At 35.1% G+C, this 72089-nt stretch overlaps 1 protein-coding gene across 1 annotated transcript; it reads right to left on the reverse strand.

Moving 5' to 3' along the window:
* Window positions 1–589: 589 nt before the first annotated feature.
* Calb1 (calbindin 1) lies at window positions 590–24284 on the reverse strand. The gene is made up of 11 exons (XM_046458613.2): window positions 24023–24284; window positions 23417–23493; window positions 19724–19798; window positions 11754–11837; window positions 11603–11659; window positions 8445–8522; window positions 5856–5911; window positions 5726–5765; window positions 5550–5603; window positions 2593–2664; window positions 590–2251 (listed from the first exon to the last, which is right to left on the reverse strand). Exons 1-11 carry the CDS (start codon window positions 24099–24101, stop codon window positions 2138–2140), a joined length of 786 nt encoding a protein of 261 aa, XP_046314569.1. The 5' UTR covers window positions 24102–24284; the 3' UTR covers window positions 590–2137.
* Between the last annotated feature and the right edge of the window lie 47805 nt (window positions 24285–72089).

The following is a 72089-nucleotide window of genomic DNA, read 5'->3' on the forward strand; positions in this document are numbered from 1 at the left end:
TTCTAGAAAGCAGACATGTCACATATAAGTAAATGTGACTGATTAGATGGGGTATGTGAATTTCTTTGTCTGGTAGTATTTAGAAGCTGAAGGCTAACATGACAATCATGATGGTAGATTCGTGACCATTATTACCATCACCTCTCTAAGGAGTCTCTTCAGAAATACCACCATTGTACTATTTTGTCATTAGTGTTTTCTTTTTCTTTTTCTGTGCCATTATGGGTAGAGTGCCAAACCTGATATAGTTTTTGTGTGTATGTTATAGTGAATAGCTATTTTTTTATAGGTGAAATGTAGGAAAATTTTCTATGTTCCACCTGTTCCTTGGGAGACATTGCATGAGAAGACCTATCTGGTTATGTCAGTTGGCAAAAATACTTCAAATATTTGGATTTTTTGAAATTTGTCAGGTATAGTGTCAGAGACACTCCTTTATTCACCAAGTCATCTCATCATTCATTAAGTCAATTTTGCATTTATTTGGATTCCATATGCTGTAATAATTTGAGAATCCTATATTTCCCACCTGGATTGTTTACGGATTATATGTCAACAGATATTTTGGAGAAGAAGCAAATACAAGAGATTAAGGTCATTTTTATCTTTATTTATTCTTAGTAGTTAAATTCAGTCTAATGTCAGTGTTTCCATTTACTCACTACACGCAAAGCCAATCTATCACTCACTTACATCATTGGATAAATTTTATTTTTTTGGCGGATCTCTTCTGTTCAGTCTTGAGGGAAAGAGATTACTCATACTTTTTTGTTGTTGTTATTTTTATGAATTGAAAAAGTAAATGTTGAAAGGGAACATTGAAGCTGACCCAGTACCATCATTAATTCTTTGGCAGTAACTTTATAAACTCCCCTCAGACACTTCTCTTATCACTCCTGGCTTCACAATCATAGAATCTGAAATCACCAACCATTGCATGTCAACTATAACCAGTATAGAATATTCTAGCTACAAATAATGTGAAACTGTGACTTATATGTGGGTCAAAGAGGTTTCAGAATCCCCCCCTTACTAGATAAGATAAATGATTACATTAGCATTTCTCTTTAATACTATTTTCAACTCATTTGAAACTATTTGCAGATAGAAATAGAACTATTTTGAATGCTGATCTCAATATGAAATATAGAATCCACAGAATACACAAAAGTATTGATGATATAACATTCAATAATCAGGATGCTATGAATTTTACATTAAAATTCAATTATGTAGTAAAAAATAGAGTTGTTATAGCTAGAAAAAAATATTTTCAGAGGCAGCAGATACCCTTGGTGGAAATGAACAGTTCTACATAGAAAGAAATCCAGGAAGTATGCAAACTGACACCAGATACTCAGTATATTAAATTTAATCAGTTTACACACAATATGACATAAAGAGCAGTTTACTAGAATAATTATATCTGAAACACATGAAAATAGTTTAGAAAATGGATTAAGGTCATATTCTTAAACAGTAGACTTGTTGGAAACAGAATCAGATTTATGTGTTATCTGGCACTACCTTGCCTTGCCACCAAATCAACTTAAGCCAAGCAGTAAACATTTTGTTGATTAATAAACTAAATCCCTAGTGATACTCTTAACTTCATAAAGACATACTAATTGTTTATTGTAATTTGGTGAGTATTTTAGTAGTCAAAGAACATTCCTCTTAACAGTTGGAAATACAGCTTAGAAATATTTTGTGGAACAGTCCTGTGATTGTCTAAAATAAAAATGCTTGACTTGCCATGTATAATTTCATATTTAGAGACAAATGTGCATTTACACATCAGAGACTAAAATTTTAGAGATTAATCTTGGTGGAATATTTAGGGAAATCTTAACATCCAGCTGTATTTAGGAAAGCAAGGATATGTTAGACTATTTTTTTAATTGGGTTACTGATTGACCTAAGCATAGGCTCTCTTCTTATCAATCATAGAATTACAAAAACTGTATATTACAAACAGTATAGAAACAAGCAGAAAAGAATGTGCCACACATCCTGGATAGTTATCTATATGCAGTGAAATTTACAGATATAAAAGAAAATACAGCCTACTCCTTTATAGTGCACAGTTATTTTTTAGATACAATGTATCGCTAGCAAGTGGTTGTAGCCACCAACTCTAGTTGTCCCCAGCAGAGAGAATAAGAGCAAGATCTGTTCGGTACAGCTTCCCTCCATCTGACAAAGCCATTATGCTTTTCTTGTATGTTGGAATATTATTAATGTCCAGATCCTGTATAGAACATAGATGGCATCGTAATCCAGTTAAATATGAAAGTTAATTAACTACAGTCAAGTGAGAAAATGTGATTTGAAAACTGCTTGTTACATCAATCCTATAAGAGCTACATTAAATTCCCATATAAATGTGAATAATCACAAGGTTGTTTTTAAAATGTATTATTCACAATTACACTGATTTAGGCCAGAATCAAATTGAGTTAAGAAGTGAAGTCTACTTCTGCTCCTCTATAAATTTTTAAGGTACATTTACAAAATGGAAGTGTAGTTGCTTTTGGATGGATTCAATAGAATCAATTAAAGAAATAAGTGGCATAGTAATAACTAAATTACCTGTTTATTTTTCTCACACAGATCTTTCAGTAAAGCATCCAGTTCATTTTCATCTATGTATCCATTGCCATCCTGGGGGGAAGGATAAATAAAAAACAGTGCACAATTAATTCCATCCCCAGTAGAAGGCAATGAAGTAAAATGGAAATAATTGGAATCCTCAGATAATCTGCCAGTTGCCTACTTATATTCTAACCTGTTACATCAGGCCTTGAACATTTTTAACCACTCTGACATTGCAAAATAGGTGAGTTGCCTTGCAAGATACCTTGAACTATTCAAAGTGCCTTCACATTTACTCTTTCACTTGATGTCAACAATATCATCATAAATATAAGTAGTCATTAATATATCCATATGACAAGTGAAGACACTGAGGCCTGGAGAAGCTATGTCGGTGGTCTGATGTCATACCAGGAGATGGTAGTTGTTCTAGAACCCAGGCACAGGAGCAGAGAAACTAGAGGAATAAGCTGAAGACATGAATTGATGACATCACAAACTGCCTTTCTGCACATATGGGTATTACCATCGACTGCATGGGAGGCTTCTGAGGGATGTTGTTCCCTAGCTTCATCCTTATTCAACCCTGCAAGTCAGCATAACTATTATCACTTGTCTAAAAATGAGAAAATGGAGGCTCAGAGGATTTGGGTCTTTTATTTAAAATCTCATGGCAGACAATCCTAAGGTGGGGTTGGAATCAAGGTTTGTGCAATGTGGGATATGCCATCATACGCTTCTATGAGAAGAATGCATTGGTTGTACAATTTTCACCGTCTCTCTCTATTAATATGAACCTTGAGTTTGAGGTTTTTGCTCTCCCTTAGTGAACATTTTCCAAATTCTCAAGAATCAAATTATAGATAAAAGCAAACTCTTAAGGCATCCAAATCAAAAAGGAAGAAGTAAAATTGTCCCTGTTTTCAGATAATATGAATTTTACATTTAGAAAACTCTAAAGACTCCAGTAAAAGCTTAGGCATTTAATAAATTTAGTAAAGTTATAGGATATAAAAGTCACATCCAAAAATCAGTTTTATTTTCACATACTAACAAAAAATTGTCTGAAAAGGATTAGAAAATCCCACTTAGCAATAGTACCAAAAATGACGAATATACTTAGGAGTAAACTAAGAAATGAAAGACTTGTACACTGAAAACTACAAAATATTAATGAAAGAATGAAAAACACAGGCATATAGATACCCTGTACTATGGGCTGGAAGGCTTACTGTTAAAATGTTCATGCTACTCAAAGAAATCCATAGATTGAATGCAATCCCCTTCCAAATTCCAATACCTTTTTTTTTCTTTGCCAAATTATAAAACTAAAATTCACATGGAATCACAAAAACCCCAAAGCCAAAACATTTTTTTAAAAGAATGAAGCAAGAGGCATTATGCTTCCTATTATCAAAGTATGTGACCAGGACTGGGGTTGTAGCTCAGTGGTAGAGTGCTTGCCTAGCATGTGTGAGGCACCACTGGGTTTGATCCTCAGCACCACATATAAATAAATGAATGAATAAAGGTATTGTGTCCATCTACAACTAAAAAAAAATTTTAAAAAAGTAGGTGACCAAACTACATTAATTAAAATGATATAAAAGACCACCACAATCTGTAAAAATAGTAATAAAGACAGAAACAGACCAATGGAACAGAAATCTTTCCATATGTAGTCAATTGATCTTTGATAAGGATGCTGAGAATACACAATGGGGCAAAGATAGTTTCTTCAACAAATGGTGGGAAAATTATATTATTCATATGAAAAGAATAAAATGGGATCCTTATACTATATAAAAAAATCAACCCACAATTAATAAAAACTTATGACTGGAAGCTGTAAAACTCCAAGAAGAAAACAGGTAAAATCTTTATGATATTGTTCTTAGCTGTGATTTCATGGATCTGAGCCCATCTGCACAGGCAGCAAAGGCAAAAATAGTGGAACTATATCAAATCAAAGACTTCTGCATTGCAAACAAAACATCAGCAGAATGAAAAAGAAACCTACAGGATAGAAGAAAATATTTGCAAACTGTCAGAAAAGGTGTTAATTTCCTTTAATGTAAAGAATAAAATATTTAAATATATAAGGAGATCCTGCAACTCCTAAACCAAAACCTAATAATAATTAGATTAAAACATGGGCTAAAGATTTTAATAGATGTTTCTCTGAAGAAGACATAAATGGCCAGCAAGTTTATGGAAAGACATTCAATGTCACTAATCATTAATAAATGCAAATTGAAACCACAATGAGATATCACCTTACACCAGTTAGAATGGCTATGATCAAACAAGCAAAAGGAAAAAAAAAGTATTGGTAAGGATGTGAAGAAATCAGTACCCTTGTACACTGTTGGCAGGAATGTAAAATTGTGTAGCTACTGTGGAAAACAGTACAAAGGTGCCTCAAAAAATTAAAAACAGAATGACTATATAATCAGCAATGCCAGTTCTGAGTATTTATCCAAAGATCAGGATCATGAAGAGATCTGGTTGTGGAGACAACCAGAAAGTCCTTTGATGCATGAAATGACAAATTTTTTTTGTGTATGTGTTTAGATAGGTCTAGATATATAATAGAATATTATTCAGCCTTTAAAGAAAACATCCTACAATATATTGCAACATAGATGAATCTTGAGAACATGATGCTAAGTGTTAAACAAACCAGTTCCAGGAGAGTAAACACTGCTTGATATATCTAAAAGAGTCAGACTCACAGAAACAAAGTAGAACAGTTGTTTTCAGGGCTGGAAAAAGGGGAGATGGAGAGTCACTAACCATTGGGATTAAATTCTCAATTATGAAACAAATAAATTTTAAAGATTTGCTATATAATATTGTTTCTATAGTTAGTGATACTGTATTTCCTACTTTATATTTTAAAAGGGTAGATCTTATGCTAAATATTACGACAATAAAAAAGAACAAACATTTACCTGATCATATAACTCAAAAGCCTTATTGAACTCTTTCCCACACATTTTGACTCCCTAGGAGACAGAGCAAAGGTTAAAACACAGTCACTGTATTTTAGTATATTTCTCTTGACAAATCTCCCATATTCTAACTAGTCAAGGAAAGTATTTTGCACCATAGAGGAAAAGTTAAATACCTGAAATTTAAGAAGAAAATTCTCCTGCACTGGTAATAACCTTTTGAAAGAAAAACATTATATTAATAGATTAGACTTTTGGATAAGGACCAGTTTATTCTAATAACATTTCCATAGTTCCTAAACTCACCTGGCCATCTCAGTCAATTCCAGCTTCCCATCATTATTCGAGTCAAATAGTTTCAGCTGAAAGACAAAATTTGTTTTTTTGTTTCCAAAGACAAATATCATGGAGGAATGATTTATTGAATAAAGATGAACATTCAAAATCAAGCAGCTTGAATTATCCATAAGACAAAATATCAGAAATGATCATTTTTTAAACTTTTTTTTTTTGAGGGAGGGTGTTACTGAGGATTGAACTCAGGGGCACTCAACCATCAAGCCACATCACCAACCCTTTTTTGTATTTTGTTTAGAGACAGGTCTCACTTAGTTGCTTAGTGCCCCTCTATTACCGAGGCTGACTTTGAATTCTCGGTCCTCCTAAGACTTTGAATTCTATAACTTGTGTCAATTGCCAAAGTTCATTAGAGCAATATAGAATAGTCAGAGTAACCATGATCTTAGCTAGGTTTCTAGAATATTATAATTCATTTTTCTTGCATATGTTTTTATGTATATAAAGAGGTGAGAGGGGTGGTGCCTGGCAATAAGTGGAACTTCCTGAATCTTCCAAATGATTGTAGGAAAATAAATGTTTAATTCATTTTACCCTTTTAGAGCACAAAATGGTACAAACAAAAGCAATAGGCAGATAACATGAGAGAACAGAAGTCTTGAATAATTTTGAATCCTTTTACTTTCCACAGGGTACTAGACAGTCAATAAGCGCCATAGCTCTCCATTATATATAATTATGCCCTTGTCACACCCTGAGACATGTCCTGGCATAAACACACTCATTCATATATTTAGGGGAAGCATTTTCATTTTTAGAAAATAACAACTATTGTTACTATATCGAACTGATATATGTGAAATAAAATACATGAAATATGTTTACTAAATGAATGCTAAGTATGTAAACAAGTAGCCTTATTTTTGTTTTCAAAGGAAGGGTTGTGATCAGGTTATAATGGACCTAGGTTTAATGAGATCTTTTAAAGGAGAAAGGAAGGGCATTCTGTGGTTTGAGATGTTCTCGGAATTCTTTGTAGGAACAGAATTTTCATTGTCCTGTGTTGACCTATAACATTAACCATAAATTCTAGTATTGTCACACTGTCTACCAAGATACTGGACAACTAGATCACACAGTTTAGAACCCATAGGGAAATATTTCCCCACCTATATATTTAAATTTTAATTAGTTCTTGATTAATTTGCTTCCTGGATTTGAACTGGTTTATGACATTTAATCAGATATACCAGGCCAATCCAACAGGGGGAAACTCCCATCAGAGTAGTTTTTGAAAGGCTGCTTCAAATTTCTACCTGGAAAGAAGACTACTTTAAATAGACATCCTTTAATATTGGAGCAGCATAGAAAATTAATAAATGTAGGTTATTGTCCATTTCACAAGACATGAGTGAGGCCTTAGATCTTCCCATTGTGGCACATGGCAAGAAATCCCAATTGTTTGCTAATATGCTATTGTAAATGGAAATGTAATTAGGAATTAAAGAGAACCACACACACAAAACTTTTTGATTATTTTAAAACTAAAGATTAGTCCCACTTTATAATAAATGTAAGTTTAGTGAATAAGCCAACAACAACATTCTATAACTTTGTCTTTGTTTTTCTAGATAAAGTAGGCTGAAAGCAAACCTCAGCTGCTACATCAAATATATCAAACCTATTTTACAAGATTGTTTTTCAGGGTAACCAGAGGTTTGAAGTTGCTCATCAATTTAATGTAGTATGACAACTTTAATAGTATACAGTATATTTTTATAGGTTATTTATTTAAATCATGGCATAAGAACTCAAAAGTACCTTCACAATACTTAGAACACTTGTAAATGTATGTGTATCCTGGAAGTCCCAATCCTATCACAAATTAAAAGGAGCAAGCTTCACCTATCTGAGACAAAGTAACTTCATGAACACTGTTTTATTTAGTCTAGAATCTCATTAATTACTTTTTTCCTCAAACTTTAGGGGCCTATGTATAAGAGGTTTTCTTGGTTCAATTATTCATATTCTATAATAGATCTTGCTTATACTACTTACCAAAGCAATGAACTCAGGGTGTATTTGGATTTCTTTATCTATAGCATTGATGCAATACCCAAAAATAACAATCAAAAGAAAAGTGATCAATTTTAAGTGGCTTAATGAATTAAGTAAACTAGAAGTTCTCTTAAAACTCTAAAAAGTTCAATTTTATAAGCTGTAATAAAAATGGATTCAGAACCTCTATAATAGAATTTGGGGTGATGTGATTTATAATTTATATATACATATATAACATATACATGTTATATAATTGGGTGATATAGTCATGTGAACTTTGTAAGAAAAACAAATCATCTTTTGAGAGAGAAAAATGATATAGCCTTACAAGAAAAAAAGTGTTCATACATTGATCCTTAAAGCCAATCCCTGTAGCATTCAACCTAAGATGGAAGCATCCTAAGTATTTCAGTTTTCAAAGGAAATGATGTGCATGTGGTGGTTTGTTTATTTCATTCTGTGTAGCCTGGAGAATTAGCAAGAACACAGTTGTACTTCATGAGCTCTTGGTTACCATCTTTTCCAGATCAGTCTTACCATTAGGTCCGTATACTCAGCTAGTTTTGTATCGTCAACTGTCTTGTTTGCTTTTTCTAGCAGGTCCTTTAGAAAGTTCTGTTAAGACAAAGAACACCCAGATAAATTTCATTGATAATATACTGTCTGCTTTTGTTTCAGCATTCCTTGAAATAGAACATACCAGGATTGCAAAGAAAGCTTCTTTTTGAGGGTAGAGGCAGGTGAAGAGAGAACCTTAGAAGCCAGACTGAACCACATGGTCCTTGTATCATTCCGTTGATGAAACTGCCTTTGATAGATTCAACATCTGCTTTTTATTGAGACCAGATCTGTTGCAGTCCTTAGCTATATCATGTATTGAGGATTTCAATTACAGTAGAATCTGGATTGTGAACTGTTAGGAATGTGAATTAAAACTAAAAGCCAGCCAACCTAAAGGATGCCTTTCTGCTTAGTGATATCTTCACAAGTACTCATGACTTTTTTTGTAAGAATTCTGAGGGCTTTTCTCTATACTTTTGTAAGATGTGAAAAATTACCAGCAAACCAGATGGAGTTCTACCTCTAATTTCAAATTCATGTTCTGCCCTCACAGGCTGTATCTACAGAGCAGTTTATAGCCATTATGAGGCTTGTTTCTCCAGAGGGCTTATTGGTTAGATTTCAGTCTTGATATAATTCAAAAAATCTTAGTCAACATGCTTCAGCTGAATGTACAAACTAAAACAGTTGGTCATAGATGATGGCATCTAATCCTTGAAGGTTATATGAATCATATTAAGAGATTAATGTGGGAAGGATGAATAAAGATGATTAACCATCAAGTTGAATCTTAGGGTGAGTTCATTATTTTTTTTAACAAATATAAGTCAAATAAAAGCTTTATAAAAGGCTTGCCATATAAATAACAATGTAAGTCCTTAAGCATATAAAGTCTTTCATTTTATCTTGTGTTAATCATTAGCAACTTTTTATTTGCTCAGGAAATGAATTAATGCAATATGGAAACTGAGTAGATCCTGTGCTGAGATATTATTGGAGAACTGGGTTTCTTTGACTCGGCAGTGGTTTATCTCCCTCCAAAATGAACAGTTCTGCTGGGCTGATTTGACTTCAGTCTCTTCTGGAAGGAAACCTTTTTCTTGGCTTGATAAATTTATTTTCATTTCAAACATTCTGTTTCACATTCAAAGAGAGGCATGGAAAATTTGCAGATATCTGGTGGGGGTGAATTTTATTTTTGAGACTTCTGAGGCTTTTGTCAGAGATTAATTGGGTTAAAAAGCCTCATCATAGACTAAAATGGTGGTCACAAAAATAGCCTGGGAGAAACCTTGGAACGCTAAGATTCAAAGTCATGTCTGAGAGCAAGCGATGTTTTACTCTATTATGGATCTTAAAATTAGCTTTCTTGAAAGATCCATTAAAAAAGAATGCCAACTTATCTTCAAAATTCCCCAGGGAGCAGGACTTCTATTTAGAATCTCTTTCTGAGAATAAAATTTAGAACAAAGAAGGAGACTTTCAGAATATTTTGAGGTCAGTATTGGAAATGCGCTAAGCTTTTCATTATGAACTGAGGTGATTTTTAAAAGAATTTTTTCAATCTAATGGAAAAAAGACACAATAGCTGCACTTATCACCTCGTGGGCTCCAGATTCAGAGCCCCAAGAGTGTAAAATACATCATTTTTCAGCAACTTCACATTTCTAGAGGTTACTGTTGAATATGGTTTGGCAATTTTGCAGTGGTACAAAGGTTCCAGTTCCATCTCTAAAATTATTTGTTCTTTAAACCCATGTTGAACTATGACTAGGAAACTATTTGATACTTGTATTTTCCCACATAGCATCAGCAGAAGTAGCTCAATGAATGAAGCTTGAAGGCATGTGGTTTTATAGGAAAAAGGCATTATTAATATTAGCAGATATGCTAGGTCCAAACCTGGGTTTCATTCCTAGGCAGCTGTGCAATCTTGAAAAATTGTCCAATTGCTCTGAACTTCAGTCTCTCTATATATCAGGAATAACGAATAAGAAAACTGCCTTGCAAGTTTTCTCTGAGGATTAAATGTTAAAATACATTTCAAGCACATAGTACTGTGCCTACCACATAGAAGGTGTATATTCAAGTGATCAGTAAATATTAACTTTGCTCCCCTTTCAGTCTCTCAGAATTAAGACTATAGAATCTTTCAGATCATAACATTCTAAGGTTGATTTGAGAAAATGTGATGAAAGATTTGTCCACATTTCTGAAAGGCTAGTAAATTGAGTTCTTGTATAATACGATTTATTATGTCTTACATTTCACAGAATCTTTCACATATGACATCTTATTTGAGCTTTGCAATACATCTGAGGGGAAGGTATTATTACCCCAATTTTAAAGATGAAAAACATTAGATAGAACCAGGGACCAATTTGCCCCAAGGTAAGACTTGATTTCAGATTTCTTTTCCATTATATCCAACTCCCACACCACCTCCTCAGTCCCTCTGTGGGATATGAATTGATAAATTCACTTTCAAAGTTGCAGTTTTCACAAGTTCAATTCTATTAGGATTTTGCTGATGTTGTTGTTGAGAGGCAGTAGGTTGTATGGAATGTCTATGGGCTTTGAAGGTAGACAAGTCTGGGTATAAACACTGCAGTCCTGTGTCTTTTTTCCATGTGGTCTGCAGTAGATCACTTCTTGGAAGCCTTTTGTAACTGTGGTAATATTAATCTTGAAACTCATGCAAAACTTAAATAAGACAATGTGTATAAACTAGTTGGCATTGAAATAGGTGTCCCGTAATTTGTCTTTGTCTTTCTTTTGAAATGGAAGTCTATTTATATAAGTGTTTATTTTATTAAATAAAATTTCCAAGTTCAATGGAAATGGGGTATCTTTTTCACCTTGTATATAGTTCTATCTGTCTGCCTTATATAATAATTTATGTACACCCCAGAAAATGCTAATTTCTCGCTTTGCTGAACAGAATTTCAAGAAGCACTTGAAGTCTCTTTTTTGATATGGTATTTCATTAATGATATGGAAGAGTGGGTGAAAATGTGCCATTGCTCAACATTGGTTTCTTTTGTGGGAGGTTTTTAAAAAAACCTATGAAGCCCTTAGCAATACATAATTGCATTTGAAAGGAAAAAGCTTAGCCTAAGGTTTGATTTGCTTACCTTAAGCTCCTCGGTTTCTATGAAGCCACTGTGATCAGTATCATATTTTCTCCATGTCTGTAATTTTGGATAAGAAAAACAAAATTAAAAGAAGAAAGTTGACAATTTTTGCACATTTAGCAGCTTTCTTAAAGTAACATCTTTCTTCTACCTTCATGAATTCCTCGCAGGACTTCAGCTGCTGGCATCGGAAGAGTAGCAGGAAATTTTCTTCTGTGGGTAATACATGAGCCAACTGGAAAACGATTTAAAAGAATAGAAACACTGTGGTAAAGAGCTTGAAACAAATCTCTGCTATCACCTGCTGCTTAGTTTTGCTTCAACATGTTCCTAAGAAGCAGTTTTTTTGCTTAGAGAAGCAGGAGAGGAAAAACATGAGCTGATGTGCTCTTTCTGGTATTCTGCTCCTTCAAACTTTATCGGGTTTTCTTGCTCATGTGTTCTTAAGTGCTTGGTTCTCCCGTCAGTGAAACAGCTGATGCAGGACCCTATCTTGTCTGTGCACCTACAAGCAGATTTACCCTGGCAGCTTGAACCCTTAGTATTCTGTGCCACAAACCAAGTCTCTTTCCTCTCCGGTTGCACAGATGGCACATTTGGCCATGAATTTCATGTGAAATGGAGGAAACAAGAATGTAGGGGAAAGGAGGGAATAAAAAAAAAGTGCATTTTCAAGTCAGAGGGAAACGTCTACTATGAGATGCAAGAGACAGTAAACTGAAGACAACTGTAAAGCTGCAGGAAGATAGGCTGAGAGACAATTCACAACAACTAGTGAGAAACCGAACAGTCATCAGATAAGTCAAGTTGTTGGGTTCTGTGAAAAGGACATCTGCTGCTTGAACCCAGGACTTAGGTTAATTTTTGATCTTTACTGTCTAAGTCTATGACATTTCCCCTAGATTTCTATTCATAGCTTCAATACTTCTCCTCCCCCCCTTTTTTTGGTGGGGGGAGAGGACTCTGGATCCCATTTTAAGACTAATATAATCCATCTATTGCATACAGAGAAGGAGGGAATTGGATTGATGGCCCCACTGCAGATGTGAATTCTATTTCTGGATTAACTGCTAATGAGCTGTGGTCCCAGCAACTCCCTCAGCCATTTCTGGACCTCTGTACCCTCCCTCATCACTAAAATAAGTTGAAGGAGAAATTAATGTCTCTTAAATGTACTGGGTTCAAAACACCTTCTGTTGGACTCATTGTGTCTTCAACATTAAAGAATGAACCTACATACACTATACTTCACCTAATTTTTAGAAGTTGATTAATTCCCTGGGGCACAGACATGAACCCCCATTCCTCCAGTGTAAAGCAAGAATCTGTAGTCTAGAGTAACTTTAAGGTTAGTATAAGTCCTAAAAATGCTACCATATTAGACTATCACACCTATTTTTTTAAAAGTGTCATCATCTTATGTTCGTTTAAAATTTAATTCAAAACAACATTTTAACTTAAATGCAAGCAATCTCATCTTCCTTATGCCTGCATAATATGTCCTGTAAATTATCTTGTTTTAGATCTTTGAAATAAGACCTCAAGTAAAAACTTTAGTTTTTGGTCATACATGTGGGAATAAGACTAAGAGAAAGGACCAAATATCTTATTAGGATGTTTAGCAAGACTCAGTCAGAAAACATCTTATTTTAAAGCAAAGGTCATGAGTGTGGGTAGATACTAATAAATCTAAAAGGTGGAAAAAGGAGATTAGGATTTGCAGTAATTTTTTTTAAACCTAGTGAGCTTTTTGTCCTAAAACACACATATCACTGGTGGATGTGTATATGTGTGTGTGTGTGTGTGCCTGTGTGTGTGTGAGAGAGATATCAAGAGAGATCCAGATCTCTTAATACATTCAGGACTCTTCTATGGCTTTTTATTTCTTTGAATTCTTAAATCATAGAATTATACAACTCAGAAATAATGCAATTCAATTTAATTTAAAGCCCCAATTTTTGAGTTGAGGATGCTAAAACCCAAGAGATTGAATAATTTGGTGATTGGCAGACTTTGAAAAATCATTTTAATTTGCTGCTTATTAGAAAGTTAAGTCAGCAGCATGCTTCTTAAAGACAGAAATAATATAGGTTGCTTCTTCAATCTTAGAATGCAAATAATATACTTGATGGCTAATTTTTACATGTGACAAGATAGTCTGGATATGATATGAATATGTTTTCATTCACTGAAAACTGGAACACTATTTTCCTTATAACGTCCCCTTTCCTCTTCTTCTGTGAGTGGGTTGCTAGTGGAAATTGAACCATCTCAGGTTCATAAATTAAAGTTCATGTAACTCATAGAAAGTTTAGAGGTCCTTAGAATGTCAAACATAAAGAGGGTCAAATTGTTTGTCATGTCTAAGGTCAATGTGTATTTCTTGGCTCATGCTGTTTTGTTCTTTAATGATTAAAAATTACAGATTGTATCTATATGTGACATATTCATTCTTTTTCATTTTGCTGAACTACTAATGATATACTCAACACAGTACTGTCCTATTTTACAAACATTGGAAATGAATCTTAAACATGTAAATTATTATTATAAGACAAACCAGTCGTTAAAAATCAATGAATATATATGGATAGGAAGAATGTGACTGTAGTGAACATAATTCCTTTTTATGGTGTGGTTTAACATTGTGGTGGTCCTGTGTTGTAATTGATCCTTCAGAGTAGGTAGAGTAATTTTCCAGCTGCAACATCTAAGACCACATCAATAGTGTGTCAATGGGTCTTCATAGACTGTATTAAGTAGGGCTGCATTATTCTTAGATTTGCCATGTCACTGTTGTCCATAGGAGTACCCAGTACTGCCTATTCCAAAATGCTGGTGATTTCTTAGTCCTTAGCCATCCCCAAACTTGTTTTATTGGTTGCAGAAGATAGTGGAAAATATCAAGAGGATGAATGGGAAGAGGATCCCTATAGACACAAACAGAATCCCTCAGATCTTCACTTGTTAGAATTCATTGTCTGCTACTGAGATGGGGGAAGTAAAACTTTCTATTTGCCTATGTTTTACTTACTGAGTTTTTTTGCTCAGCAACTGCACAAATTTTAGTAAATATTTATTGATGCAATGAATGAAGGCAATTGACTTTTTCTAGTGTCAGGATAGGCTATAAGTAAATGGAAGTAAAATTCCACTGGAGATAATTCAAATAACTTATTATTGAGCTGTGGGTAAGGGTTGGAGTAGACTTTATGATATGCTACCCAGAGCTCCTTCAGGTTCTGGAGTATGCTGTGACCTCAGCTGTCAGGCCCCTTTGAGGAATTGCCTGGGCTGACGACAGTTGTGACCCCAAGAGGTGGCTTCCCATTACAAACCCACACGGGAATATAAAGGCCTGAATTTCTCATTCAACTTGGGAAATCTCTGAAAGGTCACCCCTGCTTCAGGGCTCACTGTAAGGTTAGCCAAAGCCTCCGTTAGGATGTCATTTCCCAGCATCTGCTTTTGTCCAGTCCTGTTCTCTTCGTGGCTTTATGCAGGAAATGATCTCAAAGCACTTCCTAAACACCCTCTTCAATATTACTCTCCCACTCAAAACTGCTTCCCAGGAAACTCAATAACTTTACATCTTGTTCTTTTTCTGGAATAGTATGGAGCCCTTGTCTTAAGTTTTGGAGTTGATGTAAATCTCTGTGGTTCATTTGGCTACTAAACACTAGGTCACTCTGTTACTAGCTGGTGATTCATAGTCACCACTAGTAAGAATCTTACAGGGAGACAGATGATTTCAACCAAATATTTTTTTCTTGACAATTTCAAGCAGGAGATAGATATAGTGATAAAGTTAAGTGCTAGGTGTGAGAAGAGTTCACATGATGGGAATTTCATTAGAGATATAAATGACTGAGATACATAAAGTATATGAAGCACAATTCCTAACTTCCAAAGACAATCCTGGTGTATGTTCACCTTCTTGAGCCCATTAGCCACGCATTCCCTTTTTCATTTGAGAAGGAGGGTAACATTATCCTAGCCAATAAGAAGTGAGTTCAGAAAACTTGCAAGGCAAATGATCTCATACATTTCAGGCTACTTGAGTCTAATGATTTGAATTTGACAAGTTATGTAACAAGTGGTGGGAAAGACTTGATATTCAGAATATGTAAATTTTATAATAAGGTTTTTTTACATTTAATAATAATAACAAACATTTATTAAGTTTTTACAGTGGGCCAGGATTGATCTATTTGTTTGATGTATATTATCAGATTTAATGTTAATACTCAAAACAACTTTATGAAATTAATACATAGTTCTCTCTATTTAGAGCTCAGAAAATAGAGGCTCAGAGAGGGTAAACAGCCTGTTTACTTAGCTTGTAGTTTGATCCACATTTGAAGTCAGTCAGTTTGATTTTCTTGATATTGAGATCCTTGTCCCTTACAAGCTTCCTTATCCTCCATTTCAATGTTGAACCAAAAATGTTTTCCTAATAAATTATTTTAAAAAATCTATTCAGAGCAAAATTTTGAGTCAAATTTTATTGTCAGTCATTTACAAAAATTATAAGGTGGATAGATAAGTAGTCTGCCATGAAATACTATATTCATCCTGCCTAAACTTATATGCACAAATCCCACTGTGGAAAGAAAGAAAAAATTGGCAAGAGAAGTGCCTGTTTTCCTGGGAGGGTTGTTACACTTTTAGGATTAAAATAGCTTTTAGATCTATTTTTTTCAGTGGATGCACTGACCTGAACAGATAAAAATACTAAGACTGGAGAAGATGGTAGGGTCCCATACATTGCCCAAGGGATCAGAAAAAAGCTTACAGATATGACATCCAGCTAAAGAAAATAAGTATACTTGTGTGAATCCCAGAAAAGAAAATTCCATCCCCTGCAAATCATTCAGTCTCCTTATTTAATTATTTTAATTAGACTTCTTTGCAATAGACTTACTAGTTTACATACACTTAGAACATTTTTTAATTGTGGTATTTGTTAAATTATTTCAGAATTTTAATGCTTCTGTTTTGAATTCACATTAAAAATCTTGTTATTACTGAACTGAATTTGTATGAATTTTAAAATCCATTTAAATACATGAAATTATTCATGTATTCATGTTCAGAAAAAAGTCATATGTGCACATTACTTTTCACACATTACATTTGGAAAGATGGGGGATTCATGTTCTTTTAAAATTGGTTAGGATTTGTGTCTTTGTGTTCCATATTACATGTAGGATTTCTAAGCAAGTAATATATTTGGAGTTGGATAAAGAAAGGATGAGCATCATTTAACACAACTTTCTGGTGACACCAGCGGTCACACAGTAAGTTCAGGCATTCTCTGCTTTCTTTTCCTCACTTTATTCACGTTATCTGTAACTTTCAATTTCTTTTTTTCCAGCTTTTTTCCAAACTGCTCTTTACTGCTTGTTAATCTCTTTAAGCAATGTGCCTATGAACTACCATGGCAATCTCCTCCCTGTTCTCCCATTCCTTCATTTTCTCATCTCCAATGAATCCTACCCCTCCTGCTCCCACATCCACATTCCTCCTCTGTGTTTCACTGGTAACTCAAGTACATGAAAAGAATTGTGGGGTTAAAGTCAGATCTAGGTCTGGATACAGGTTTTGTCATTCCCTGTTAGTGGGCTGTTGGGCATATCATTTAACTTTCTGAGCTTCAATTGCTTCATTCTGAAAATGAGGAATTTGGCTATTTCTTCTCAAGGGTCCTATCTAGCAAAAAGTGCCATGTCCCAGACCACTAAAATCTTGTAACAAATTCTTACATGTCTCACTTCTCTTCTTTCAATTCTTTCTGTTTTAACTGATCTGCCCAAATCAAGTTTCAGATTCTTGGGCCAAATAACGTCTCTATATAGTCCCTGATTCAGGATGGTTCAACTTAACAATTTTTCAACTTTACAATGGTGCAAAAGCAGTATACATTCAGTAAAAATTGTACATCAAAATCTCAGCTTTGAGTTGTGCTTATTATTATTTTTTGACAATATGTCAAATATGACAATATGTCAAAACACATTCTACTGTCGTGTACAACTAATTAGAACAAATGAAAAAATTCCATCACTCTGGAAAAAAATTAACTTTTATATTTTCCTGGAATAAAAATATACAGTAGAATATTCTCTTTAAAACTGGGCAGTAGCAGCAAGCTGCATCTCTCTGTCAGCCACAGTCATGAGAGTCTGCAACTCTATTCCACAATGTTCTCTGTTGCTAAGCTATGATGTTCTGTAGGCAAAGTGTATTAATAATGCATTTTTTACTTATGCTGCTTTCAGCTTCCAATGGGTTTAATCAAGATGTAACCCCAATGTGAAAAAAAAGGAATTTTAATTTGTGTCACATTATACAATTTATAAAGTTTTCAAATTCGTTCTTTTATTTGACCTCATAACAATAAAATAAAGTCTAAATGTAATAGGAGGATCTATTTTTTAGCCTGGGAACCCAAACTTGAATAGTTTGTTATCTTAATCTTTTGGAGAAATATATCACCAAATGTCCAAGACAATTTGCTTCTGCTAAGTGACCTCTTGCTTCTCATTCACAATAGAATTAAAATAATAAGGCATAAATGGTTAAACTACATCACAAATACTAACAGCTGGATTCAAAACAAATCATTCATTTTTTCATTTTAAAAGTATAAAATTCATGTGAATAAGATTCATGTTTTTTTACTATACAACCTAGCACAACCAAAGAAGTGAGAGAGAATAAATAGATAGATCCACTGAAGTCCTTCAAGGTGTAACACATAGCATATAAGATGACAGTCTTCCCTCTACTACAATTATACAGTATGCCAAATTCTGAAATAACCAATCTAGACTTTCACTGATGTCAGATTCTGAAAGCTAGTTTTGAATAATATGATTTACCTCATCTCATTTGTGTTCATTTTAAAGTTATTTTATTATTCTTGATGATTTTATATCTTGATTAATTGGCCTCTATCTCAATCTGTAAGTCTCATTACTAATATCTATTTATATAGTAATGAGTTATACATAGGCAAAGGGAAAAGGGTATACTCCAGGGAAATTTTTTAATTGCAAAGATAATAATAGTATGCCCTCCCTTATCTCTATTTGTAGTAGCTGTTTAAAATTAAGTGTATTTCACACCAGCACCACAGTGTCCTAATAAGATCAATTATTTGAAAACCAGGTTAGTTCTCTGAATCAAAGGTAAGTTATAACTAAAAGTTGTTGAAAGTCAGAACACCTGTCAATCTAATGCACTGAGAACACTCTATGAAAGCATTATTATACTTGGGATTTGTCATAGTTTAAAATATGACCTTATTACTTTTTTTCTGGAAAAAACTTTCCATTCAACTAGTTTAAGCTTACAGAAATAGACAGAAGCTGCTGCACCACCAGTTTGGAAAAGTAGAAATAAGGTAAGCAACAATGTTCCCTCCCCCAACCCCATAAATCTGAGAATATAAAATGGATGCATGGTCAGTTTTGCTTCCTTGATTCACAAAGTAAGTTGTCCTCAACTGGAAAAGAAAGGATTTGACACAGTTTCAACTTTTAGAGACACAAAAGGAATATTTACCTATAACATAGAATAAAATGTTCACTTACTTTTTTTTCAGTTCTTGAGTTTTACTGAGGCCATCATCCAATCAAAAATAGAATTTCAGAAACCAGGATGCAGCTTTTTGCCACATTTTTATGGCAACTGCAAACATTTAATTTTAAATTTCAACAGAAACGTCTACACGGTTAAATGATCATATGTACCAATGAAGCAGTTGAAGTAAGGGCGGGTGGTGTTATATGATGAGCACTCACCCAGAAGTTGGGCACTCCTCTTCTAACTGCACTGGTGCCAGCAAACAGCTGCGTGACCAGATGCTAACCATTTCACTTCTTGAGGGTCTCAGCTTTACAATATATTATACTGAGGCTCTGGATTAGGTAACTCTTAGGTTTCTTTCCTTTCTAAATATTTTAAAATTTCATACGTTCTGAACAGAAGATTATATATTACTTAGGTAAAATAGTCTTCTCTGAATGAGTCTTGTCATATCATGTCTGACTTGAATATAACTTAAAAAAATGAAGCTCACTTATTAAATCAGAAAAAAATGCATATGTTCCTTACCTCTACAATTCCTATTTTTCCATCATCTCTTTGCGCATACTGATCCACAAAAGTTTTCATCTCAGGCGATAACTCCTAAAATGATATGAAAGCAGGTATGAAGTTTGTAAAATAAAACAAAACAATTATGCTTGTGATGGTGTTAATCTATTTTTATAAAAAGCCAAAATGGGAACCATTTAGAATTATGCATGTTGATAAATGATTGTCATGAAAATTAGATGTAATTAACATAGTATTTATTAGTTTCAAATTAAATATTTATGAAAATTTTTGTATCAGTCACTAGAATTTATCTTAAATTATTAGTTTTGAGAATATGCTATCCTTTGAAAATAATCAGAATTACTCATTATTATTAACTTTAGTTAATTTAAATAGAATGATAATTACTAATATACTTTAAATATTACTTGTTTCATTAAAGATTATTTTATATTCTGCACTATTTGTCCTATAACATTTTCCTTATGCTAGCATAATGTATTATGTATGGTAGAACTACGTGTTTTGGTTTGCATAAGCAAAAAAAAAAAAAAAAAAGTGAATGTTGAAGAGTAATTTACTTGGTGAGCAAGAAATGTTCCCAGAATGAAATAGCTATTTATTGATTAAATAAATTTAAAAATTAATATTGGGGGAAAAATTTGAGATGAAAAAAATGATTTGATCAATTTGAACTTTCATTAACAGACAGGCAATATTGATGACCTTATTTTGGTGAATTTATTTTAGACTGTGGATTGTATGCTTATGATATTTGCCTCCAACAGTAATTGAGGGAGAAGTTTTTAGTGTTTCCACTTCATCCAAGATGATATCCTCTTCCCCATGTATTGTAGTACAACAAAACAAGCTTAAGAGTGACAGAAGTTAATGCTGTCTTGTCGCTTTTTTCAATATAGTCTATTGCTTTTATAATCTCTTTTGATATTGAGAGATTAGAGAGTTCTGAACTAAAAGCTGTGATCTGAACATAGAGCTTTTATTCAGGAAGTTTCATTTTTTACCCTTGGGTTTCGACAAGCCCATTTAAAATAACCCTGTTGCATTAACTGAAGCCTATTTAAAATAGGTCAGCCCTTACTAATATTCTACATTCTTCTGAAAGCAAATTAAGGTCTCAATTTTCATCATAACTGACAACACAATGGTCACCTACCACACAGGTTTGTTCTAGGGATAGATAAGTTAATGTAATTTAAAGGCTATATTGAGACTAAATATTACTGCTTGTATTTACAAAATCCTTTTGATATCAATGCAAATATCTTTAGTTGAACTAAGGTAATAAATAGTAACAAAACAATTTAATTATATTGTAGTCTGATAAGAACTCTTCTACTGTGGGTAAATTACCGTTTGCATTTATTAAATTTTGTTAGAAGAACAACTACCAGAAAATAAAATGATATCCCCATGGCAACAGAGGAATACCAGTCCCTATATTTTTCACACAAATCTTAAAGTAAAACCAATGCATTCATTCTTAAATCTTACAAGTACATAAAACTACTAGTTTAACTGGAATACTTGATATTTAGTTGTGAAGTTTCTGGTGACAATTGTGTCAAAATCTATTTTTTAAACTGTAAAATATATAATGATCATTAAAGATTTATAAAGAGGAGTACAAATTTAAAGACAAAACAATATGTTTAGTGTAAAAGGTACAGTTCAGGAATATATTTGACTGCCATCTTTCATTTATGTTATATTCAGTTGGTAAAATTTTTGAAGTTTCTAGAAAAATACTCAAGAACCAAGGTATTAAATAAATTGATATAATCATTTACCTGTGCTCAAGTTGAATATTATTGAAATAAAATCTAATAATTGGATCGTCATACATTCCAGACTTAAGAGTATAGGCAGTAGAAAAAAATAATGAAGATATAAACTCTTTAAAACTCCAATATGAACATATTGTTTACAAAAAGGTTCAAATTTTAAAATGGGAGGAGGAAAGGAAACATTGGAAAAACCGTACAAAGCTCTTGAATATTTGAATATCTAAGATGAAAATAAATTTCAGTATTGAAACTACTTCTGGAAAAATTATAGTCATTTAGTTGTTGGAAGCATCTTTCAAAATTTTAATTCAAAATTTTATGAAAAGTAAGACTTTTTCAACCAGGAATTTCCCCCCCCCCCTCTCCCCACTACCCTCTTTTTCTCTATATATATATTTTAAATATATATTATTAAATAAGGACGATAAGGGCTTTTACTGGCCAAAGATTCATAGAGCTATAATGATAGGATTGTATGAATTTATTTACATAGTAATGAATAAGGTGGGAGGAGGGTAAAAGTATATGAAATTTTTAATTTGATCTCATTCTATTATACTTTTAAAAGATTTGCATTATATTAAATCTGTATAAAACAATGTCTAGAACAAGATCTGGTTTAAAATCAATTTGGCCAATGATTTTAGTAACCCACAGTTTCGTAATACCCCACAATACACTTTAGAGCCTTCTGGAATTCTTTTAAATATGTTGTACAGAGAGGTGTAATATACACTTTAGATAGAACAAAAAGATAATTCCCTTAGTAAATTTTATATATATATATATATATATATATATATGTGTGTGTGTGTGTGTGTGTGTGTGTGTGTATGTACATATTACTCAATCCTAAAGCTGTTGATCTTCTATATAATATACAGAGATGACATGTACAACATTTATAATGTAAAAATTTATTTCTAATCATAGTAAAAAGGCCAAAGATCATTGATATCCAATTAGATACCCAACACTACCTTCTGAATGACAGTCTTACATAAACCCCAATATATTGGTTGAAATTCTCAGCCCATTTTTCTCTATACAACCATCTCATATGGTTAAAAGTTGGGTATATTTTATTTTTATGTTGGCAATCTTAACAGATTGATTTATATCCAAATGATATTTATAATTAGTAAGAAATGTCATTTGTTTAATTACCTAATGGCTTAAACTACAAACAGCTTCTTTCAAAACATCATTAATTGCTTCCAATTAGAATCTCTCTCTCTCTCTCTCTTTTTTTGTAAGAATATATTGAATTCTTAAAATTGTTTTACATTTTATTTCTCTAGCTTTTGGAATTCTTCTCTTTAACAAAAATGAAGACATTTCTTTGCTAAATTCTTGTGCATTATTATTTTAGCAACTGACCAACTTTCCCCAGTAAAGGGGTCAAGACAGGATGCTTTCTCGGCTCCCCAACTACATTAACATCACAACAATAACTGGCATTAGAAGAGATCCATAATCTGCAGATCTGTTTCCTGACCACCAAGGGGCAGAAATGTATTTCTACCCCCTTCTCTCAGCAAGGAAGAGAGAAGTTAAAAATTACCCAACAGAATTCAATGACAGAAGTGGTGGTCTGCTAAAGGTTCTCACATATCCACCTTTCTTTTTCAGACCTGTTGAAGCAGGCACAAGTATAGAATATCTATATTGAAAGCTCTGATTTAAGACTGTAAGGTTTTTCCTCCCTCTTTCCCTCTCCTTCTCCCCACTACCCTCTTTTTCTCTCTAAGCAATTTGAAAGCTGTTCTCGCCTTTCTCATTCAAAAGATGTTTACATTTCCCGGGAAAGTCCTTGACCCCCTGATGACTTATGAAAACACAAGAATATTCATGTTTTAGGGTTGAAGGTCTTTTTCCTCCTTCACAAACTCTAACCTACCAATCCAGCCTTCTTCCGCGCCTGCTGGAGCTCCTGGATCAAGTTCTGCAGCTCAGTTCCTTCCAGGTAACCACTTCCTGCAAAGACAAAGAGGGGCCCAGGTGTCAGATGCCTCACTCCAAGTTTTCTTCTGCGTCCTCTTTCCATGACAGCTATCTTTGTGGCAACCTAAGAGGCTCCCTGGCCTCCACATTAACTAACCAGCCAAGGGTACAGCCACGGCAGCTCCCCGCTTCTGAGGTGTCAAACTTAAGTTGCACTAAGGACAAAGGTGGCTAGTAGGATGCTGAACACAGCCACAGAAAACTTTGGGGGGGGGGGGCAGGGTTCCCCAATCCCTGCTCTTTTTTTCTCTCTCTCCTACCGTTATCGTTCCTAGAAAGAGGAAAGTTTAAGGTTTGAGCATTACACACAAGCAATATAAACTTTCACATTGAAGGATTGGCAGCAGGTACGGGAGATAAAATTAAACAGAGTGGGGGGAGAAGTAAAGAATAGGAAAAAAAAATGACGACGGGATCAGGAGGCTCTGGGAAGTGCAAAGAAAGGCTCGGTGGCTAGGGTTAGGGGAAGGGGTCTTGAAACAGTTAAAAAGATAATAATTACCGTCAGTGTCGAAATGAAGCCAGATCTCGAAAAACTGTGAGGCTGTGATCAGGGATGATTGCAGGTGGGATTCTGCCATTGTACAGAGGGGTAGGTGTCGGTGCGTGTGAGTGTCCGTGCGAGAGTGGGGCGAGCAAGAACCTCGAGGTGCCCGTCAGGGCTGGGGAGCAGGACTTGGGAGCGGGCGCTGCCGGGCGCTGTCCTCGGTGCTGCTCAGCTCAGGCGTTCCTCCGGAGTTCTCTCTCCGCACCCAGCACCCAGTTCGCAGTATTTATCCCAACCGCCCCAAGCTGGGCCACGCCTCCTCCTGCCTCCCAGGCCTCGCACTCCCCGCCTCTTGCTCTCATCAACCTTCTTCCCCTCCCTTCCAGTTTTCTCCTCTCTTCCCCGGAAGGCTAGCTGGAGCAGGAGTTTTGGAGTCTAGAGAGCAGCAGGTGGTGGGAGATCTTTGCTTAAAGATTGGATGTTGAAAACAGAGATTCATTTTCCCTCACATTTTCTTAGTCTAGGGAGAAACTTATCCCGGAATATCATAGCAAAAGAACACATTTGGAAAGGGTTTGATTTTCAGATGGAAGGGGAAAGCCAATGAAGGGCAAAACCATATAAATGATTTTATTTGCATGCGGTTTCTTCAAGACTTTTTGGTGTTTGTTTGAACAAAATCAGGTGGAAGCTTGGCAAGTCCTAAATTAATTGGATTCATGTATACAATGAATTGGCTGATACTGATAATCATTCTGTTTTGTGCTTGTGAAGATTATCATATCATATGGTTTATATGAACTAGCCTTACCAAAATGAGAAAGCAGGACTATGGCTTGTTTGTTTTTTCAGCTTGAAGTAGAATTATAATTGGAAAGCAATTGAATTGAATTATAGAATTTTAAGATGTTAGAAAAAAGAAGTAATCTTAGAGATACTATAATTTATTGCTGTGAAGTTTATAAAGAATAAACCAAAATTAAGGAAAGGAAGTATCTGGTCATTAGGTAAATTGTGACCTAGACACAGCCACATTCATTGACCTTAATATATGTACTCCTCCTTATTTCTATCTCAGGTGGAGAATTCTTCAGAAACTGAAGATCACTAGAATTGGGAAAAAACCCACCTAACTAAACCTCATGTTATATTATGCATATTTGTATATTTGTTACATTTCAATATAACAAATGCTAATTTAAATTATTTATTTATACAAATACTTCTAATGAATATGGTTTTCAATCTTGTGAGATCTTTGGGTCTGCTAAAAATGTGTTCCAAGTGTCTTATTACAATGATACAAAACAAAATAAAGAATCAAAAGAAAATTCAAACATAGCCAACTTAAAACTAAAGTGGACTGGATAAGCCTTATATTTTTAAATTTATGTAATTTATGTTTCTGACACTACAGCTCTATCCTGTGGTGGATTTGTAAGACTTTTTATGAGTCTCATTTGCAGAGACCCATCCATTCAAAGCTGGCCTATTTCGATTATATTCTCAATGGAGTCCTCATTGTGACAATACTTTGCAGTTCATAAATTATTTTCACTTCAGTTACCTTATCTGATTCTCATATATAGTCTCTGAGTTGATGTTACACAAGAGATAAACTAGAATTTGAGATGTTAATAACCTAATATTCTTTGGCTTAAAAAATAATTTAATGTCATTTTTTTGCACTTTCAATCATTCAATGAACAATTATTATGTCAAGTGTTCTACCAAGACACTGGAAATAATAAGAGACATGGCTCCTGACATTTTGAAGCTTAGACTTATGAGGATGTAGCCACATAGGCACAAAAGACAGTATGTATTGATATAAAGGAAACATGCGCAGGCAACTATATGTGCATTAACCTCAGTTTTCGGCATCTGTGAGAGTTGAAGCTTAAGTAACCTCTGAAGTTTTCTCATAGAGAAAACTTTATTTTATGGTAGGCACTTTGGGTAAAAAGAGAAGTGGTCATAGGAATGAAAGACCAACAGCTTGCGCATATTTATCCTAACTCCTAGAAAACTAATACTGAGAAAGGTCCTGTTTGTCCTTCTGTGGCCAGGGTCTTTGTATGAAACATGCTGTATGGGAACATGGAAGCCAATGCTACCACATAAACTTTGAAGAAAGGGCAAAAAAGCAGGGACTATAGAATGATTCCAGGGCACACTCTGATGCTTCCTAGTCCTGACCGATTTAATAGTATCTGGATTCTCAGACAAAAATGCCAGGAAAAAAAATAATAAAGGGACAGGGACTGAACAAACTGATGCAAAGAAAACTAGTATTTCTACTCCTTTTTATAATTATAATGAATTTTCTTCCAGAAAAAGAAAACAAAAGCACTTTCCCAAACTTTCTTATATGAAAAGCACTTTGATTTCACTTTCCTGAAACTACGACATTTCAGACTTTCTATGTAGGAAAGTTCAGGTGTTGTGACTTGAAGGGGAGGGTGGTTGGAAAGGAAAGGAAGACTTTCTTGGAGCTGTGTACAAATACCAAGCACATTCTTTCTGCTTCTTTTTATTGTTTATGTGGAGTGAGTTTTTGAGGAAACTAATGTGAATTGTGGAAATCAAAAGTCACCTTTAAATTGCTACTTACTGCTATTGCTACCCTGAGGAAATCAGTATTGAAAGCACCAGGCTAATACCAACATATAAATTCTCATATACAATTTTTTTTGTGTGTGTATGTTATTGTTATTGGCTTTAGGAAAAGGGAGTATGTTATGGATATTACCATGAGTTATTTTTAATTAGAGGACATCCCTCCAGTATTAAAATTAACATCAAATTTATACTTTTTAGAGTTGAGTGCTATTTTATTGATTAACCATAATTATATATATTCACCTTTTTCTAGTGTTTTGCTGTGACAAAAAATGCTGTAGCAAACATCTTTATACATTTATCATAGACACGTTTCTGATTATAAGAGAAACTCCTCAAAAATGGTATTGTTAGTTTAAAAGTATACATTCTAAATTTTCATGTACATTTCTAAATTATTTTTTGCAACTTGTAGCAACTCAACTCAAATAAACGAAGTGTAAGGATGGCTTAAATAAATGAAGTGTGAGGATGGCATACTCTCATGGCTATGGCTGTTGTTGCCTTGAAAACTTCCGTACTAATGTAATGGGCAAAAAAAATAGATGGTTATTCTTCCTTTAATTTGCATTCATTAGTAATTCTTAAAATTTGTCCTTTTTTAAAGGTAGAATTTTTATTGCTTAGATTTTTTTTAACAGCAGAAATGTAATTTATGAAAGAATGTTTTTTTTTTTTTTTCCCTTGGAATTGCTACTGGTCCCATACTGTCACCTCTTATCAATATCCCTTTTCATACTTGTATTTTGGGCCATTTCTAGATTAAATTCTACTTTAGGTTGCCAGTAAAGAAGCATATGTTCCATATCTATTGATCTGAAGTAACTTGAGAAATACTTCTCTCACCTGATCCTTTAATCCTTTAGTTCATTAACCAAGGTAGGAGAGACCTTACTTCTCACTGCTTAGGAATCCTTTTACGTCTAGAATTCTGGGAGAACTACAAATGCTTCTAATAATGACAAGATTTTTCCATTAGATTGGAGTTTCTAAAAACAACATTGCAAACACAGCATTTTTATGATTTCCTTTATAGGCTTCATTACCCCACATTAAGGTGAATGGGTTCGTGATCCCATATAATAAAAGCAGAAGCAATCTATGTGAAAAAAAAAATATCCAGGGTAATTAAACTGCATTTCCCATTTTATGTTACTGTATTACTACATCTCCATTCATATTCAGGCTGCCACAGGCCATTCCAATTCACTATGCAAATTGAAGACTCAGAACTTCCCAGGTTTGGAGAATGCTTACTTAGCTTCCATTCAGAAAGGAAAACTCTCAAAAATATTTCACTCTGGGTTCAGTTGCTTGGGGAATATAGGGATTCACTCTCCTGTAGCATTCTAGTCACTCACAGATGAATCCTTAATAGATGAATTAAACCTTCTGGGGTCGGTTCATGGTTTTACCTACTAGTATTCTCTGAAGGATCCCTGATCAGCATCATCTTGTCTTTTGGTGTAATTTTTCCTGAGGATTGAAGAATTTACATATATTTAGTAGGAGAACTTTGTCATCTGGCTGGCCAGATAACATGGAATACATTTATTTATTTCATTCTTGGAGCCACAAATGTTAAAAGAACTGACCAAATATGGCTTCTATGGGGGACAGGAGAAAGTCTTGGATACAATAAGGTATGACAGATTGTAAAAGGAAGTTGGAAAGTTTGTTTTGAAGAAGCTGCCTGCAAGCATTTGCAGGACTTACTGAAGAGGGAGCAGAAAAGTCTGAAGGCACAAGAGTTGGTTTTTAATGCTTAACAGACATCTAGATTCCAACCCTGCTAAGATGGACACCCTATGTGAGTGGTACAATTCCCCCACAAGAATATCCATCGACTCACTCAAGGATATTTAGTGGCCATAGTATATTATTCAGGGGACACTATAATGAATAAGGCAGAAAATCTCTGTGCTCATGGGCTTACTGTCTAGCAGGAAAGATTGTAGAAGTGAAAGTTGAATGACTAGCTGGGAGGAGGATTGTAGAAAGGATATATGCCTTGGGAGGGGTTGACTTTATAACTTCTGTGATCCCTTTCATCTCTTTAATTTTATCATTTTGTGATAGTGCTTGTTCTGGGTAGTTTTGTAAACAGCAGCATACACTTGAATAAACATGATTTTCTTGGTGACAAACTTGAACACTGGGATACTTCTCAAACCTTTGACCTCATTAAGTTTGGCAACTAGCCTCCCAAATTACAAAAACTAGTCAATACTGTTAAAAACATTTCAATTTATCTTAACCATAAGTTTACTTTTTTTAAAGACATAGAATCCCTTGATTAATAAAAAGAAAGAGATATAAAAGTGGGAAGTAGACTTTATCAAGTATTTTTATAGTGATATCTAAAGTCATTAGGCTTTTGTAATTGATACCAATTTTCATCAATTCGAAACTCTGCATTTTTAACATTTTAATATTCTGAAATGTGATGCATCTTACAGTTACTGTTCTATAATTAGCAGGTTGATATGTGATAATCATGTTTCTCAAATCAATCATGTTTTAAACTTGAGGAAATTTGTTATTTCCCTTCAAAAAATTTTAGTGGGTACCCATCTTCATGAAGAAGAAAGTCTAAGTTCTTCAGCTCAGAATCCAAAGACATGTTTTTCATCCTTATTTCCAACACTGTCCTTATAATATCCAACATTCCAGCAACACACACAAAAATCTACATATTTTTGGACATGTCTATGCTTATATTTTCTTGTTTGGGAAATTTGCTTTTCTCCTTCCTTCAGCATTTTCTTGTTGGAGTAGTACCTATCAGTATACCTTGGACAGTTGCAGATCTCAGCAGGTTGTTTGTTCTCTCTTGGTCTTTCACCAAGAGATAATGCTTCTACCTTTTGGATGAATTTTAGTAGCTCCTTGTTCTCTGTCTTCCCCCACCTGGTCTCTCAACTGGACTGGGCAGTTATTTATAAAGTAGTTTTAAAGGCCAAACTGAGAGGAAGTATGTTCAGGAACTGTATCTAGCTAATAACAATGGGTGAGAAATTTATCATATCTTGATTTCAATCTAAATTAATACCTGGCTAGAAGAAAACCATTATATGTAAATATCTTTGAATTTTTTAATTGTACTTTTTTCCAATAGATTTTTGTAACATTTTTTAAAAAAGTATGAAATGAGACACGCCTGGTGGAAGGTCCTCAGTACATGGCAGTGAATTAAAAATTTTCCTTTAAAAAATGGAACAGGAATTGAAAACAGATAAGCAGTTCATCAAATGAATAAATCTGTGTTATTCTAGATCTTCAAAATATTTAACAAGGTCTGATGTGTCTTCCTTTTAAGTTACCCACGTCTTTCTAGACACTCGTCCTCTTGTATTCTGTGGCCCATCTGTACTGAACCTTTTTCCATTCTGCAAGACTCTCTCATCTATAGGACATTTGCACATGGTCTTTCCTCTTACTTAAGCATCTTCATGTACTTTTTTAGTTGGGTTGACCATCAGGAATTAGGACTAAAAAGTTAAACCTTTTCAGGAAGTCCATAGTAATATGGCAAATTAATATTTTAAAAGACATTATTAAATGTAGGTAAAGATATAGTTAGATTTAAGGAATCATGTTTTTGATGTTGTATCTAAGTAATTTTTGACTAATGCAGGGTCATCATAAAGATCTTCTCTTATGCTTTCTTCTTGATCGGATAGGGAAATCTCCTAATTCATTATTTAAAATGCTGCCAGTGCTATTTTTAAAGAACAAATATGAATACATCCTTCCCATTCAATGGCTGACCATCCATGACATATGAAATTCTCTGAAATTTCACTCTGACTTTCATCAGTTCTCCCAATGTTCTTTTTTTTTTTTACTCTCCCCAATTTTTCCGCTCTACTGTTATTTGCTTTCCCCCAAATATTTTATGCTTTGACTATTTTTGTCTGCCACTTCCTCTCTCCCTAATCTACCAGGATTAAGACTCACTATGTCTTAAGCTTTTCTTGACCTTTTCTTTTGTTGCTCAGAACTGATCATTCCTTTATTTGCTCTTACACTAACCTTGTACTTATTTCTATTATAAGATTTATTACACTGTTATAGTTCTTAGAATGTACTTCTCCCTGTTTGTTATTCTATGGAGACAGAAATGATGTCTTCCTAACTTTTGGTTTCAATTTCAGACATCATGCTGGTACATAATGGAAGTTCAATAAATTGCTGAACAAATTAACAGAGTTGGAACGGTGAGTTTAGCATACCACTTAGGGCTTCAATGAAAGAGCATTATTGCAGTGGTTCCCAATTATGGCTGCATGTTAGAATTATCCAGAAAGCTTAAGAAAAACCTTGATGCCCAAATTCTAATATGAACTCAGAATCTTGACAATGGGACTCAGTCATGAGTGTATTTTGAAACTTACCTATGTAATCCTAATGTGTAAACAAGGTTGAATACAGCTTAGTGGGGTTTTTTTTAATAGCTTTATTGAAATATAAAATAAATTTCAACTATTTTAAATACATATTCGTTTTATTTATTTATTTGGTAATGGAGATTGAATTCCACAAGCACTTTACCACTGAACTACGTTTTTAGTCTTTTTTAATATTTTATTTGGAGACAGGGTCTTGCTAAGCTTACCTAGTCTGGCCTAGAACTTGCAATCCTCCTGCCATAGCCTCCAGAGCAGCTTGGATTTTGATTGTGTGCCACCAGTTTGCTAATTCGTTGCTTTTAAATAAATTTATAGAGTGTGAAGCCACCAGCAAAGTATATTTTAGAACTTTTCCCTCACTTCCTGAATTTAGTGTCACTTGTTGGAAATTTTTGCTTATATTCCTTCCATATGGGCATATACTGACTTGATTTCATATCTATAAATTTAACTTTCCTGGATATTTTATACAAATGGAATCAAGTAATATACAGTCTTTTTGCATCAGCTTCTAATGTTGTTAAGCTTCATCCATGTTGTACTATGTATCAATATTTTCTTCCTTATTGAAAATTAGGAAATGTGATGCTTCCAATTTTAGTGTTCTTTATCAAGATTTCTCTGGCTACTTTGGATCTTTTGTGGTTCCATATGAAGCTAAGTATTGTTTTTTCCTAGTCCTGTGAAAAATTCCATTGGATTTAATAAGCATTGTGTTGACTCAGTGTAAGGTCATTTTAGGAACATTCATTCTTCCAGTTGATGAGCCTGGAATACCCTTCCATTTATTTGTGGCTTTTAATGTACAGATCTTTCACCTCTTTGAATTTTTTTTCTAAGAATTGTATTTATTTTGATGTTATCTATGTAAATAGGACTATTTTCTTCATTTCCTTTTGGTAGGTCATTTTGCAAAGAAACAATTGAATTTATATTTTGATTTTTATATCCTGTGGTTTACTGTATTTCTTTATTGGTTCCACAGAGTTTTATTTTTGATTTTTGAAGAGTCTTCAGGGTTTTATACATGTGGGATTATGTTGTCAGCAAACAGGATTAATTTCACTTTTTCCTGATGTGTTTCTTTTTTTTTTTGGCAATTGGAAGCTTTAATTTATTTTATTAATTATTGCTCTTGCTGTTAATTTTACATTCTAAACAACAGCATGTAAGTGTCCCCTTTCTCCTCACCCTTGCCAACACTTGTTTTGTTTTGTCTTTTTATATTTCTGGAGTTCTTAACTCATACTTGTCTTCACTGAGCCTTTAGTTTGCTAATTCAGAATTGTTCTACCCCAGTGCAGGTTCCCATAGAAGTTTCTGCTTGTGATTCTCAGGTAAACTTGGGACTTGATATGGTTGATGCATACTTTTGTATTTATGAGGATGCTTTTGCTTACATGTTAATGTGTATCCAACCCTGGCTTCCTTTTAGCTTTCCCAAAGAACCCTATAATGAAAAAGAGTTCAATACATATGTTAACAGAAGAAAAAGAGGAAAAGAAAGTGCTGACATGCTGTTGTCATTTGTTATGCTAACAAAAAATGCGACTGATTTCATATTTTTAAATTCTCAACTAAGGATATCAATCTGGAAATATTGGCATGAAGCAGGCTGCTATGCCAACTAACCTTTCCTGTACACGAGAAAGAGATCAAAATCCAAAAAAATGTTTTCTATTTTTTTCTAGTTTTGATTTCCTTTTGTCTGGTGCTTTATAGAGGGAAAGAAAAGAGCAGATTATAAATGCATTTATTTTTGGTCTATCTAGTAGCAAAGAAGTAATCCATGGATAGGATTCATGAAAACTTAAAAAATAGAAATCTTTTTTGAGTGTGTGGTGAGGTATGAAGAAATTTGACATCTTTTAATGCTTCCTATCATGCATTAAATGATAACAGGTATCCCTAATTAGGAATCACAGGAAAATAGAAAAAACATGGGCTTTGTAGATGTGGAGATCTATTAAAATTCCCCATTTGTCTAATTGCTAATTTTATGGCCTGCTGTAAGTCAAGAGCAGTCTTAAAAATCTTTAAAATGGTGATACCTACCTCATGGTTTTGTAAGGATTAACAAAGGAACCACCCATATATAAAACACCTTGTAGGGTGCTAGCCAGGTCAAGTAGTTAGTGATTAAGGCAGGTATAATAAGCATGTATAATGTTAGCATATTAAAGTTCAATTTATATTTTAGATTCTTATCTTCAAGTTCAATTTATATTTTAGATTCTTATCTTCAGATGTATTTAATCCTGATCCATTATAATTTACTGGGAAACCTTTCCCACAATAGCAAAATTCCAGGGTGATTTTATTGGTGCATGGTTATTGGATGGTTGTTGTTAATTTCCATTCATAGGTCACAATTCATTAACTAGAGGTGCTGTTTTTGAATGACCTTTTGATTTCTACTTTTCAAATACTGTCAGCACGAAGTAAAGTGAAGACTATTCATCATGATAAAAATAATTTACATTAATTTTTTTTACTCCATCTGCTATTATTTTCACTTATTTATTTTTACGTTGTGATGAAAATTGAACCCAGTGCTCCACATGTTCTAGGCAAGCACTCTACCATTAAGCTACCATCCCAGCACATTATTTACATTCTTGAAGTACAGCCATTCATTGATTACTAACAGCCACAAGTTATGAGAAATGCATCTTAGTGAATCTAAGATATCACCAGATGACATAATCTTATAGGGTCACTGCAACAAATAATATGTGGTCCATTCTTGACTGAACCTTGCCGTATGGCACATGACTATGCTTAGTGGATACAAACATTAGTGCAGTCTCAGAGACTGAGGGTATTCTTTTCCAATTAACTAGGACACAAAGTGGCACTGGTGGTATAGTGGTGAACATAGCTGCCTTCTAATTAGCCATGACTAGAATCAAGAAATTCCCTGGGAAATATGTTTTTATGGGAGATATAAAAAGGAATTTTTTTCATCACCCACAAAAATGAGGGTGAAAGAAAATAATTAGTAAAAAATAAAACAAATCAAAAACAAAGAAAATCTACCTACCAAATACCAAATTTTATGGTAGCAACTTTTTGAGTGTGTCTTCTGGAAACAAAACTTTCAGAATGTTCTCTGGCCATTAGGGAAAATGTGAAAGTTGGATTCTTCTCTAGTTTGTTTCCTGGAACAATGACACTTTTATATACTTATGGCTGCAACTGATTGAAATATTTTACATTATACCTTTAATACCTCTAGGAAAATCCTGCTTTTTATTGTCTTTCTTTTTTTTTCCATTTTAAATATCTTGTATGTGCCCTGGGGAGAACCGTGATGAAGACTAAACAAATATCTCGTTACATAGATGGGAAGCAATTAGAATGTGCTTAGAGGTATTAAACTCAACCTGGTAGCATTTGGTGCCATGGAAATGCAAATTAACTAAAATACCAGTAATCATTGTGTTAATGATGATGATCACTGTTTAAAAATTATTTTAACATAAGTAGGCAGAAAGCTTTTTTCTGTAAGTGTATAAATGTGTACTAACTACATATGTATATTTGCAAGCATATGTGGTTAGAGCCATTTTTACTTTATGAAATATGTTTATGTTAATAACATTTAATTTAATTTTTTTATAAAGTAAATCACATTTTCCAGCCAATCTAATGTAATTGGAAATATTTTTCTCATGGAAGATAATGAAACCAAGAAGCAAATATCAGTCTGGAATTTGTTGATGAAATTTCTATTCAATAACTTTTCAACAATTCCCATATGTTCTCCATTGTATATACACTGGGAATGCAATACTAACTAACTCAGTTGCTCTCTGTTTCCATGGGTTTTATCCATTAATTTGAAACACTGAGAAGTATATAAAGAATTTTAACACAATGTGATATGTGTTATATGAAGTTAATGTAGAAAACTACAGAGAACACTGGCATCTAACCAAGTCAACCAGAACAGGGCAAGGTTCCTGGATAAAATAGCATCTAAGCACAGGAGGAATTATCTGGGCAAAAGTGTAGCTGAAGGTGGATTTGAGGAGCTTGTAATGGTGGTACATGTAGTGATGATGGTGGTAGCAGAGGGAACAACAGGTAAAAAAGAAGCTAGAGGGAATGCGGTATGCTCATGTTCCTACACATTATAAGTACTGCTGAGGATGATGACATATGAGACTGGAGATTAGGCAGGGGCCAAAATATGAATTGATCTATAGCTTGTGGAAGGAAAACTGCTGTTTAGTGGTGCACTGGCAAAAAACTCTCTGAATAAAATGCTCTGTTTTGTATTGCTTTCCCACTTCTGTGGTGTAAACGCCCCTGCCATGGCTGCTTGCAAGCTACTAATAGTTTAATAATGAGCTTGAGAAAAAAATCCGTGAATATTTAATAATTGGCTTTTGAGTATAATGAAATGAGACTACTGATCTTATTTAAATCTTATATGTGGTAGGCCTTTTCTGACACTGTAATTTGGGTTCAATGGTTAAAAAAATGTAGATATTTTCATACAAAATTGTAGAAAAAGATGGATTGTCAGAAATGTCCCATGATTCTTCCATCATATAGTGTATTTATTTATTTATTTATTTATTCTACTAGACCCTGTAAGAATAGCAGGGGAGGATTGGGGTGGGAGGGAATGTGATGAGATCATTCACTATCTACATAGAACACATATATTTAAGTAGCTTATTTATAAGAGCTCAAAGATTGGGCTGTGATATCAGCATGTTTATATTGTGGTCAGCACATTGTGTATTCCATAATCAATTATAAATAATTGTTTCTAATACTTATGACAAATAATTTGTATGTCCTGGGAAATCCTTAGGAAAAAAGAAGATATTGCTTTTGTGTAAACTAAATGTATTTGTTAATTTGAAAAAAAAAAAAAAAGCTTTGGAGTTCTTTAAGAACATTTGGAACTCAACTAATGAAACGTAAAATTTGTTTACATGTATACAATTTCATTATGCCCTTGTCTGTATATGAGAGGTCATAATTATTCCTTGAAAAAAATATTCATTTTAGCAACATGTTTGGATCTAGAGGGATCCTTAATAGGTGGTAGCAGCCCTAAATGAATACTGGAAATTATGAATTGTGTAATTCTAAATGCTTTATTGTGGAGAGAGGTCAACTGCATGTGATTCAAAGCAAATATATCATAGGATGGGCATCTCAATAAAGTTTTATGTGGAAAAAAACACTAACGTACACAGCTTGAAAGGTTAACTAGTTCATCACGTAAACCCTATGAACTTCAAACAGGTCTATACTGCCATAGGGGATGATAAGGAAACCAGTTAGTATAATAGAATTTGTTATTGCAAACTTGTTACTCAGCTGTGGAATTACCTCAAAGAAATTTATTCACCATGCTATCTTCTATGCATGTTTCCAACTAGTCGCAATGGGGGCTCCAGCAGCACTGAAGACCCATTTGTTATTTGTTCCCAAGTGTCATTTTCATTAACATTACTGGGTATGAAGTGTGAACATAAAGGAGAAATCATTTGCCTTGGCAGTTTCCATAAACTGAAAAATGAAAGAAATTGCAAAATTTCAATGTTTCTTTCTTTTAAAGATTTCCAGAAAAATAATCTTAGAGGATTTTTGGTTTTTGTTTGTTAGTTCATGGCTAGAAAACTAGAGTTTAAAAACATTCCTTTATATTCAAACTGTGAATCTTCTATAATTTTTATTAGTAATATTTTATGTAGGCAAAGATTAAGTGACCAGAAGTCATATGCTGGTTAGGAACTTTGTTGCTAATAGGACAGTCCAAAAAAAAGAAAAAGAAAAGAAAAGAGAAGATTGACTTGTGATAAGATTTAGAATGAAGAGGATTTATCTACCTATTCAATCTTCATCAAATTAGAGACAAAATCAACACCTTTGGCTTAACTTTAAAAGTTCATTTAAACTTGTTAGTGTGCAAATTTGAAACTTGCACTTTTTCTGCATATCTGTAAATTTAAAGCTCAAATTCCTTCTTCTTTTGTATGAACTCCCAAATCCAAGAAAGCTTTGTCAATAGCTAGAAAACCAGGCCTTTGAAGAAGAATGGCTCTTAGAGTGATACAAAAGGAGTAATACTTATGCGAAGAGATAAGAGTGAAAAACAGAAGCTTAGCTTCAGTATTTTCTAGAATCATGCAGCATTGAGATTTGAGTTTTCATCAATTCTCCGACTCATGGTCCCAAAACTACAAGTACCATATTGTTTTGTTTGCATATTTGTTTTGTATTTTTGCCAACTACAATAGTAAAGAATGTGTTTCTAATGAGGAGAAGTTTAGGTATGGCCCATGAATTCTAATTTTGGTGATACTCAAAATTCATGGAATGGTTTCAAGCAGTCATTTTATTATTTTATTCCACCATGTCTAATTTTTCTTGCTTGCAAATTGAAGAGATAAGAAATAGTTTATCTTTTAAAGTGCTAACGTAGACTAAGACCTTTCAGATTTGTAGGAATCAATGTCCTTCAGTAGTAAATGAATCTTCCAGGAGATAGAGTCTGTTCTCTACTTAAAGCCCATCTTTGTTTTCTTTTGACCCTTTATCCTTATTCCAGCATTTAATGACTTTCATTTAAATGAATTTTTTTCTTGTAAATAGAACCTAAGCTTCTTTCCTCTTGTTCTTGCCCTGCTGGAGAAAAGAAATACACAGATTTTGTTTTACTTTTTCCTCAGAAAAATTGGATTGTCTTGCCCCATTGCTTAGAAAAGATTAAATGGTTGAAAGTTCATCATCTACTAAACTTTTCTGCCAAGGAAACTGAGTCTAAGAAAGACAAAGAATTCTCCCAAGGCTATTCTGAATTAGAATCAACTGCCTGACACTGGAAATACGGTTTCATTCTCTTAATATTTTATTCTATTTTGTCTCTGTAGACAATTAAGATCATTAGCTAAATGCAAAAAAGAAAGTAGGTTTGTATTTCTATAACTTAGATTCCTGTCTCAGTTTTCTTGTTTGCTAACCGAGGAACTTGGGGCTCCACCTAGTTATACTAGTTTCTTAATTAGAATTATTCATACCTAATATCCAAATGGATCTAAAAATGAAATAAATTCAAATGGCTGAAATAGCTACACTCTATTCACTGGTTTGGCTCCTGAGGAGGCAGATGAAGAGGGAAAGCCCCTGTCTGGGGTTAGAAACTTGGGCTTAATGCTGGACTACAGTATTTATTCTTTTTTTTTTTTTTTTGGAAAAAAATATTTTATTTGCCTTATGCCTGTTTTCTCATGATAGTATGAAGATAGCCAGAGTCTCAAAACTGTGGGAGGATTTAAATGGAAAGTTGCATGAGTGTCTCTTGGTGTTCTTTTGCTTCTCTTCCCATCTTATTTGTCATAATTGACTAATCTAATGCTTATTGGGTGCCCGTGCCCCTCCACAGTACCCAGACTAATGAATGACTGTATCCGGGAATGATCAGACAGTGCTAGAGAAAATTTGACAGTGAAAATTTACTCAAGCCCTCTACTGCTTTAGCTTTTAAAATGAAATGATGATTTAACTTATATTTTCATCGAATTGGCCGCTGTTTCTACAATTTATTCAGAATGGTAAATGGGTACTTTGGTTATTCAGTAGGCTTAGGTGTTAAGAATATTACCCATAAAAGTTATTTTGTAACTTTGGTTTGCATACACAAATTCATTTACTAAATAGAGGGAAACCACTGACAAAGAATTTGTTTATGCAGCTTAATTGTTAATCATGCAAAATGATTTAAATCAAAGAATTCCATAACTTCCAAATAAAAATATTCCACCCTATATTTCTGTTCTTAGAGAACCCATCATAAATAAACTATTTTAAACAAATACTTCTTATATTTTCACACAAATCCTTTTTGTCAACCTGTCATAATGAAACTTGAGGCTGATTTAAAGGATAATTATATAACTATGAATTTTCAAAGACTGTATGTACATATTACACAGCTGACAGTCCTGTTTCATGAACTATTGCATTTTAGGGAGTAAATATATATTTGAAACAAAAATTTTTACATTGCTAGGCATAGAACATTTATTTAGCAGATTTATTTTGTTGGATGGTTGATTTTATTTCATAGAATTCTATTGCTTCTAGGGTAACATACACTGTGTTAGAGAGATACTTTTTTTTGTATGAAATTTTTTATGTCTTTTTTTGTGGTACTAGTAAAATTTTCATGTAAGGGAAAACATTTCAGTGCTTTCATATTAGTTTGAACAAACCAAAAGGAAAATATATTCAGTTGTCATAAGCATTTTCTTTTCATTCAAGCTAATGGGTATCTTTAAAAGAAAGAACATACATGGCATCTTTTGATCAATCTAATGAAAACTCATATTCTTTTGATCTTGTAAGTGACCTCCTTGGGTAGCTAGGAAATATAAATCAGCAAATGAGTTGCTGTGCTCAAACAAGTTGAAATGCCTAACATTGAAATCAGTCATTCTCTTATCAACAAAACATTAAGTCACCCATTTTATGTTCTGCTAACTTTTGTACAGCACTGACCTTCAAAATTGAAAGAAAAAATAACCTTTTTTTTTCTTATTGTGTATACAGTTTTTTTTCTTGCTAAGAATTTCAAATATCTTGGAACTCAGGATGTTCTGTTAGTAGAAATTATTTCTTGAAACCATAACTCAGCTGTATTGTGGATTCAATATTTAAAAAATGTTATTTGCTTTAAGCCACAAGTGTGTTCATAAGCACTGGAAAATAATCCGCTAGTTTACAGCTGCTCATGGGTGATGTAAACATTTCTTCAGACTAGTGATTTCATTGGAAGGAGAGTTGGAATAAAAATGTGGATCAAACTGATTCTTGCATAAATGGTAAAATTGATATTTCTTTTTCACTTCTGTTTCAAAATCGAAGTTATCTTTCTGGTAATACAAATCACGGTAAAAATTAGAAAACAGAAAAACTTCCCTGTAATCTCACTTTGTAAAGCTATTTACTGTTAATGTTTTAGCTTATTTGCCTCCATCCTTTAAAATTATACATATATATATATATATATATATATATATATATATATAAATGCACGTATAATCAAAGCAAAACATAGGAATATAATATGTCTATTTGATTTAAAGGTATTTTGTGGACCATTTAATGCTAATTCAAAAGAGTGTTTCATCTTTTTAAGAACCTATTTAATGTTTTTCCAAAAAGAACATCCACTTAATGCTCTTTGCTGTTATATCCCAATAAATATCTTTGTACATATATCTTAATCTTATTATTTTAAGTATATTCTCAGAAATAAATCACTGAATCAAGTAGAATGCACATTTAAAAGATATCGAAGTGGTTTTTCTGAAAGTTTGCAAATTGTATTTTGTAAAAATCTATTTTCTTATGTCCTTGCCAGAACCTCGCATCTTAAAACTTCTCTATTCTGCTAGGTTGAAAGAAAATAGAATTTTAAATATTTCTATTTTAATATTAGAATTAGTAGTCAATGAGCAATTTGTCATATTGTTTTTCTTTTTCTGAGATTTGCTTGTTCTTCAGCTATGTTATTTTCCTGTTAGGGTATTATATATTACAACATAATTAAATATAACATAATACTTTAGGAATATAATAGGATATAAAATACTATGAATATTGTATGTTGTACATATTATAATGCTTTGTGTTTAATTTTGCCATAATGTTCATGTCTTGTAAGATTTTACATTAATACATAGTTATACCACTTTATGGTTTTTGGATTTCTTGTCGCCTAAGAAATATTTCTTTGCCTTTCTTCTTCAATATTATAATAGCCTCCTTTGTTTTATTATAATAATTTTATGCTAAAACATTTGAATGTGGGCTGGGGATGTGGCTCAAGCGGTAGCGTGCTCGCCTGGCATGCGTGCGGCCCGGGTTCGATCCTCAGCACCACATACAAACAAAGATGTTGTGTCCGCCGAAAACTAAAATAAATAAATATTTAAAAAAATAAAAAATAAAAAATAAAACATTTGAATGTTAATATATCTTGATTTTGTTTGAGGTACATAAAGACTTTTCTTTCCAAATGGTCAGCCAACTGTGTCAAAATTATTTGTCACATTTAATATATTCTTTTTTACCCACTGATTTGGAATGCTGCATTTGTATTACAAAGTGTGTGTGTGTGTGTATACATATACATACACATGCACACACACTCACACATATGTATATATATATATATGTATATATATATACACATATGTATATATATATGTATATATATATATATATATATATATATATATATATATATATGGATTTGTGTCTTATTTTGTCTTTTTTATCAATCTTTTCCTGTTCCAGTGACATATTATTGAAATCACTGTAGCTTTTTTTTTTTTTTTTAAATCTTGCTGTTCAGTAGAACAAACATCCCCTTTTATTCTTTTTCTAAAATTCTTTGGTCTTGGGTCATCCTCATAAATTTATTTTTCTTCATGAATCGAACAATCAGGTTGGAAAATTTCATGCATAACTTTAGTTCTACAAGAAGTTTAATTAGAAGTGTATTAAATTTATAAATCACATTGGGGAAAACGATCATCATTACAATTGCATTGATTCTTTCCATCTAAGAATCTGCCATATCATGCACTTTATTTAGAAAGTCTTTTTATGCCCTTCAGTAGAGGTTTACTGTTTTATATTTTTTCCTCATTTGTTTATTTTTTTCAGGGTTGGGGATTGAACCACCAAGGCCTTGCACATGCCAGGCAAGTACTACCACTAAACTACACTCGTGGCCTACAATTTTTTTTCACAGAAATTTTATATAGTTCTTTTTAGATTTACCTCTAGGAATAATGTAGTTTAATAGGATTGCAAATTAGACTGTTCCATTTAAACATCTAAGTGATTTTTTCTTACTTTCACACAAGAATGAGCATTTAACCTATCATTCATAAATATAGAGTCATATCTTTTTCTAGAAGTGTTTCTCAAGTTCTGATTCATAGACCTGGTTTTTAGAGCAATACACTTTCTGCTAATCATTGCTTCTATTGACATCAATTTTGTCAATCATTTTTCTAATTACTAAAATGTATTTGTCTATTGTGATTTCCAAAATAGCAGTTCACTCTGAAATGCAATATTAATTTTCCAAATCTCCTTGAGAATTCTAATTAGAATTTTAAAAAAGTTTTTTCATTAATGTATGCACTGGTAGTCATTTGTTCAGATTACACAGATGGGTCATCTTCTTTATTGCCTTCTGTTTTTTTTTTTTTTTTCATTCCTGGGGATCTTCTATTGCTTATGATATTAGTAATGATAAAATGATTAATTTAGATTAATTGATAATAAATTTACCATGTATGCTTTCCTTTAGCAACTTTGTAGACTGGCAGTTATAGACTATTTTCACAGGGAGTGAAAATTTTAAAAATTGAGAAAAGAGCCAGGCATAGTGGCACACACCTGTAATCACAGAGACTTGACAGCCTGAGGCAGGAGCATTGCAAGTTTGTGGCCAGTCTCAGCAACTTAGCGAGACCCTGTAGTAAAATAAAAAATAAAAAGAGCTGAGGATATAGCTCAGTGGTAAAGCACTCCTGGTTCAATACCCATTACAAAATAATTGAGGAATGACATGATAATTAAATTTTAAAACTTATAATAAGTTAATTGGGAAGTTACTATCTATACTTAATCATAGATTTATAAAACAAAGAACACATTAATATTTCTAAAGTGGGACACATATAAGGTAGTTTCTTATATAGTAGAAATTTGGCAATATACACTATTAGCACATTGATCTTTATTTTTTCACCTCCCCGCAAATTAATGGAAGCTCTCCTCTGATAGGCACTGGGAGCCAATATGGTCATACTTTGGCCCTCAAGCTTCACCTGATACTTGCCCTCTTCATGAGTAGTTGTGGTAGTTGTGGATGTTTTCAGCAGGGAAAGCCCCACTTGATTTCATGTGTTGCACCTACTTTGTGAGTCCTGGGTACAAATACTGTAACCACATATGTGGGCTGAGGGGCTACACTGGGTTCTCGGAAATCCTTCAGTCTATTCTCTCCAGTTGATTTCCATGTTGGTTTCAGTTGAAAAGACACTCCCCGTGACTTTGGGATTTTCCCCACCCTCACGTACCATCCCTGGGATTAGTACTACCCTTCCAAATATTCTCCATTTACCTTTCATGATAAGCCCTGTGCTTGTGAGCTGGAGTTTACTCTCAGCCTAGGTCAAATTTTTATCATTATTTGTAAACATTTTTTTTTTTTACAATTGTCATATGACTTTGGCCTTTCTTGGCTTTAAGAGGGTTGAAAGAATGTTAGGTTGTTTTTATTTTGAAAAACATAAGAGATGTTTTCTATCCTGTGGCCTCTTTTACATATTACCTAGTTTTGGCCTTCACCACAGTTTCCATGAATGAAAGATAAGAATATTTTAGGCCATTATGAGGAGCATTTGTTCAAAAGGAATGAAAGGAGGGAGGAAACTCACTGTTATTGAGTTCCTGTGAAGTGCCAAGAATGGCTAGATTATTTAAATTCCTCTAAAACTCTGTAAGGTAGTCATTGCAAGGTGAGAATTGTTGATTATCATTGGCAAAGGAAGAAATAGGGGATCAGAATATTTAAATACCTTGTTCTTTGTCATGTAACTAATTAGCAACTGAACTTGGATAGAATGTAGATCTTTCTGGTTCCTTTATACATAATTTTTTTCAATACTCCACTACCTTTTCTAATTAATTTATCGAATTTCATAATTCTTTACTGCATATTTAAGAGGACCTGGCCAAGCAATTATTAATGACTTACTTCAACATTTTTTTTAAATAAGGCTTGGTTATTTTGAGATTCTTAATCAGAAATACCAATAAAATGCTTTCTTTGATTTCATTTCCAGCACAATAATAATTTTAAACTCATTGAGTATTATCAATTATTTAAACAGTTTTTATGGAAGTTATAAACTCTGTCCTTAGAAAAAGTTACATACAAACAAAATTTTATATATAATTTCAGGGACTTCATGAATCACTCAGATGTCTGCCATAGACCCCAGGATAAAGTCTTTCATTAAAGAGTATCATATTTGATGGATTCTTTTTGTATGACACCATGTTTTTCTTGAGAGTAAACTTTTATTGATACATAAGATTCTTTCTGGATTTAAGAGAAGATAATCTTGGATCCTGATACTTAACTAGAAATATGATTTTCCAAGTCCTACCTTAAAAAAATTTACTACCTAATATGCTCTTTCTGAGACAAACAGTTAATGTATATATTTAATATATTTTATGAACTGTAGTTTTCACTCCTTATTTTCAGTTTTCAAAGCTGAATTGCCTGGCTTTTCCTTTAGGTTTATCTCCTGTGCCATCTTGGTCTCAGATGTTTGTATGTTAAATTACAGTTGAGTTTGATGATTTCACAGTTCATTATGACTCAATAATTTATTTGTTAGTTTGAGTCTCTGGAGAGTTTCAGGGGCCTAAGTCCTTGGATGGAAAAGTCTATTATTCTTTGTGTATATATTTGAATATGTAAAATCTATTGGGTTGGACTTAATAGTGAAAATTTTCTTCAGGCTCTTTTTGACAATGTGTGATGAAAAAATTATTGGTTTTAATGGGATAATAGTAATATATGATCATTATTATATCCATTTGTGTGCTATGTTATATAGGCTATGTTGAAATACTGCTTCTTATTAAAATTCCTTTAACAGATTAAAATATTTCAGTGGCTCCTGATACAATGTTGATAAATTATTGGAATAACCCATTGTTTCATGATTTCTTTGAATTCCTAGCAGTACTTTTGATAGTCATACATAATTAATTTGTTTAAAAATTTATGAGATCATGCTCTGTAGTCAAATCTGAGGTCATTAAGATATAGGGCAGTTGGACAAGGGTCTCAGTTCACATGATATACAACTTGACACACTATTAACCAGCCATGGTATAAATGCACTCTGGACTTTTGTTTGGACTGAATAATGCTTTAAATATGTTTTGAATTAGTTCTCAGAATGTACAAGTTAGCAGTTTTGCAGATAATCTGTTTTTTGCCTTCCACTGAAAAATTAGAAGATCTGGAATTACTTGGCCCAAATTTAGCATAAGGGAGAAACACAGTTTCCTTTTTGTCTCCCTGATAAGGAGCCTGAATTTCAGCTGCCTTGATCATTGCATGTCTTTTATTTTCTTTCGTAGAGAAAAAGATGATTTCTTGTGCTTTTATATCTCATCAAAAGAGAGAAAAGAAATGATAAGCTGAAAGGGTAGCATATGAGAGAGACCATATTTCTTTCCAAAAGTGAAGATTATTCTTGTGCTTAATATGTAAAATGTACCTTTGTCCAAAAATGCAACTTAAAATACCATTGTGTAAGCAATTATATTAAGAAATATGATTGATAAATGAAAAACTTATTTGATGAAAAACTTCATGATCTGAGAAAAGGACCCAATTTAAAAAAAAAAAACTGGGTCTGCTTTTGAACTTTTTAAAAAATCTAATACTACTATAAAATTTAGTGAAGTATTACCTCCAAAAATTGCCTTGGCATCAGAAACTTTTTTATAGGTTAAAGTGTATAAATAATATACATTATAGACACAAGAAATTATGCAAGACAGTTATTTTCATTGGCAAATTTAATTCCAACCAGAAATATTAGCTTAGAATAATAAAGAAACAGCAGAGAACCCAATGGATAAATTGGAGAAAGAAGTTATTTGAGTTGGGTTTGATTTCAGCTCACAAAAGCCCATGTGTAACAAATAACACTAGATCAGCTATATTTATATGTATTACAAATGAGAATATAAGTGATACTGAAGAAATTTTGAATCTAAAGCCCATGAAGGCACCACATCAGAAAGCATACTATCTCTGTGTTGAGGAACCTTTAAATGCTTAATGAAGACCTGCCAAGAAATATTAGGGAGTGATTATAGGTGGGTCCTCCATGGAAATGTATGTTAACATCCAACCTCTGAGATGAACACATTGCAATTCCTTGGGAATTACTTTGTACCGAATGATTAAAAAGAAAAGGATTTTGTCTGGGTTGAAGTAAGTAACACTGCAAGCTGGAAATGCTCCATTGGCTTGAAATGTAGAGACCTCAGGGCTTTCCTTGATGCTCTGGAAGCACAATTTAGTTTTATATGTTGTACTATGCAGAGACAAGGTCACTTAGTTGTGCTACTTTAGCTTGTTGATTTTCTTGAGTTCAAAGAAATAGACTTGCTTATGCCATCTTGAAAAAAAAAATCCCTGCTTTAGCTCACCAGAGGGATGTTAAATCTTGTATTCATCTATGTATTGTGTAAGGACATTCACAAAGGATCCCAAATGATTAAATGTACCATTTTAAGTAAAATAATATCTTTGGAAAAGTTATCTGACAATGAAATATTGGTTTACATTCCCCTGATGGAAATGGTTTCCAGAAATGACAAGTATGGTTTGAACTACATTCCCCCAAGACTCAAGTTGAGACAGAGTTCTCTGATTTTAAGGTTTATAAGAAAGAACTGCCATTCATTTTTTAAGAAAATTAAGCTTTTTCAATTAATTTCAATCATGTGAACAAAGAGCTTTAAGTGAAGTTTCTGAATTGCAGAAACTTCCACTTAAATTGCTGAGAATTAAACAGAACTTCTAAAATACTAGAATTTTGCAAATATTTCTGTGTGGTAGTTTTCTTAATGGTAAAAACATTATGCAAAGATTTTATACATGTCCAAATCAATTTATATTTGTGAATATCTGTGTTTTTTTTGGCTGAATAAAATGAAATAAAACTCTCCCTAAAGAACTTAAGGCAGAATTCTGTACTGCCTACCAAGGTAAAACACACAACTACACATAGTCATCCTGGTGTGAAAGAAAAAGGGTGAATTTTCCACTTCTAAATCAAATAAACAAAGAGTTGGGAAAAAGAAAATCAATACTCAACAATTTCTGCTTTTATGTGTATATCTAATGTGATATAATTTAAATCAATAGGTGATTTAAAGTGTAGTCTTCACTATAATACATGTTTTTGATATAATGTATTTGAGCCAAAACTTAGTACAAAAGAAAAATAGTTATATGTTTAGCAGTTGATTGTTTTAACACCTGGTTTGCTTACTGTTTTATTACCTTCCTGAACCATAGGCTTTTGAATTTGAGACCCTTGACTCAGTGTTTGTCTTAGTGAATGAAAAGAAGAAATCTGGCTTTGCCTTCTAGAACCCTTTAAAACAATAATTGGAAGTGGATGATGATTGACTTCTCTGGATGGCAACAGTCTGATTATTGTATTTGGCATGACAGTGGCCTTTGGTTGAGTAGGACTGTTTACTTTCTCATTCACCTTTTCTTAGAATTGCTAAAATTGTTGGTGCTTCTTTCAAAATGCTGTGATTTTTTGATGTGAATAAAGACTTGAACCAAACATTAATAAATCATTTATAATATTCCTAGCTAAGGCAAATGTATTACAGTTTTGTGTCTCAGAAAAAATTCATATGCAAATAATAATGTCCTTAATATTATTATGATGCAATTTTCTATATTTGTCATATATGATTTTACTGAATGGTTATGTTTAATGACACCAATTTTTTTTTAATTTTTTATTGTGGGTTGTTCAAAACATTACAAATTTCTTGACATATCATATTCCACACTTTGATTCAAGTGGGTTATGAACTCCCACCTTCACCCCATACACAGATTGCAGAATCACATCAGTTACACATTCATTGATTTACATATTGCCATACTAGTGTCTGTTGTGCTCCGCGGCCTTTCCCATCCTCCCCCCTCCCCCCTCCCCACATCTCCCCTCCCCTCCCCTCCTCTCTCTCTACCCCCTCCACTGTATAACCCTGAGGGTCTCCTTCCATTTCCATGCAATTTCCCTTCTCTCTCCCTTTCCCTCCCACCTCTCATCCCTGTTTAATGTTAATCTTCTTCTCCTGCTCTTCGTCCCTACTCTGATCTTAGTTACTCTCCTTATATCAAAGAAGACATTTGGCATTTGTTTTTTAGGGAATGGCTAGCTTCACTTAGCATAATCTGCTCTAATGCCATCCATTTCCCTGCAAATTCTATGATTTTGTCATTTTTTAATGCAGAGTAATACTCCATTGTGTATAAATGCCACATTTTTTTTTATCCATTCGTCTATTGAAGGGCATCTAGGTTGGTTCCACAGTCTTGCTATTGTGAACTGTGCTGCTATGAACATCGATGTAGCAGTGTCCCTGCAGCATGCTCTTTTTAGGTCTTTAGGGAATAGACCAAGAAGGGGAATAGCTGGGTCAAATGGTGGCTCCATTCCCAGCTTTCCAAGAAATCTCCATACTGCTTTCCAAATTGGCTGCACCAATCTGCAGTCCCACCAGCAATGTACAAGTGTACCCTTTTCCCCACATCCTCGCCAGCACTTGTTGTTGTTTGACTTCATAATGGCTGCCAATCTTACTGGAGTGAGATGGTATCTTAGGGTGGTTTTGATTTGCATTTCTCTGACAGCTAGAGATGGTGAGCATTTTTTCATGTACTTGTTGATTGATTGTATGTCCTCCTCTGAGAAGTGTCTGTTCAGGTCCTTGGCCCATTTGTTGATTGGGTTGTTTGTTCTCTTATTTGAGTTCTTTGTATACTCTGGATATTAGGGCTCTATCTGAAGTGTGAGGAGTAAAGATTTGTTCCCAGGGTGTAGGCTCCCTATTTACCTCTCTTATTGTTTCTTTTGCTGAGAAAAAACTTTTTAGTTTGAGTAAGTCCCATTTGTTGATTCTAGTTATTAACTTTTGTGCTATGGGTGTCCTATTAAGGAATTTGGAGCCCGACCCCACCGACTGTAGATCGTAGCCAACTTTTTCTTCTATCAGACGGCGCGTCTCTGATTTTATATCAAGCTCCTTGATCCAGTTTGAATTCACTTTTGTGCATGGCGAGAGAAAGGGATTCAGTTTCATTTTGTTGCATATGGATTTCCAGTTTTCCCAGCACCATTTGTTGAAGATGCTATCCTTCCTCCATTGCATGTTTTTAGCCCCTTTATCAAATATAAGATAGTTGTAGTTTTGTGGATTGGTTTCTGTGTCCTCTATTCTGTACCATTGGTCCACCCGCCTGTTTTGGTACCAGTACCATGCTGTTTTTGTTACTATTGTTCTGTAGTATAGTTTGAAGTCTGGTATCACTATACCGCCTGATTCACACTTCCTGCTTAGCATTTTTTTTGCTATTCTGGGTCTTTTATTTTTCCATATGAATTTCATGATTGCTTTCTCTATTTCTACAAGAAATGCCGTTGGGATTTTGATTGGCATTGCATTAAACCTATAGAGAACTTTTGGTAATATCGCCATTTTGATGATGTTAGTTCTGCCTATCCATGAACAGGGTATATTTTTCCATCTTCTAAGATCTTCTATTTCTCTCTTTAGGGTTCTGTAGTTTTCATTGTATAAGTCTTTCACCTCTTTTGTTAGGTTGATTCCCAAGTATTTTATTTTTTTTGAAGATATTTTGAATGGAGTGGTTGTCCTCATTTCCATTTCAGAGGATTTGTCGCTGATATACAGGAATGCCTTTGATTTATGCGTGTTGATTTTATATCCTGCCACTTTGCTGAATTCATTTATTAGCTCTAATAGTTTCTTTGTAGAGCCTTTTGGGTCTGCTAGGTATAGAATCATATCATCTGCAAATAGTGATAATTTAAGTTCTTCTTTTCCTATTTTTATGCCTTTAATTTCTTTGGTCTGTCTAATTGCTCTGGCCAGTGTTTCGAGAACTATGTTGAACAGAAGTGGAGAGAGAGGGCATCCCTGTCTTGTTCCAGATTTTAGAGGGAATGCCTTCAGTTTTTCTCCGTTCAGAATGATGCTAGCCTGAGGCTTAGCATAGATTGCTTTTACAATATTGAGGTATGTTCCTGTTATCCCTAGTTTTTCTAGAGTTTTGAACATAAAGGGATGCTGTACTTTGTCGAATGCTTTTTCCGCATCTATCGAGATGATCATATGGTTCTTATTTTTAAGTCTATTGATGTGGTGAATAACATTTATTGATTTCCATATATTGAACCAGCCTTGCATCCCAGGGATGAATCCTACTTGATCATGGTGTACAATTTTTTTGATATGTTTTTGTATCCGATTCGCCAGAATTTTATTGAGGATTTTTGCATCTAGGTTCATTAGAGATATTGGTCTGTAGTTTTCTTTCTTTGAAGTGTCTTTGTCTGGTTTAGGTATCAGGGTGATGTTGGCCTCATAGAATGAATTTGGAAGTTCTCCCTCCTTTTCTATTTCCTGAAGTAGCTTGAAAAGTATTGGTATTAGTTCTTCTTTAAAGGTTTTGTAAAATTCTGCTGTATACCCATCCGGTCCTGGGCTTTCCTTAGTTGGTAGTCTTTTTATGGTTTCTTCTTTTTCCTCAATTGATATTGGTCTGTTTAGGTTTTCTATATCCTCCTGACTCAATCTGGGCAGATCATATGACTTAAGAAATTTATCTATGCCTTCACTATCTTCTAATTTATTGGAGTATAAGGATTCAAAATAGTTTTTGATTATCTTCTGTATTTCTGAAGTGTCTGTTGTGATATTGCCTTTTTCATTCCGTATGCTAGTAATTTGAGTTCTCTCTCTTCTTCTCTTCGCTAGCATCGCTAAGGGTCTGTCGATTTTGTTTATTTTTTCAAAGAACTAACTTTTAGTTTTGTCAATTTTTTCAATTGTTTCTTTTGTTTCGATTTCATTAATTTCAGCTCTGATTTTAATTATTTCTTGCCTTTTACTTCTTTTGCTGTTGTTTTGCTCTCCTTTTTCAAGGATTTTGAGATGAAGTATGAGATCATTTATTTGTTGGTTTTTTCTTTTTTTAAGGAGTGAACTCCAAGCAATGAATTTTCCTCTTAGAACTGCTTTCAATGTGTCCCATAGATTCCGATATGTTGTGTCTGTGTTTTCATTTATCTCTAAGAATTTTTTAATTTCCTCCTTGATGTCTTCTATAACCCATTGATCATTCAGTAACCTATTGTTCATTCTCCAAGTGATGTATGCTTTTTCCTTCCTTCTTTTATCGTTGATTTTCAGTTTCATTCCATTATGATCAGATAAGATGCATGGTATTATCTCTACTCCTTTATATTGTCTAAGAGTTGCCCTGTGACATAATATATGATCTATTTTTGAGAAGGATCCATGTGCTGCTGAGAAAAAAGTGTAACTGCTTGATGTTGGTTGGTATACTCTATATATGTCAATTAGGTCTAGGTTATTAATTGTGTTATTGAGTTCTATAGTTTCCTTATTCAACTTTTGTTTGGAAGATCTGTCCAGTGGTGAGAGAGGTGTGTTGAAGTCTCCCATGATTATGGTATGGTGGTCTATTAGACTCTTGAACTTGAGAAGAGTTTGTTTGACAAACATAGCTGCACCATTGTTTGGGGCATAAATATTTATGATTGTTATGTCTTGTTGGTGTATGGTTCCCTTAAGCAGTATGTAGTGTCCCTCTTTATCCCTTTTGATTAACTTTGGCTTGAAATCTATTTTATTTGATATGAGTATGGACACTCCTGCTTGTTTCCGAAGTCCATATGAGTGATATGATTTTTCCCAACCTTTCACCTTCAGCCTATGTATGTCTTTTCCTATCAAATGTGTCTCCTGTAGGCAGCATATTGTTGGGTCTTGTTTTGTGATCCATTCTACTAGCCTGTGTCTCTTAATTGGTGAGTTTAAGCCATTAACATTTAGGGTTATTATTGAGATATGGGTTGTTCTTCCAGCCATATTTGTTTATTTCTGTTACTAAACATGGTTTGTTTTCCTCTTTGATTATTTCCCCCCCCTTTACTGTCCTACCTCCCACTGTTGGTTTTCATTGTTATTTTCCATTTCCTCTTCCTGTAATGCTTTGGCGAGGATGTTTTGAAGAGATGGTTTTCTAGCTGCGAATTCTTTAAACTTTTGTTTATCGTGGAAGGTTTTAATTTCATCTTCCATCCTGAAGCTTAATTTCGCTGGATACACAATTCTTGGTTGGAACCCATTTTCTTTCAGTGTTTGAAATATGTTATTCCAGGATCTTCTAGCTTTCAGAGTCTGTGTTGAAAGATCAGCTGTTATCCTGATTGGCTTACCCCTAAATGTAATCTGCTTCCTTTCTCTTGTAGCTTTTAAAATTCTCTCCTTATTCTGTATGTTGGGCATCTTCATTATAATGTGTCTAGGTGTGGATCTCTTATGATTTTGCACATTCGGCGTCCTGTAGGCTTCTAGGATTTGGGATTCTGTCTCATTCTTCAAGTCTGGGAAGTTTTCTCGTATTATTTCATTGAATAGACTGCTCATTCCTTTGGTTTGGAGCTCTGTACCTTCCTGTATCCCAATGACTCTTAAGTTTGGTCTCTTAATGTTATCCCATATTTCTTGGATGTTCTGCTCATGGTTTCTTAACAGTCTTGCTGAGCTCTGTATGTTCTTTTCCAGTTGAAATCCTTTGTCTTCATTGTCTGATGTTCTATCTTCTAAGTGTTCTACTCTGCTGGTAGTATTCTCCATTGAGTTTTTAAGTTGGTTTATTGCTTCCTGCATTTCTAGGATTTCTGTTTGTTTGTTTTTTATAACCTCTATCTCCCTGTATAGTTGATCCTTTGCTTCCTGGATTTGTTTGCGTAATTCATTGTCGAAGTGATCTTTCATTGTCTGATTTTGCTGTTTAATGTCTTCCTTGATACTCCAGATCATCTGAAGCATGTATATCCTGAATTCTTTATCTGACATTCCATCTGCTGCAGCTGTTACCTCTTCTAAAGTTGCGTTGACCTGCATTGCTTGTGGTCCTTTCTTTCCTTGTCTTTTCATACTGCTTGCGTATCTTTCCTGCAGGCGCGGGCGGCGGCTCTGCTCTCTCCTTATTCCAATTGGGGTGTCGTGGCTACCACGCCGGCAGGTCACTGGGCCTGTTCTGGGCACTGGCGGCGGCTCTTTTCTGCCCCTACTCCAATTGGGGTGACGAGTGTACCACGCCGGCAGGCCACCGGGCCTGATCCGCCGGTCGGTTGCAGGTTTGCCTACCCTGCAGGCGCGGGCGGCGGCTCTACTCTGCCCCTACTCCAAATGGGGTGACGTGTCTGTCGTACCGGCAGGCCACTGGGCCTTTCCCGCTGGTCGGTCGCAGATCTGCCCACCTTTCGGGCACGGGTGGAGGCTCTGCTCTGCCCCTACTCCAATTGGGGTGTCCTGACTACCCCGCCTGCAGGACGCTGGGCCTGTTCCTGGTACGGGCGGCGACTCTGCTCTGCCCCTACTCCAATTAGGGTGGTGTGTGTACCACGCCGGCAGGCTCCTGGGCCTGATCCGCCAGTCTGTTGCAGGTCTGCCTACCTTGGAGGCGCGGGCGGCGGATCTGCCCTGCCCCTCCTACCACGCCTGCGGACCCCTGGGCCTGATCTGCAGGTTGGTCACAGGTCTGCTCACCCTGCGGGCACGGGTGGCGGTTCCGCTCCGCCCCCACTCCAATTGGGGTCACGTGACCACCACACCGGCAGGGCCTGATCCGGGCGTGGGAGAAGGATCTGCTCTGCCCCTACTCCAGTTGGGGTGACGTGTGTACCACACTGGCAGGCCGCTGGGCCTGACCCGCCAGGCTGTCACAGGTCTGTTTACCTTGCAAGCGCGAACGGCGGCTCTGCCCTGCCCCTCCTACCACGCCCGTGTACCACTGGGTCGCGAGTCTGCCCACCTTGCGGGCGCGGGTGGCGGCTCCGCTCCGCCCCCTGTCCAATTGGGGTCACGTGATCACCACACCGGCGAGCCGCTGGGCCTGCTCCGGGCGCTGGCGTTGGTCCGGCTCCTCCCCTCTGGCTCGACGACAAATTGAGGATACTCGGGTGTCTGTGCCTTACCCCCAGTACCAGGAGACCAACTGTTTCTGTCGCCGCTGGTATTGATGAAGTTCTCTCCTCCGCCGCTTTCTGATGACATCAGATCTCTGCCATGTTGGTATCCTATGCGAATGGCAGCATTTCGTTCCCCTTGCCGGGTAACCAAAGCAACGGGTGAGTCCTGAGCGGCCCTCAGCAGGACCCGGACCGAGAAGCAATTTCCGCAGGCTCCTAGCCCCGGGCCAGGGAAGTTCCGGGAGCCGGAACTCGGCTGCTCCATGCTCGGTGTAAGCTCCTATAAGTGTAGGTTCCAAGAAGCAGTACCCGCGGGCTCAGTTCCGGGAGCCGGAATTCGGCCGCTTAGTGCTTGGTGTATGCTCTGATAGGAGCAGGGTCCAAGAAGCAGCCTCCGCAGGCTCCGCAGCCCTGAGCCAGGGCGGTTCCGGGAAGGTTCCGGGAGCCGGAACTCGGCCGCCCCGCGCTCGGTGTTCGCTCCGATAAGATCAGGTTCTAAGAAGCACCCAGGCACTGAACCCTAGCAATCTGTCTGCAAGCCGCAGGCGAATTGCAGCCTGAAATTACCTGTCCTATGGCTGAATGAGCTGCGGTCAGTCGAAAACAGGGATGGTGACGTCAGCTTTCCAACATGGTGGCTGCTGGCCTCCTCTGTGGTCTGACCGGTGTGGAGAACCGAGATGGACCGCTTCCTTCCCCCGTCTCGAACACAGAATTCAGCCCTGAGTACGGTGCTTGCACGGCTGGCAGAAACTGCAGCACTGTATCCCTGCGTCGCTATCTCCTTGTTTCCCAGCGCGCGCTGCAGACTCTAGCCGCGGGGCGGTTTGCTGAATAAGCAGTGTTACCCTCCGTGCGACAAACCTCTCGCGTTTGAGTCCCCGTAGCCGATCCTCGTGCGCTGGAAATCCTTCCTCCAGGTTCCGGAGCACCCCACTATTGCTGGAAATTCCTAACAAGATATCCTTTAGCCGTCCTGACTTGTCATACTCCCACACAGTGAAGCAGCACACGGGGGCAATGCACTCCCCTCGCCGCCATCTTCCTTCCCCCCTAATGACAGCAATTTTGATATTCTTGATTAGATTATAAACTCCACAAGAATACCATACTTTTAAAAGAAAACATTAACTAATGTATTTAACATACTCAGTAGAGTGCCTGGCATTTAGTAGGTACTCAATAAATGTATTTTTGAGATATTATTTCAGGGATAAATGAAACAAACTATAATATTTAAGTAATATATAATTTTCAGATTTTTTTGATACAAATTTTCCAGGTGTGAAAAGAACTTATCCTCTAGAAGGACTATAAAGCAGCTGCTATGCTATATACCTGATTCTTCTAGAAAATCACAGTTTAAAGTCGTGATTTAAAGTACTTTTGAAACAACTTTGATAGTACCAGATGGACAGATGGTTAGTGGGAAAAACCCTCGGTCTCAAAAGTGGGTCCAGAAAAGAGTTCTAATAGATTATTAAAAGACTAGTCTTATTTGTATTTGGAAATATCAACCTTGCAAATAAGACTTACAGAATTCATTTCTAGTTATGGATCACTTTGATGTTCTGCCAGGGATTCTGGGATTATCCTCCACACCAATTATGGTGTTGGGGCCCTGATCTATCTTTTACTGAAGTAGTCAGATATTCCTAGAACTAAGACAACTTGCACTGACTTATCAGTTCTCTTAAAGACAAACCTGGTGCCAGCCACCAAGACAATAATATTGTCACCTTTGTTCATGTTTAATGAGGACATGTAAAATCTTCCAGATTTCTATTTCTGAGTAAAATCTGTTGATTGAGCACACCATTAATTATTTTTAGGCTGTTCTTTTCATAATTGTGTGCATACTCTACAAAATGATTTGTAACCCTTTATGTGTAAGTGAGGAACAAAATAATTTCATACAGCAAATGTTATTAAAAAGCAAGTGTATGCCAGATATGAGAATATGTGATATATGCATCACCTGATACCTTTATATTCTCTTACCCAATGTTCAATAACTTATGATCCTAAATAATCAATACTTGCTCAGGGATTGAAAGTTTTGCACATATTTCCGTCTTGACCTTGAAGGAAAGACTGATTGTTCAAAATAGTAAGGGGGAATTTTACCAGAATGCTACAAGTCACCATGGCACTATAAACCCCAGTCAAAAGTGACCTGCATGAACTCTTCCTCAGTAACTCAAATGAAAAAGAAATTAACCTAGATCAATAAATTGTATGCTGAAAAATTTTTAACTTCTCTCAGGATAAATTTGATGCATAATCAAAAAAGAAGCTGGGTTTTGAGGCAAGATTATAATTATAAATTCTTCAAGAAAATTATGTATCTAAATAGACAATAGTAGTTCCATTTTAGTGATACTATAACTGAGTTTATTATTATTATTTAGAATAACAATGGTCACTGAGTTAACTGGGAGTGAAGTTGGCAGTTCCTATCAGAATGATGGCATCATTACGTGTTACAAAATTGCAAAATGAGCATCTCAGTTTTTCAAATATTTGTTGTTTGACAGTTGTCCAATAGCTATCATACTAAACTGGTGCCCTCTTCCTCCAATCAAAAGTTGGTTGTAGCTGAGTGGTAGAGTGCTTGCCTAGCACATGTGAGGCACTGGATTTCATCCTCAGTACTAAATAAATAAATAAATAAAGTTATTTTAAAAAGTCTTAATGCCTTTAATAAGGCTTCAGACCTGAGTTTCTTACACTGTGGAGGCCATAAAGAGCTTCAAGTAACTCATTATCTAAGACAACACTTGTCCTCATGCTATTTGCTCTGGGCAACTTCTGATTTTTTACTTTTTTTTTAATATTTTGACTTTTATTAGGAATAAATTTGGGAAAAATAAATTCAAGAGAAACACACTTGCTAGAGCAAGGAGTTAAGAAATGAACCACTACATTATTTCTTTCTTTTTAAAAATAGTTTTTAGTTGTAGATGAACACAATGCCTTTATTTTATTGATTTATTTTTATGTGGTGCTGAGGATTGAACCCAGAGCCTCTCACGTGCTAGGCAAGTGCTCTACCACTGAGCCACAAACTCAGCCCTCCATGTTATTTCTTAAGAGTATTCCTTATAAAGAAGAGCCAAATATAAAATTAAGGCTTATGGTATAATAAAAAAAAACATAAAACCAACACTTCAAACCTAAATTTTTTGTTATAATTGGGGCAGTAAGAAACACTTGATGTATCTGCAAAGCAAAAGTTAAATAGGGCAACTGCTATGGTTTGGATGATTTAAATGTTCCCCCTCAAAGGGTCACATGATTGAAGACCCCCCTGCAGGGTGGTGGTATTGGGAGGTGCTGTGGAATCTTTAAGAGATGGGGTCATTGAGGGTGTACTCTTGGAAGTGAGCTTATGTGGAATCCCCTGAGTTCTCCTGAGAAGGTTGTTATAAAAGAAGCAAGCCTTGCCCCTTTGGTCCTCTCCATCTCCTGGTTTGAGAAGTGGTAAGTTGCTTGCTCCTCCTGTCCTCCTGCCCTTGCTGTCTGTGCCATGAAGTGACGCAGCCAAGGGGTGACTCTTGCCAAGCCCGAACTACACTATTTGGACTTTTTGCCTTCCAAACTGTGAACTAAGTAAATCTCTTTTTCTTCATAATTAGTTGATGTCAGTTATCTTATTATAGTATGAAAAACTAATAAACAGTGATAGAGTGGATCAAAACAAAAATTGAAAACTTAAGGCCAAACTTGGAGTCTTTATTTTACCAAGACTCCCAACTCTATTGCTTGCAAACAAAGAAGAAAAAAAAAAACATCAGAAATAGATTCTTATGTAGTCTTAGATTCCAGCATTAATATGTTGCTAACTGCCATTTGTGGTATTTTTTTCTCACTGTCTTGTAAAGTTTAAGAAGTCAAGTGACATAGTAGTGTCTCACAACAGATTTATTTCCTGCTCTAGTCACTGCTTCAGAAAGACGGCTCACAATGCTCTGATTCCTACATAAAAGGTTAATGCTATACTAAACTTAGGAGGCCCAGTGAGTTAGTTCTCAGAGGACACAAATGTTATGACCTAAATGAAGCCCTCACACACCACCATGTGTGTAAGGGCTTTATTTAGGTCATAACATTTGTGTTATAACATTTGTGTTATTAATCCTAATGTATCCAAAAGACTAGACTGCTCCTTACCTAGGACAAGGCTTCTGCCCCCATCCTTCCTGCAGAGACTGCACTTGAGATATTGTACACCAGTCTCCTTCTACTGTATCAGCAAGATGGAGGGGTTCCTGTAACTGTAGCCTCAGCTGATGTTTGTGGTAACTCAGGAACATTTAATGTCCACTCTTTGTAATTTGGGCAGTGCAATCTCGGAAGCTGCTGCTTGGTAGGTTAGGTGATAGTGAAATCAAGTCCCTTAGGCAATGTGTTTGCATTATCAGTTTGTTGTGTAGCTGAGGTGAGTATTCCTGTTTATGCAAATGCAGGTAAGTAAAATCAAGACAGAAATCTATTCCTTAAAGGATTATCTTTTATCAAGGGGAACTTGTCACTGACTGTGATGGACAGACAGTATATTTCCAGAGAATGGCAAAGAGGACAAAGCTCTTAACATAGTTGATGTATATGAAATAGTTTTTTTTTTAAAAAATTGATTTTAGCCATAAATAGTTTCATGGTTTTCCTTTTTAATTTTCTCAAATTTAATTCAGTAAGTTTAAAAGTGAATTTTCCAGAAGTAGCTATGAGTTATCATGACCGTTTGATGAGATCATTTTTCTGTTTTTCTGTTTTTATGAATGTTAACATTTTTTTCTATTAACAAAATATTTTTAAAAGTCTGTGTTCTAAGCAGATTTTCACTATCTAATGTGCATGGTGTTACAAGTTCAAATTTCAAATTTGAAACTACAACTTTTATGCTGTATGAAATTTCTGGGTCGGTATACACTTTTCATTGTATTTCTACTTGTTAATTAACATCTGTCACATTTTAATATATTTAAGAAAGGAGAACTCATTTAATGAATACATGGTACTGACCTGGATATTTAAGATCACAGTGAGTACAATATAGTTGTTATTTTTAAGGCATCAATTTCTTGACAGCAGATATGTGCCATCCATGAGACTTTGCCCCATATTTTAGTATGGTTTATTTTGTGAGGGTGAATTCCAGCAGGCATGGAGTTAGCCTGAGCTGTTTTGCTGAAGTCTCTAAGGGATCAGAGCTTTACAGGTTAAGATTGCTTAACCTGTGAGAGTATTGCTCTGAAACCATGGGTCTGATGATTCATATTTACCCCATGGCAGTGAAAAACCAAAGAAAATAAAATTTCAGAAATGTAGGAAGGAAGGAACTCATCAAGGTAATAGTATAGGGTTTAAGGAGAAAGAGTACTATGAAGAGATTTTTTTGTTTTGAATTTTTTTAAACTAGAAAACCAAGGATAAGCTTCTGGAGAGAGATTTCTTTTTAAATTATTATTTATTTATTTTAATTTGTTATACACAATGGCAGAATGCAATTCATTTCATGTTACACATATAGAGCACAATTTTTCAAGTAACTGATTGTAAACAAAGTATTTTCACACCATTTGTGTCTTCATACATGTACTTAAGGTAATGATGTCTAACTCATTCCACCATCATTTCTACCCTCTTGCCCCCTTCCTTCCCTCCCTCCCCTTTGCCCTACCTAAAGTTCCTCCATTCCTCCCATGTTCCCCCTCCATCGCCATTAAGACTAGCATCCTCATATCAAAGAAAACATTCAGCCTTTGGTTTTTTGGGATTGGCTTACTTCACTTAGCATTATATTCTCCAACTTCATTCATTTACCTGCAAATGCTATGATTTTATTCTCTTTTTAATACTGAGTAATGTTCCATTTTATGTGTGTGTGTGTGTATATATATACCAAAGTTTCCCTATCCATTCATCTACTGGAGGGCATCTGAGTTGGTTCCACAATTTAGCTATTGTGAATTGTGCTGCTATAAACACTGATGTGGCTGTGTCCCTGTAGTATGATGTTTTTAAGTCCTTTGGGTATAAACTGAGAGGAGTGGAAGAGCTGAGTCAAATAGTGGTTCCATTCCCAGTTTTCCAAGGAAGCTCCATACTGCTTTCCTTGGAGAGAGATTTTAATTCAAGAGAGAGTAGGGATAAAAATTTGGTTCTGAAAGAGAAAGGGAGAAATGAGGTTAGAACTTGAAGAGAAAGAGGGTTGATAGAAAATTAGTGTGTGGTTGGCAAAGAACTGAGACACCTGGAGGCTGAGGAGGAGGTCCAGGAGGAGGGGCAAGTTGAAATACAAAAGATAAGAGGAATTGCTGGGCAATGCCTTGCACAAGGAGATGAAAGCAAGAGGGTGCCATTTCTTTTGTGAAAGGAGAGAAAGAAGAAAGCATTAGTTATATAATAAAATGAGAGTCAGGTTTGGTGGTGCACGTCTGTAATCCAATCTAACCAGGAGGTTGAGGACAGAGTATTGCACGTTTGAGGCCAACCTGGACAACATAGTGAGACCCTGTTTTACAATAAAAATAAAAATGGACCTGGGTATAGTTCAGTGGTATAGCACCAAAGGGTTCAACTTTCAATATGCAAATAAATAAATAAATAAACAAACAAACACAAATAAATAGAGACATATTTTAAGGGCCAGGCAGTTTGGGATATATCTGATTCTGTTTTCTATTGCCATAACAGAATACCTAAGGCTGGAAGCCTTATAGACAACAGAGATTTATTATGGCTCCTATATCTAAAGGCTAATAATAATAATGACATCTTTCTGGATTCTGGTGAGGGCCTCATGTAGAAAGCACAAGGGGAAACAAGCACATGCAAAAGACACAAAATATAAGAAGGAAAATTACTCTCAAGAGAAAAGCATTATCTTTCTTAATAACCTGATCACTTCTTAAAGGACTCACCTCTTAGCACCTCTGAATGACAATCAAATTTGAACACCTTTTCCTGGTGTTCAAAACTCTGAGCAATCTTAACCTATCTATATTTTCACCTTTACAGCAATAAGCATTATTCTTATGAGCTCAGACTTCACATTGGCTTTCCTAAGTATTTTTTTAATTGTTAATGGACCTTTATTTATTCACTTATTTGTATGTGGTGCTGAGAATTGAACCCAATGCCTCACACATAGGAGGCAAGTGCTCTACCACTGAGCCATAACCCCAGCCCTCTCCTAAGTATTTTCTTAGGAGTATCTATTTCTTTAGTATCTTGTTTTGCTCTTTGAAGTATTTTCTAGTAATTTTTTTTTAGGCTCAATATCTTCTGTCTCATGAATGAATGAACTGAGATGCAATACTAGAGTGGAAAGATATATATATATATATATATATATATATATATATATATTGGTACCTGGGATTGAACCCAGGGGCACTTAATCACTGAGTCATATCCCCAGACTTTTTTTAATATTTTATTTAGAAACAGAGTCTCACTAAGATGCTTAGAGCTTCTCTAAGTTGTTGAGGCAGGCTTTGAACTTGCAATCTTCTGCCTCAGCCTCTCATCGGCTGGGATTATAGGTATGTGCCACTACGCCTAGTTACAGTTATGTTTTTTAAAATTTTTTTCCTCAAAGTTTACAGGTCTCCACATTGACTGGGTCTATATTACAATATTTTCTTCAACTTTTCAAGCTAATTCATCAAGGCTTCTAAAATTAATGTTGACTATAACATTTATTAATTTTCCATTTTAAAGTTTGTACCCAAGTATTTTTCAGATAGAATTTTAATTAGATTTACATATAACAGAAAACTTAATTATTGCAGCCAAAATAGAGTAATAGGACTATATTTTTCCTCTTTCTTGAAACAACCAAAAAGTGGGAAAATTATAGGGAACCAAAATTTAATATACTAGACACAAGAAAATGAAGCATAGTAGTCCCTGAGAGATAAATGAGATGGGTCCTGATTGCTTCAGAGAGTTTTCAAGCCATGGTACCAGGATGAGGAACCTAGGCGGAGCCTGCCAGACTCTCTGAGTTATAGTCAGGTGTGTTAGGAGACAAGCTGAGTCTTAGGAAAGAACTTTCCCCAGAGCATTAAAGGTAACAGTGCCCAGTGCTCACACATGCCTTTTACCATTAGGCAGAATAGAAACCCTCATGATTCATGGGACACTGGGCAGACAATAGAGAGGGGACTTCGTAATTAGGAATAATCAGCCCTGATTGAGCTGTCTTGCCTAGCAAAATCCAAAATCAAGACATGAAAGGATCAACAGTTCTTTCAACCATTTATATCTTGTGTTTCAGAGCAAAACTCAAAGAGTATGTACAGGAAAACACAAATATTCAGGACCTAAAATTTAAAGTGTTGAGTATCCAATAAAAAATTATCAAGCATGTAAAGAAACAAGAAAATATGAACTATAATAAAGATATAACACAATAAAAAACCAAAAAAAGAAAACTTGTGACTGACATAGATACTAGATTTAACAGAGAAGAACTTTAAAGTGGCTGTTATAAGTATATTCTGTTTATTAAAAATTTTAAATTGAGGAATGGAAGATATAAGGTGACCTAAGTTGAAATTTTACAGATGAAAACGACGATGTATAAAAAGTAAAATAAAATACACTGGATAGGATTAATGGAAAATTAGATATTTCAGAAAAAAAAAATCAGTGAATGTTAAACCAGATGAAAACTATCAAAATGAAGAGCAAAGGAAAGGGACAAAACAGCCCCTTCCCCCCAAACTTAAAAGCATTAGGAAACTGCGCAACAACTTCAAGTGGCCTAATGCATGTGTAATTGGAATTCCCAAAGGAGAGGAGAGAAAAGTATTTGCAGAAACAATGACTAAAAATATTCGAAGTACCAATGACCATATAAATTTGGAAAATTTAATGAAATGTATGTTCCCAGGGATTCAAGAAAACAACAACCCCCAAGTTCAAGAGACATGAAAACAGATTCTACTAATCCCCATAATGATCACTCAATACCAGTGATAAAGAGAAAATTTTGATAGAGTAATAGGATTCAGGAGGAAAAACAAAAGAAATAATAACAACAACAAAAAAACACAGATGTTACATACAGTGGAACCAAAATAAGCAGGCAGCAGATTTGTGGTCAGAAACAATTCAACTGAGAAAACAGCTAGAGCCACATCTTTAAAATATTGGGGGGGGGGGGGGGGGGGGGGAACTAGAGTTCTGTAACCAGTGAAAATATCTTTGGTTTCAGAGGTTGACTTATACATGGTTTTCCTTGTACTTATCTATCTTTCTGGGGATTAACTGGACTCTCTCTCTCTCTCTTTCTCTCTTTGTGTGTGTGTGTGTGTTTGTGATGTGTGTAGTTTTCAAATTTGGAATATTTATGGACATTACTTTTCAAATTATTTTTTTTTCCCTCTTTTTTCTCTTTTATTATCCTGGAACTTTGATTACGAGGTGAGGCCTTTCTCTATTGTCTTGCAGATCTCTGCGACCCAATGCATTTTTCTTTATCCCCACCTCTTCTCCAGTTTGGATAATTATATTGATCTATATTAAAGTTCAAAGTTTTTCTTCTCTTATCTCCAATTTAATGTTGGTCTTATCCAGTGCATATTTTATTTCATGTATTATTATTTTCAGTTCTAGGGTTCTCCAAATTTTTTTTTTAAATAGTTCCTATGTCTTTGCTGACATTCTCCATAGGAACATTAATTATGACCATCTTTTGGTTGAAGTCATGGGCCATATTTACTTTAGGTAATTTAAAGTTCTTATTTGGCAATATGACATCTGGGCCATCTGAGATTTGGTTTATATTGATTCTTTTTTTTTTCAGGTGATGTGTCATAATTTGTGGCCTCTTAGCATCTCAGTAAATTTTGTTATGTAATAGACATAGTGTTAACTACATTTATGTAGTTATGTAATAGACATAGTGTTAACTACATTTGTTATGAGTATGAGGTTTTTGTTGTTGTTTTGTTCTTTATTTAAGCATTGTTGCTTTTAATTCAGCATGTATTCAGTTTACTAGTGGAGCAGACTCCTCCTTTTGAGTGTTTTTTAAAAAATTTATATACTTATCTATAACCAGATGATAGCCGTACTTACTGCTGCAATTGAAATTAGCTGTTTGCTGGGAGCCATTAGCCAAGTAGGTATGACAATTTCCTTGCCAGCGTACCCCATGTTGCAGTGACATTGAATGTAGGTGACCTTGCTCAAGGACCAAGGCGGATTAGGGCGTTCCCGGTTTAGGTTCCAGGTTTAAGGTTTAAGATTATTCCTGCTGGGAATAGGGCGTATCCTGCTGCCTGAGTTCCCCTTGAGTTCTCACGGGATTCAGACACTATATTTTGGAGATAGAAGCCCAGTGGAGGTGGATTTGGGCAGAGAACGTGGATTTCCCCAGAACGTGATTGTAGACGGCTGGTGTGAGTTTGGGAATAAAGAGTTGCTGTTTGAATCTACAAGCTGTGTGGTGGCTCGTGATTGTGTGCCCAGCCAGACTGCGGCATTTGTGCCCAGCCAGACTGCAGCAGCTGTTTATGCCTTGATGATTGTTGCTTGCATGAGCTTTTGTCTTCTCCAAAATGACAGACTCCACAAATTATTTTACAATTAAAGGGTTGTTATTATTTAAAAATCTTTAAATGACATTTAGTTGTTTTCTATGTTTATCAGGATGCACTCACATCATTTTGGAATTTAAATGACCTGCTGTTTCAGTTAAAGTTATTGAATAATTTTACCATGATTTTATTGTAGAACTTAGAGGTTTGCTGTTATTGGGCATGGCTAGACTTGAAGAACCAGACAATTGCTCCCTTCTTTATGATGATTTTCTTTCTATTTACATGCAGGATTCAAAAATCAATAATATGTTGTTATCCATGCTTGATTGTGCCAGAATAGGCCAATGAAAGTGTTAGCATTTTTCTAATTGTACCCATGAAGACTATTGATTTGTAACTATGATCACTATTTTAAAAATCTCTTTCAACCAGGTACTCAGCTCCTTATCCCATGCCTTATTGATAGAAATCTTCTCTGTTCAAATGGAACCCAGTTCCATCGATTTTTGTGTGGAAGGCTTGTCTTCCTGCTGAAGGTATTTTAGGAGCCTCTCTTGGTAGTTGTATCTTCTATTTTGAAGTTTTGTTCTTGCCACTCTTTCCTGCCCTCTCTGCTGAACTCTTTCATGTTGTCATCAGATAAGAGCCCCTTAGCCACTCTTTTGTTATCTGTGTGACTGATATGCTCTCAATATTGAGCACAATTATTTCTTTTATGCTGGCAAAGGGGCTTTGTTGTATATTATTACTGGTAACTTATGCTATTTAGAAAATATTTGTATCAGTTAGCAACTCAACTCTCAAAAAATGAAAAAATGCAATGATATTAATTTTCTTTAAGTAATAACTATTCCTAGTACCTATGAGTATAAGGCAGTGTGTAATATGTTTTGACTTTTCATGGTTTATAATTTCTCTGTTCTACTTTTAAATTATGAAGGACACTAGTGTAATAAGCATATAAGAGTTTATAATCTAGCTAACAGCTGCAAACTGTCACTGTTAGTTGGCTCGGTTATTTACTTAGTATAAACTCCTAAGCTGGATTCCATTTGTGGTCATGTAGAATCAGAAAGCTAAAGATGTTGCATTTACTTAGAAACCTAAATGCTACTCCTAAATGCTGAGCAAATGTTCAATCACCCAGTGAACAAGTCTCTTAAAAGTTATAAAGAGAAAGAAGAAGATAGTTGACAACACTCTTATCTATTTTGTAGTGGAAAAGACTATCCTTCATCCAAAATAGGGAAATAGAAAGTCGAACAGGTTGTGAGGGAGATGACTCCCAAGGCAGAGGAGAGAACTCTGAGAGATTATGTTCAGCTATGTTTTTTAAACAATGGTATTGTTGTGGATCGAATACCAAACAGTGTCAAATAACCTGTAGTTTATTACTGGCTTCTCCACTCATGCTTGCATTTACATAGAATCATTCACCCAGAAAGTCTTATGAATTATTAAGCTGGAATCCTCTTCATTACATCCATCTAAGATAGATCGGATTTGTTTTTCTCCTCATTTTGTACGTGAGGAAGGCCAAAGCCCAAGAATAGAGGGGTTACTTTTCATAGTCACACACAATGACATAGCCAGGAAGAGTTTGCCGACTCTCCTGATAAAAACCCCGAGCATGAATAAATTCAGACTTAATACTTAGGAAATATTGATAGATGTTTAGAAATTAATCAGTGAACACCTCCGCTTCCTGTTTTTGCTTCTCTTTTTCTAGTTACTAACTAGACCCTTCCCCAAAAAGCATATCTTTTGTTGCTTGCTAATTCAAGGAAGGACATCATTGGAGATGGCCCATCATTAGAGTCGGCCCATCATTAGAGTTGGCCTATCATTAGAGTCTCCATTCAGCTCCTGCTTGTATATACATCTGTGGGGTCTTTCTTATTGTATGCCATGGGTTTTTATGACCTACCATTTCCAGGATCAAGAAGGCACAGGAAAATTGTTTATGCTCTCTTTGCTCCCTACCTTCAGACCCTCTGAGGTCTTTGCCACAATTTATTATGCATCTTTGGTAGTAAAGGAGATTTTTCAGTGGTTTTATCCTTTTGTGTTTACTCAGATTTCCAATAAAGTAAAACACACTCAGGTGCAATGCTCTTAGGCTGCTGCCAAGGGGTAACATGAGCCAGGAGGCTGATTCCATCCGTGAGGCCTCAGTGGAATGCATACCTTGGAGTTGGCAGATACCAATCAATAAAGATTGAGTTTCAATGTGACACAGTTGTTTCAGAATTCACCTTGGGTTTAATGTTCCTGGAGCTTTATCCAGAACACCAAATTGCCCCTGTAATGAATTCAAGTATCTGTAATCGTGTCTAGGTGCTTATATAGTTAGGCATAATATATATATATATATATATATATATATATATATGTGTGTAAAAAGTTTGGCAACTAGATTGTTTTAGAAAACAGAATGGGAAAAGTGCCTAGTTTTTCTTTGTATTTTCTTGAGTCTGCCTTGATGAAGTTGCCTTGTTTTAAGAGAAATATACCTATTTTAAAGAAAGGAAAAACAGGTCATTAATAAATCATGGCCATTTTATTGCTATGGCGGTTACTATCAGTATTTTCACACGGTTGTTGAATAAGCAGAAGTCAAGGTATTTAATCTACTACAGTAACCTTACAGGAAGCAGTCAAGTTTCTGGTCAAGGACAATGCTAAACGATATCCAAGTTGCATTTTGAATCATTGCATGGGTCATTGTGAGTAAGCAATATAAAAAATAAAAATATAAAATAAAAATCTTGCTTGTAATATTTACAAGTAGCGACTAGAAATTCCTTGGCCTGCAATAGTCAAAAGAGTTAAGATTTATGTAAAGGATTTTGTGAAGTATTTATATTCACTGTGACAGCTAAAATATTTCAAAATATAATTTGTCATTTTCATATATTTTGTTGCAAACTTCTAATCTTAGTGAGGAGGGACATGTTAAATGACTTTCTTTATGGTTTGTGCCCCGGTTCCATAACTTTTGGTAGCTAGTTGATTCTATATAGCCCAAAGGTCAGGCTTTTAATACCTGAATTATTTACTCTAAGTGACAAGTTAGCATTGCTTGTGGATTTTCCTCTCATTACCATGTAGGTCTGGTGTCCTTGAGAATTATAAAAAAAAGGAACAAATAGAATGAGGAAGACTAAGGGCAATTCTCTTGAAATGGGTTCATGGTTTTCAATAGTAGACTATTTCTTTTTTGGCTTGGTTTCTAAATGTGGATTGATTAGCAAGAATAAAAAATATTCATGTGCCTATTTATGATGTAAAATTTCTAAGTGGAGTATCCTAAATGTGTTTCAGGAAAAGTAAGACACAGGTGGTTTGGATACAACCTCCTTCTTTTGAAGCATGCTCAATGACTCATTGGGTTCCAAAATGGGGTGAGTAGTGACTGATTGCTTCTCCGTTGCTATGTCATGATGGCAAGAGTGGAATGCTGTAGAATCACAAGGTAAAGGGCTGCCAGGATCTGCTTCTTAAAACACTACTTTTGACTTCCTATTCTTTCTTTTACATCTGTATTAGCCAGCATAGCTGTAGATGATTCATGAATTTTCCGGTCTCTGTAATTGCAAGAGTAATTACAGAACTCATCAATTTAAGAATGAACAGGTCATGAAGTAATCAAATTATGAACTTGATTTAAATGAAATATTATCTCCTCCCTGCTAGGATTTGCTGCAGGAGAGGAGTGTTAGGTTTGAGAAAGGTGCAAGAAGAAGGATATTTCACGTAGAAATTTCACATAATAAATAGGCACATGAAAAATATCCTTCTATTGCCAATCAATCCACTTCTAGAAACTAAGCTAGGAAAGAATCTACTACAGAAATTTAAGAGACATTTCTTTCCCCTGTGTTCTCCTATCTTTCTAATCAAGGTTTGTTATCCCTTTTGATTGAGGATGGGAAAGATAGCATAAAAGATGCTGGTATTACAATAAAGTGACCTTTTACATTCCACAGATGCCTGATTTGACTCCTTCCTTCCTGTTTTCTTTGCACAAGGCTCTCCCTGAGAAAATTCAAAATGAGGGCAATATATTTTCTTCCAATTGTTTCCCCCACACTGCTCTTATTCCCTCACCCACCCACCCCCAGCCCATTTTCCAGGTCTTCTATGGAAGACCTTTAAGGGGTTAGGACAAGGTATTTCTTTTGTGTGAAGTACTATCTTTTGCCTGAAAAGTCTGGGTTGATCTCAATGACTGTGCCATTCCATTTTCTCTGCTGCCCAAGCAGCCAGGGAGCCCATCTCTGTCTCTTAGAACTACCAGGCAGAAGTAAAATACCTGGCCAGCTGTGTTCCTGCTGTTGGAGACACATCAGCCCCTGACTGAGAGCTACAGGGGAAGCTCTTCTCATAAGATATGCATGGGAGGGGGGACGTCTCAGCCGACCCACCACCATTGCCTCCAAAACCAGCTTTTCACAAATCTTTATCTCATCTGTTCTCTTTGATGGTATTTCCTCTTTGTGGCTAAGAAACCATTAGGATCTTGCTCATTTCTTGGAAAATTTGCATTTTGGTAGCATACCTTCTGTTGGATTTCTTTTCTATTTTTTCTGCCATTTTGGAGACCTGTCTTTTACAACTCTTTTAAAACCTTCTGCTTTGGTCAGGGTTCTGCCTTTCTCTTAGCTGTGCTTTGTGAGTTCTTTCACATCTGTGTCTAGGCTGATCTATCTGTCCTGCCTTTCTGAACATTTCGGCCTTGCTCTCTGTCCCCAGATTATTACTTTTCTTTGTCTAACCCATATTTTCTTGGGTAAGTTGGTTTAGTTATCCAACAACAACTATTTTAGGTGGTATGTTGTACTTTCTAGATGATATTTGCATTTTAACTCAAAAGAGTGAGCAATGTGGGAATTACAGGTGCCTGGAAGAAATAGTGGGAAACACTTCAAACTCTTCAAACCACAATAGTCAACTGCCTCCTCAGCTTATGTCAAAGACTGGCTTTGCCAATTCCCTGCCTACATGGGGCTACATCAAGAATAACTTCCTTCCCTGTAGCCATAGCTGTAATGCTCCAGGAGGAACCATGATGAGGAGAGATGCTACTTGGTTTTCTGTCCATCATTGTTTTATTTGTAAAAATTATCACCATTGAACTAGGTCACAATCTTAGAGACAGACTTGGATTCATGGTTGAATAATGTGAAACTTTAAGATTAGTTTTGGTTGGTAATTGTCAGAAAAACACAGTGTCTTGTTTTCCTCTGCTCCCAATCAATACAGAAGTCTTCTGACACTAGGAGGTACGAGAATTTTTTCCTTGTATGCCAAGCAAACAATCAATGCTGCAGTGAACACCAGCTGAGTGTCCTTTAATCCAACTCAGTTTTGACATTATACACCTAGAGACAGTGTCAGATCTCACAAGTTGAGGGCTGAGTCTCCAAGACTGTCCCCCTATGCCTGGCTTTTGGCTGCCAAAGTGCCAAGTTGTGTTACCTGTGCTTCTGAATGACTAGCTATAAATCAGGATTCCCACAACACCCTCCTCGGGTCCAGGTAATTTGATTGAGTACCTTGCAGAATTCATGGAAACATTTGCCTTTACCATTTTATTTTAAAGCACATTACAAATAACAAATATAAAGAGAGAGGTACAGAGCAAGGTATAGGGAGAAACACATCCATGTCCTCTCTAAAACCACTACTCATTCAGCTATCTGGAAGCTCCCTGAATCCTGTTCTTTGGGGGTTTTTATGGAGATTGCATTGCATAGGCATGACCAAAGTATAGAAACCCTACATGTGATTGGATAAAAAAGGTATGATCTAATGCTAATAGACTGTATGAGAACCCCAGTGAGTTCTATCTATTTAGATTCTTCTTGGCCTTCTGTGCAGCATTCCTTCCCCTAGGATATGGGGCAGGACCCCTCTGGAAGAGTGAAGGAGCTAGATCAGAGTTTCTTTATGGCTAACTTCAAGAGAGAAAGGTAGTGGAGTATTAGAGTTTCTGTGATTCACCTTGGGGAAGAGAAACTCTAATATTCTACAGCCTATATTAGGGAAGGAGTGATGAGACAGGAACTCTGGACAAAATCCCCAAAATGTATATCCTCTTGATGGTTCATCTGGATTGTCAATTTGGTTGGATTAAAAGATGCCTAGGATAAGAGACTTCTAGATGAGGTGATGAGGGTTCCAGAAAAGATCGGCTTGTGGGACAGCAAATTGAGGGGAAGACTCTGACTGTGGGCAGTGCAGTCCAATAGGCCGAGGACAGAACAAAGGTGGAAGAAGGAGGAGGCTGACGCCGATGCGAGCTAGAGTCTTTTTGAGCCAGTGCTTTGATTTCTACTGCAATCTCTCCAGGATATCAGACCCTAGCTCCTTCACTCTTCCTTCACTTTAACAGTTCTCCAGGATGTTTCCAGGCCTCTGTCCTAGACCATGCTGCATATTCATCCCTCTTGTTCTTGAATGTAGCTTCTTGAATTGAGCAGCTACATTCTCCTCCAGCTCTCCACCTGCACACATGCATGGTGGGACTATCCAGCTTCTGATTGTGTAGGACAATCTAACAAATTTCCCTTTGATAATCATAGCATATGGACAAATGCTGTTGGTTCTGTTTTTCTAGAGAACCCTGACTAATACAATCACAATATCACACTTGGGGAATGAGAGAGGAGACTTGACCAGTTGGTCAGTATCAAAAAAATGGAAATCTGCCTCCTCTACTCATAAATGAGAGAGAAAGAGAGTATTTCGTGCCTTTTTACAAAGAAAGTATGTGAAAGGAAAATAGATATGAGTTGTAATGAGGAATGAGGAATGCAATAAACTTTAAGTCAAAGATTTATTTTAATTATGAAATAGTTTGATGAAAAGGACTTCATTTAAATTTATTTTTATTGACATGTACAGAGTTGATGTGTAGTACTTTTTGAGTACTTATTTTTAACATAATCATTTATAAGTATATAAGATTGCACTTATTTTTTAGTATATGGACACAAAATCACTGGGAAATTAAATTTTATAGTTTATAATTAACAAAGTTCATAATAAAATAATACACTTAAGAAATTCAACTTTTGGGTATAGACTAAGTAAGATCAGTAAGATTAAGTAAGTAATCAGTAAGATTAAATAAGATTCAGTAAGATCGAAGTTTGAAAGGCTATCAAGTGAACTCAGTAGCATTCATATTCTGTCTAAGAACAAATATTTTTGGAAGGACATTAATGTGAATTTGAACAAAAACATGAAGAATTGTTGAAATTCATCAAATATGTAGAGACAGATAGTTTTGTTCCAATTCCTATCTTCTCTTGCTTTTCCTTCTAAACTCCTGTGACAACAGTCTTCCCTTATCAGGTCTTCTTGATCAAATTCTAGCAGATAAGGTTAATCTGTTTTATAACCAATAGTTTTTTTTTTTTTTTTGGTACTGGGCATTGTACCTAGCGGTGCTTTAACACTGAGCCACATCCCCACTCCTTTTTATTTTTTATATTAAGACAGCATATCTCCAAATTGCCACAGGCCTTGCTAAAATGCTGAGGTTGGC

This window comes from Marmota monax, unplaced genomic scaffold (genome assembly GCF_021218885.2).
Source record: "Marmota monax isolate L192 unplaced genomic scaffold, Marmota_monax_Labrador192_F-V1.1 WCK01_AAM20220418_F8-fsc00147, whole genome shotgun sequence".
Lineage (NCBI taxonomy): Eukaryota > Metazoa > Chordata > Mammalia > Rodentia > Sciuridae > Marmota > Marmota monax.

Bases quoted from the DNA above. Each gene is read 5' to 3' on its own strand.
- Calb1 (XM_046458613.2), bottom strand. From the start codon at position 24,101: ATGGCAGAATCCCACCTGCAATCATCCCTGATCACAGCCTCACAGTTT. The intron at 11,838-19,723 runs GTAAGGAACATA...ATCGTTTTCCAG, and splicing joins GAAAAATAGGAATTGTAGAG to TTGGCTCATGTATTACCCAC. The intron at 2,665-5,549 runs GTAAATGTTTGT...CCTTCCCCCCAG, and splicing joins CTTTTGAGTTATATGATCAG to GATGGCAATGGATACATAGA.